Source organism: Mytilus galloprovincialis, chromosome 8, assembly GCF_965363235.1.
Source record: "Mytilus galloprovincialis chromosome 8, xbMytGall1.hap1.1, whole genome shotgun sequence".
Lineage (NCBI taxonomy): Eukaryota > Metazoa > Mollusca > Bivalvia > Mytilida > Mytilidae > Mytilus > Mytilus galloprovincialis.
In genome coordinates, this window is record NC_134845.1 from 33,361,226 (window position 1) to 33,433,314 (window position 72,089).

The window sequence follows — 72,089 nt, forward strand, 5'->3', positions numbered from 1 at the left end:
GAAAAAAACACACCACTATTTTAGTTACAAAGTGCCGTAACTCAAAAAGTTTAAATCTTATTTTCACCAAAAAGTATACAGATCATTTGACCATCATAAGAAACAACTATCTTAAGTTTCATGAAATTTAGATAAGTCGTTCTCAAGTTACGGTGCGACATGTTTACGCCGGACAGACAGATGGACAGACGGACGGACAGACAGACAGACAGACGGACGGACGGATACCGGACATTTGTATACCATAATACGTCCCGTCAAAATTTTGACGGGCGTATAAAAACCGAGTCTGTACTGTCGCCATTGTGTTATGATGATCGTACACTGACGTTGGTCAATATATTTTGACAATATATACGGACAGACGGATTCAGTTTATTTCAAAGTGGGCGTATTTCGAACAACTTTTACATACCGCCGAGCGTAGCGAGTCGAACAATATTTTGATTATTTTTTGCTTTACAAAATCGTTAAATACAGGAATCAATATAGTTTTGGCAACCAAAGGTGGGGTCGGGGCGTGCAACCTATACGTATACGTCATCTAGATTCGCCACTTATCTTATAAAGTGTATACCGAATTAAAATATTGTAAGACATGAGAAAACAGGGACACCCGGGAAATCGGATTATGTGAGTTGGATTATGTTTATTATAATAAATGCCGAATATCAAGTTCTTTTTATCGATTTCTATACATTTTTCTCAAATATATATAAAAGTTATATAGGAAAATGATAAGACAGACAAATATACATATAAATCGACTTGGCCGATATCCTAATAAAACTTATTGACCTTTAATTACGATTTTTTTTTCATTTCTTTGCGTTTTTACACGCCCGTCCCAATTTTGACAGGACGTATTATTGTATACACCCGTCTGTCCGTCCGTCCTTCCATCCGTCACTTCCTCCATCTATCAGTCATTCGGTCCGTCCGTCCGTCTGTCTGTCTAGCTATCCGTCTATCTTTCTGTCCAGCGTAAACATGTCGCACCATAACTTGAGAACAGCTTATCTAGTTTTCATGAAACTTAACAAAGTTATTTCTTGAAATGGTCAAACGATTTGTAAACCTTTTAGTGAAAATTAAATCTTTTTGAGTTACAGAACTTTGTAAGTAAAACAGGAGTGTGTTTTTGTTTAACATGTCGCGCCATATCTCAAAATGATTTATCATTATTGCATCAAACTTTACACACTTCTTAGTTATATAAATCTTAACTTCTGCATACTTTAAGGTGATGTTTTAAATTTTGTTTTTTAAGCGTTAATTAGGTTTTCTTTGTAAAAAAAAAGTGTGTGGGGGGGGGGGTCACATACTGCGATGTATCTCAAAACCTATATAAAAAAAATATCATAATGTTAATGTTAAAAAAATAATTAGATATCAGTGTTTGCTATTGCGTATTTATATTCCATCTATTAAAATTAGTTTGGAGATCAGTGAAATAACGGATACGACTTTCATTAGGAAAATGTGTAGTACTATAATTACCTATGTAAATAAATGTAAACACACCAAGTTTACTTTATAATACATATATATATTTAAATTCTTTCGAAAGACAATGTTCAGATCCGTGTTAACGTTGCTTTTCATAAATTGTTGGTTTTAAAAAAATATAAAAAACCGGGTGATATATATAGACGAAACCGGGTGTTGTGAAGTAAACAACAATGACGAAACCGGTGTATTTTAATTTGACATGACCCATTTATTTCGTTCCATATACAGAGTTACAATTATTGAGATGCTCATAATGACTAGTTTTGCAATCTCTGTGTCAATATCTATCTTCCCGTACCTTTCTTTCCGTACAATGTGAACAATTTAACGAGAAATTAAACAATTTCGAGGCAAGGTTCACTCAATTCGTCATTTTGACATGCATTTTGACTTATTTCTCCGTTAATATAGAACGGTTGTAGAAAATATTGCATCTCACAATAGAAAATAGTTGTATATGTATATATATTCTTCGATATCATTAAAAAAATAAGAAAATAAGGAGAAACCTATCTTTCTTCTGTCTATTGATGTTCCGTCATTGTGCCGGATGTTAGATACCATCGAGTCCGATCAAATTCTGCCGGTGTGGTTTAGACACAGTGGATATATATGGCAACACAGATGTACTTATTATTACAAAAAATGTTTGTACTCAAAGGGTGTTTTAAATATTTTGTTCACATATCAGTATATGAATGGTTATGGATTTTCACGTTACAAACACATTTTCATTAGTAATGTAAATATCGTAAGTTTTCAAAATCGGACTAACGAGAGAATAGCCGACAAAAGTCAAGAGCTCGCTGATTTATTCTTTCTGTGTATCCTATAATTCTACAAAATTCTACAGTATTCTACAAATCAAATAAATCTAAAACCAAATTCAAAATAAAGCTCTCCAAAGCATTAGATAAAACATGAAGATAAAAAATAGTATAACGAAAATACTAAACTCAAAAGAAAATTGTAAACGGAAAGTCCTTAAGCAAATGGCAAAGTCAAAAACACAAACAGATCAAAGGAATGGATAACAACTGTCATATTTCTGATTTGTTACAGAGATTTTCAAATGTTGAAAATGATGGATCAAACCTGGTTTTATAGCCAGCTAAACCTCTCACTTGTTTGACAGTCGCATACAACTGTATTATATTGACAATGATGTATGAACAAAACAAACAGGCAAAATTGTCATTAATATGGTCATAATTAAAAATGGACTGTTTACAAATTTAAAATTTTTGAAATGCTAAGGCTTTTCTACCTCAGGAATATATTACCTCAGCTGTATTTTGCCAAATATTTGGTCCTCAATGCTCTCCAACTTCGTACTTTATTTGGCCTTTTTAAAATTTTTAGATTCGAGCGTCACTATTGAGTATTTTGTAGACGAATGCGCGTCTTGCGCAAATACAAAATTTCAATCCTGTTATCTATCATGAACTAATAAACATAACAGGTAAAAATGTCAAACAAGTGATACAGTAGTCAACATTGTATTATTATAATAATCATTATAAAAACAAGCAAATATGTCAACAAAGATAAGAAAAAAACATATAAACAAAGCATATTAGCAAAAACGAAATAAAAGAATACAATAAAATACCATAGCAAAATAGCATAACGACGTGATGTATAAGTATAGATCCACTTCAAAAGGATATTGCAAAAAATAGACTAATTGTCATTTTGGTCTCTTGTGGAGAGTTGTCTCATTGGCAATCATACCATATCTTCTTTTTTATATAACCACTAAAAGTAATAATTTGCAACGACAACTAGAAGAATACCATTACACTTAATCATAAATATTGACAACGTCAGTACTTATAATGATCAATCTATACTTCAAAGCCATCGTGTATTGTTTGTTAAATTGATACGGATTTTTCATCTTAGTCTTGGTATCTTTTCATATAGATTTTTAGAAAAAGGACGAGACGTTTTTTTCGAATGAATCTGAAAATGGAAACATTAAGGCTTTTTTTAATTGTATCAACGTTTTTCATTGTGTCATAACAACGTTTAAGGGAATATAGATATGTAATTGAATGTATCATAAATATAACGTCCATTAATCAGCTCATCGACTAGAAATAGTTTAAACTACTTTTAGTGTGGCTATCAAAAATCCAGAACCTGGTTAGAAATATTAATTTTATTTATCTACATTTTCATATGTTTACCCTTTTAAAGATTAGGAATTGATCTCTGTTAGTAACAGCAAGACGACTTAGAGCTAAACATATGGACCCATACCATATGTTGGCTTCTAGATTCATTTTTGTGATATTGGGTTGTAATCTCATTGACGGACGACTAACATGTTCAATTGAAATACAAAATTTAAGTGACATCCCGTGATCACCTGTTTTTAGTGAATGTTAAACTGAGCGCTCAGTAGAGAATAAAGTGACTGCGTTGATGAACTAGCTATTTCATAACAAATATTACAATGTATTAGGCAGTGATGCTTTAGAAATGGCTATGTACTATCGTAAGATATATAATATAAGACGGCACAATGGGTAACGTTAAAGAATTTTAGTACTAAACTAAGAAAACAAATAATATGTCATTTTAGAGAAAAAAATAAAACAATACTTAATAAATAGCATGCGTTCTGGTTTAATCTGCAATAGGAGATGAACGCTCAAAACCGACAACGCTATTAAAAAATTATCAAAATTTCATGCATAGTATATTTTGTTCCACATCTGGCTTTTTACACAACTTTCAGCTGCTGATATTTTCTCATTATAGATCATATTCTGGTCATTGTTTTCATTCCTCCTTATAGCATGATAAAATATTGTTTGCGTTTTGTTGTCCAATAGGAGGTAAAAGATATATTCTGCTTTAAAGTAACGTCAGGCATAATTTACTAACGTCTCCTATAATTTTGGGACGTCACAATATACTTAGTTATATACCTTATTAATACAAACCAGGGCCTCCAGAGTTTGCAAAAACAGAGCCGGGGGATCCAAATAGTGTCACCGCCATTTTTACATTTAAATACAACAAAATAAATATCTAGTACATTTTATCTATTTTTGATTGCTATATCATGAATTGTCTAAAACTGTAATTTTTTTTAACAAATAAAATTGCCTTTAAGTTCAACTTCATGTATTTATAGGTCAGGAAAAATTATCTCTTTAAAAGTAGTTTTGTTGGTACTCTGCGATGAAAATTTAAAAAGGTTAATGTTAAGTACTTGTGTTATGTATTGTTCAGGAAATACTTGAACTGCTTTGTTTAATTATACTTTAGTTGACAAAATATCGTTGTATGTATGTATCATACTTGATTGTGACCTATATCTGTTAAAATCTATGTCATTCGATTTGTGGTGGAAATCATATCTCAATTTTATATTGATCACATCGATTGGTTAGTGTTTGACTAACGTAATATATGCAAACATTGTGACCTGGGCTACTTTGCAATGACAAAAGTGATATTAAAGAAGGACAACAAACTACGTTTCTGTTTTGCTTTTCTTTTGATTTTCATTATCAGCAAATTAAATTAAAATCAATTCAATATACCACAAATATATAGGACGATGACATGTGCTATAATTTTTCATTCTCTCATAGCATAATTAAGAATATTTCATGGCATTACAGCAATCGTTTATCTTCTCTTGTAGTGAACCCCTTCTTGATAGGTAGGTTTTGACTTCGTCAGAAGACAAAATAATTCAATGTTGATGTACGTTGAAGGCCTGCTACAAACGATTTCGATCACAAAAATATGCGTGTTTTACACATTAAATTTAGATTTATCAAATATCAGTATACTCAACATCCATAAAAATTTAAGGGATTTAAAAAAAAGCAGAATCACAAAAATACTTAACTCCGTGGAAAATTCAAAAAGGAAAGTCCCGAATCAAATGGCAAAATCAAAAGCCAAAACAAATTTGTGTACGCCAGATGCGCGTCTTGCCAACAAAAGACTCATCATTGACGCTTGAATGAAAATAGTAAAACACGCAAAATAAAGTACGACATTGAACACATCAAATAACGAAAGATTTTACCAATAACGGCTAATTTTAAGTTTTTTAAAAGTGCATTTAAAATTAAGACCATATTATTGATAATATTCGTCGGCATAGAAGTACTACTAGGCTGGTGATACCCTCTGGGTAAAAAACCCTACAGCAGTGGAATCGACATAGTTGTTAATAAAACTCATCATAGATACCAGGGTTTAAAAAAAAAATTGTTAGATATGCGAGTTATGTACCTTGCGTTATATCAAGGTATACAGCTAGTCTTTTTTCATAGACAAGTGTCTGTGATCAGAGTGATTCGCCCCCTCCCCTTCCCCCATCAATGACAAAACGTTAATTAATGCATGGAAAAGCATGGAAAAACAACTTATGCTACACATGAATACATGTATGTATTTGGATGGCAGAGAATGCATGAATAGCTGGACGCGGATATTATCGACGCATTGGATATCGCTGCTAGAGTTCAGATTATCTAAGTCTCTGTTTAATATCTTGATTGTTTTCTAAATCTATTGATTATATTTGAACATAGGTAAACTAATCTTGCTGTCATTTATTCTAAAACAATTAATAAAAAAACAAATCTACTAGACAAAATTAACTACACCATGTACACGTCTGCAGCTGCATAATATTCATAATATCCTGTCGAAATGCACATCTGCATACTTAGTATGTCATCACACATTTTCATCAATTATATTGTGTGGTTTCAGAGGTATTATGCTGACAAACTAATGAATGTATATAACATGTATAATGGTAAAATTATAAATCCAAAGGAATAGAACAAAAATTTGCTTTCGTAAATTTGCAGATTTAACATTGTTGTGCTGATATTAAGAGACGTTCTGAATATAAATGTGCATTCAGCCGTGCATCATATATTTTTCCTATACTAACAATGCATTCAAAACATGAAATTGTTAAACTATATTGCATGAATAAACGAAAAAACATAAAATAGATAAAAATAAATAAAAACAAAGCTTCAAAATAATTTATTAATTACAGTTATAATAGTATGATAATGAAAATAAACCAGATATAAACTAAACAAGCAAATAAACAAGCAAACACAACAAACATGCAAACAATATATAATATCACGCATTCAGCCCGTCCCGAATGTCAAGTCAATCCTATAGGATAAGTTATTTTTAGAAAAGGTTATTTCCAGTTTCTCCATTGTTGCCGGTAAGTCGAATAATTTCTCTTTCATTCCAATTATATTACATAGATTGCTGCTGCGTGTACCGAACAGTAAGAAATGGAAATATGATTACATACATAATCTAGAATTAAGTATAAACGTTTACATTATGTTTTAATTGTCAGATTTTTAGCATGACATTTTTGCCATGTGAAGACGTCACGTGACCAATTTTATGACGTAATACCTGATTCATACTTGCTGTAAAATTTATAATTTTTGACCGCACTGTATTGTTTATAAAATCATTTAATATTTCTTTTGTTTTGATGAGCGTTATCAATAATGTTTATGTAAAAATATCAAGATAATCAGGTACGTATCGGCTTTTATAAAGCCATTATGGGTTCATTCATTCGTACAAGTGACAGGATTAGAATTCCCCTTTTCTATTTTTAGTTATAGTCACACAAGTGCTGAACATGCAGAAGTGTGTTGATTTCAATTCTTAATAACCAGCGAATATATATACATTTATAGTTTGCGCATGTTATATACAAGTCCTTTCGGAAATATTTTTTTATTTGATGTTGTTTAAACAAATCACATTTGAATGTTAACATCTTGATGGGAAGGGGGGCACTTCAATCTTTTTTTTGTACGGGTGAGCAGTGAGACATCAAGTAGCCAACCGTTTCACTCATGTATTTTGTTTATCAAAAATATGTACCTAGTCATATATATCAATTAATAAAAAACAGACCTACAGATATATTTGGATATTTTTCATCTTCTGGTACATTTGTATAGAGATTGTTTTGGGGGTCCCGCACATCAACGCAATCGTTATATTCACACCTTGCGTTTCCAATAATATTGTCTTAAACACTTTCCTCTATTTGCCCCTTTTATATCTTTCATTATGAAGCAAATTTCAACTTCAATCGACAATCAAATGTGTTTGGTCAGGTGATTGTAGTTGAAAACATCGCGTTTGTCATACATTCTAGTCTGAGGACGTCCATTCATGTCAACGTCATTGTCAAGTCGATTATTCAAATACAAAACAGACCTTCTACTTTCGGTTGTATCCTTGGTATTAAGTTCGAATTCAGTATGATATATTTTCTTTGTGTTTTTTTTAGAAGGTTTTGTATGAATTCTGCTTGATACGAGTCTGAAAAGCCATCATTTTGGTGATATTATATCTGTGAAGGCGTAGTCAAACACACATGGAATTCTAAAATTTTATTTGAAGACTATCTCAAATCGCTATAAATTACAATAAGCAATAAAGAAAAACAAATAATGTTTAAATGATTATCAAAGAGACCAATATTATAATTTAATACGCTATACGCGCGTTTCGTCTACATAAGACTCATCGGTGACGGTCAGATCAAAATATTTATAAAGACAACAAGTACAAAATTGAAGAGCATTGAGGACCAAAAATTCCCCAAAGTTATGCCAAATATGGCTACGGTAATCTATTCCTTGGATAAAAAAAACGTATTTTTTCGAAAAATTCAAAGTTTTGTAACAGGAAATCTATTAAAATGACAATATAATTGATATACACACTCACACACAAGCAAACATTCATAGCCATATAACTAATTATTAAAATATGTATAATGTACTAGGGAAGAAAGGACAAGAACAAAGAGGGATAACTCTATATTATAATTCTAATTTGTACCTCTATTATCATGGTCTCTTCTTGGTTATATTAGATATTCAGATACAGACTAAATGTAACAAAATTTATCATTTTCTGATACAAGAATGCCTTTATTATACGTTAAAAGCTTAAACATTTGAATAATGTTTGGTAAATCAAGAACGCATACAAATTATAAAGTGATATATATATTTTTTATAGCATCTGATTGATACCATTGCTAGTCCCCAAATGTATCATTTGCTGAATAGTCTGACTTGGTTAATAACATGCAGTTCATAAATTGTCAGTTAATAATTAAGTAACTAAGGTTACGATTCCACCAGACAAATCTCACCTCAGATAGATTTGGCTTTTATTTTCGGTTCCTTTTGGTGAAAAAGCGCTTGAATATTTTGATTTATATGGGCCCTTGGCTTTGAACTGGTTTTGGTTTTGAGCATTAATGATAAAAGTAAATCCAACGAAGCGTTTCGGACGGAAAACAGAAACATAAAGTTTCATTATCATTTTTGTAGGAAATAATACATGAGTGATGATGAGTGATAACACTTAGAACAAAATCCATTTCATTTCTATCGAGTTAAGTGAAGTGTTGACATTCTTCTTTTTTTGTCATTTTACAAATGCAGTGCAAATAACAGGTTAACAGAACAAGTGTTTGATCTAGATAGTTTTTTTCATTGAAAATTGGAATGAACTTGTAATTTCTCATTTATATTTACAGATATGAATCAGTAACATGCTGATTATCCAGATAGTTTGTGTTTTGTGTTTTACAAGTTTTACCACAGTTACCTCCATGCCATTGCGATGTGATCCTTTGGATAATGTTTCATATCATAAGCAACTTAACGAGTGTATCCAATGTGAAAATTGTCCTGTTGGCTTCGGGAAAATAACACTAGAGGTAATAGATATGCTAAAAATTCACCTGGACAAATCTAGATACAGCAAATTCCAACAAATAAACTAAACAAAATGTATAACCTATCTATACATAATTTAGTTTGTCCCCTGTGGAGATATTAAATTTGCCATGAAAATTCCAACGGTGAATGAAATTTAAAGAAAAACTTGAGTAAATAATGACAATAAATTGATGTGAACAGGCATTCATTTTGGTGCATTATTGTAGAATGGAACACTATTGAATAGTGTGAGCTAAAATATACAACAAAAAAGTGTCCTATCAAACATAACGAGCAAATAAAAAACATATGAATTGCATAAAAAATTTTCCATATCCAAATTTATATTGCTTATTTCTTTTTTTTTTTTATATAAAATTTAATAGTAATACCATATAGCTATAGTATACATATAAGTTAATTAAGATATGTCTGGCTTATGCACGCACAGATAAAATTAGTGTAATTATTGCAATATTTCTTCTTTTTATTGTCATTTGAAAAATTCGAAAGAATGTAATCGTATTTATTTATTATTATTTATTAGACTGGACAAGATTTAAATGAACCAAAAAGGTAATGATTCAAACCACATATGTTTCTCTTCGTTTCAATATCGTCTTTCTAACTATAATGCTTCTTGTAAATCAAATGGATAGAGAAAACTAAATCGTTTCTATAGAAGTCTAGTACCATATAGGATTATATTGTTTTATGAATACCAATTCTCTGTAACAACCAACAAAGTTGATGCACGCATAGTCTCTGATTTTATTAAAATTTTGTTTTTTGTAAGCTATCAATAAACAAACAAATACATTTTCCACGTTAAAAATATATAGGTTAAATTTATTTTAGCTATACATTTGGTTAGTGTTAACAATATAAATATCTTTTTATTGAAGTTTTCAATGACTTGTAAAATGAATTAATATTCCTCTTGCGCCAGCATACATGGTCGGGAAACTTACTACCAAACAAATATATGTATATCCCCAATACAGGCGGGCACACTTAATCATGTCCTTCAATTCATTTTGATAGTCTTTATCAATACGTTAGTATATAGTAGGTATATTACTTACTTACTTACTCTCTTCATCCCCAGTGCGACAATACCACAGTAGTTCTTAATCATTTACTTGTTGCGGTTAATTGGGCATCTTCAACAAAATGAGTAAGTAAAATGTCTCGAAAAAAGGATGAAAGGGACTTTGTAATACTAGTATATGATAAAGGAAGTTAGAGGTAAATCTACAATTCAAATTCAGATCTTGAGTGATGAATTCAGTACAAAATCTCAAATTGACTTCAATGCAAACCTGTTTCATATATCATTAATTAAAGTAGAAATGAAGTCCATCTTTTCTAACAATCAAATTAAAGGGTCATATGATTTTCTGGAGGCAATCCACATGGCCTTGTTTACAAACTCTATAAATTCATACAACATTCGAGTTTGATCAATCTGATAATTCATTTCAATCATTATCTTTTAATCTGTGGTGCACATGTTTTAGTGTTATCCAGGAATCTAATGGCAGTACTAAATGAATTCATGTTAGGAAGTAAAAAATGCATTCAGCTACAACCTGGAAAACTCTGAGCAGTTAATCAAAGTTGGTGTCTAAGGGGAAACCTGCTCAAACAAAGCGAATATTTTGCGTACATGTTTAATTTTTATGATTGCAATATTTCTTCAATTGCGACATAATCGAGAGAGACTCATAACCGGACTAATGACAAGAACCTCTGCATGAGCAACTCGTTATGCAGGATCTGCACACCTCTCCGGAACACTTGAGAGTAACCCAACTTTTTGAGGGATGCATGCTGCTCAAACTTGATTTTTCTTTCCGCTGTTTCTAAATTGATTGTTGGTACACATATTTTCTACAATTGTACATTTGTTTATGTAATGAATTGAAAAAATTGTTTGCAAAGCTACATTTCTTTTGTTTTTGTCTAAATTGTGTTGCATCTATATAGATTGTTTACATGCAAAGCTGCACATGGCTTTTGTGTGTAACTCACTAATTGATTTATTTTAGGTGTCATGAAGTGTTCTTTGTTTGACTCATTTTTGTTCTATTTTTGTAATGTTTAGGTATTACTCTATGCATGATACATTCTGAATGTTTGACATAATCATCAGTTGCAAGCAACAAATACCTCAACATCTTGAAATTAAACATCTAAAAAAGAAATTAAAACAAATAGATTAAAGAACTGTCATTTAGAAAAATAAGTAAACTTATAAAAAGTTATCTACTGACAACTGAACTTATGAAATTTGATGCTGTATCAACTACATAACAATGCGTAGTTGTCAAGTGAATGGTTCACACTGTCATTATGTTATAAACATAAGTTATGCTGAAGTTTCAATCGTATAATTTTTTTTATAATTATATATATGCCATCAACATGATAGCATACAAATGAAAAACTAAAAAAAAAATATCAAATAATGACTACTAGTATGTTGCAATATATCAAACTGGCATAACTGAATGTGCATAATATGATGAGTCGAATGTACAGTATCCCTCTATTTAAACTTGTATCTCCATTTTCGTATGATTTTTGGCTGTAATTAGGTCAATGATTTTAAGACATATTTTGATCTCGGATCAATTACACCATAATCATTTTATCTTACTTTTTCTGTTTATGTTGTTCGTTACCAACAGGAATCTGACATTGTAGTAGATCCACCATATGGTTCATCCAGCTGTATACCATGCCGCCCGTGCAAACCAGGGTATTATAGTGATGTACATGCATACAAATGTAAACTATGTACCAACTGTACAGAGTTAAACAAGTCTCAGCGCATGTATTGTACTTCAAAAGAGGACACAGTCTGTGGAGAACTGCAGTAAGTTAGTAGAAGTATAAATCATCCAGTATATTACGACAAACACTACAAACGGTTCTGGATCATATGTGTTTACTCATAATTGTATTTAAGGGTAAAGTTACTCAATCCTAATTTTTCTGTGTATTGTAGTATATTTGTTTCTTTTAAATGCTGGTTTTTTTTCAATGTCCCAATTGATTTATTTCTACTTCAGCAAATTCAAAGCAGATTTGATGGCTCTACAAACGTTCTCGAAGTTATGCGTTTCATAAAGTGATGAGGTTACTAAAAGACAATGTGCTTGATTGACCAGTTATTTAAAGAGAATTAACATACTTATAATAATTTATGTACTAAAAATTGTTTAATTGTCACTTATTTGTAATATCTATTTTAAGGTTTATAGCTAAAAAGGACAAATCTGGTAAGTCTTACGTATTCAGAGGAGATTCGCATCTGACAAATAAATCTTTCTATTGCGAATAAAACTGAGATTAAGATATCAGAAAATCATCTTTTAACACCAATCAGAAAGAAAGATTTAAGATAAGTTTCGATTGTATATTTCAACTATAAAAAATGTAATGGCTAATTATATCGAAACAGTAAAATATTTATGCAAAAAACTTGGAGTAAACATAACGAAATTTCAGCTTTATGAAGTAAACATTTTATGTTTTTGATGAAAAATTACTTATTTGTTTAACTTGATTTACGCAGGCATCTTTAAATATACAAATATTCATATGTAGTCTTGAACGTAATTATATTTTCAATAATTTTATTATAAATATGATTTTCAGATAAAAGTGACGGAGATACGCATTCTGATGGATTACAATCAGGTATACCTACAATACTGTAAAACATTGTTCTTTGGTTTACATTGCAAATTTTCATCTCAAAATATTAGAGATTATGGTAACTTGTAATACTTACATGCAAGTAGGAGCTTTTACAAGTACTATAACTGCAAATCATCAATAGGATGTGATATATAATAGTTTCAATTTATTTTATTTTCTTTCCGTTTTTCTAGAAGCAATTGCAGGAATTGTGTTGGCATTGGTAATAATTATTACTGTTGGTGTAATTGGATATAGATGGAAATCGAAAAAAGGTGAGTACTTAAAAACAATTGACAAAGTTAGGCGTTCAAGAATAGACCAGAAAGAAACAGATAGCCGTATCAATATCGAATGGCAAGCCTCTGCACTTGTCCCGTTTCTAGAAAGAAACATGTTCGTATGTAGAAATTTTAACCCTTTGAAAGATTATAAATATACGAGCATGTACAAAACAAACGGATGCAAGAAGTTTATTAATGCAACTCAATCAAAAGTTGAAGTGTTTTTCTTTTCTTCTAGCTCAGCGTAGACATGCTGTACAGGCAGAAGCTGGACAATATGGCTCTTATGACAATATGATTTGCAACTATAGTCCTCGCCGAGAGAGAGGAAAACAATGTACTTATGAGAAACTTGATGAACGAAATAATCACTGTGACTCAGAAGGTGAAGAAGATGATGAAACAAAAGCATTAATTCCACCATGTGGGCGCTTTCCGTTCAGACGAAAACGGACGAGACTTTTTACATATCCTTTCAGTGAATTAAAAGCTGATGATTCAGAATCTGATGAAAATATATGTGATATTGAACAAGATTCAAGTTTAAGTCTTTCAAAGCGGTATTCGTATCCTGATGTGAGTTTTGCCAAAGTATCAATACAAAACAATATTCTAGATTCTGGTATAACAGATTTTACATCACGACAAGAACCACACAAGATTCTTCTGTCTTTCAATGTTCCAGATAAAAACAGAGTGATAGAAAAAGTGCAAACATGGGATTGTAAATATAATTGGTCAGATAAGAACAATCACAGGCGTACTGTTTCAGCATATAACTTTCTAGAAACACATGCAAGTGGTCAAGAGACTGCTCTCAAGAAAGTTCGGGGATGGGAAAACAAAGGTAGTAATGGTATAATGTATACAGTTACTTTAGGTTTCGAGTCAACATTGATGGAATAAGACATTCGACATAATTTTAAATTTAATGGGACCACATAAAGGCAACAGTAGTATACCGCTGTTCCAAAGTCATAAATCGATTCAGAGAAAAATAAATTCGGATTACAAACTAAAACCAAGGGAAACACATAAACTTTAACAGGAAAACAACAAAATATGAGAAAAACTGAAGTGCAACAAAAACAAAAACGACAATGCAACATACAAAGAAAATAAAACAATAAGATAACAACTGCCGTTTTCCTGACTTAGTACAGGACATTTAAAGAAATCATGAGGTGTTGATAAGCTGCATGCATGCACACGAATGACGTACAGAAGACAAAATAGGCGTTTTAATTTAGATAATAGGACCCCTGTTTTTCCGATCGTTTTCTTAGATACAATTCAATAAAAATCTTAATGTAATTGACCAAAGTAATCCGTGATGAAAGTAACACGCATTTATTTTAACTGATTTACATGTTAGGTACATGCTTGACAAGTGTAAACAACCATGAAATAGAACAAATTCTCCTGAAATAGATAGAATAAATAATATTAAAATATCAACAGGAATAATGATGGAGATTGGTTTAAATTTAAGAACATGTTTCTCTTTAAAAACACAAAAACGTACAGTTTGATACTCTGCAAAATCATAACACCTGTGTTTACTCCAAAATATTATTTTTTTATAGAAGAGCTGTCAACAATGTTTATGAGTAAAGTAGCCCGACACCTTGGACCACGATACAAATTCCGTAGTTTGTCCAGAGAATTAGGATTGTCTGACACTGATCTAATGAATATTCAACAGAACTACAAGGATGATGTTGTAGAGCAAGGATACCAAGTTTTACTGAAATTAAAACAAAAAGAACTGATACAGACAGAAACTGACGTTATCAATAAAATTCAGGATTTAGGTTTTAATGAAATACTTGCCAAAATTAATAACCATGCAAATATTACGGTTAAAAGACTGTGTGCTTAGTTATTGAGCATATCAATATTTTATAATATTTGTTTACAAATCGTCTTTGTTTTTGTTGAAGTTTTTGTTCATGTATATGTTTTTGTTGTTTTTGTCGTTTATTTGGGTTTTTTTTATGTAAAAATCACAGATGATTTTTTTGAATAGATAGTTGCTCAAATTATATACCTTTTTATTATAATTGAAATTTACTTAATCGGATTATTTCCAAGAATAGGTTAACAAATGTTTGGGATTCTTTGTAAATAGAGTATTACAAAAGTGTTGTTAATATTTCTGAGCTTTCTTTTGAATTATTTGTAATGTTGATCTACATGTTTTTACTTTTTATGGGCATTTCTTGTTTCACTCTCATTAAGTTCATATTAAAAGAAGTTTTTGAACAATGTGTTTTTCATATTCTCTAATGAATAATCAACAAATGTCATATGAATGAACAGGATATTGATGGGATTTACATGTGATCGATGGTAACCGCATAACCTATTGAAATAATCAATGAAGATGTATTTTGCTGTCAACGATAGGAAGGCAGACAACTATATAGCTAGACCTAAATCTTAAAAGTTTACACTATTCATTAATAAATTTAAGCCTTATCTTCGGTCTGTACTTGCACAGTACTGCTAAAAAAGAAAAAAATCAACAGACAAACAATAGTACACCAAACACAACATAGAAACTAAAGATTGAACAACACCAGCCCTACCATAAACTAGGCTGATCTCGGACGCATCGGAAGGGCATCATTTAGCCCTTTAAATCACTTTTGTGTTTTTGTAGATATGGTGGGCACCTTTCTTTTGACCAAATACCGCTTAAGTCCTTATTATTCTAATTTGCCTATGGAATATATTAAGAACTAAGTTACCATTAGTGAGTATATGTACTAGTTGATAGACACAATGTAAAGTTCGAAGCACACGAGATCCATGTTTTGTTGTGTTACAAAATGCAGTTCTTTCAAATACACCAGAATAGTCGTCTTTTTATCTCTATATATAATTTACCGTTGTTCTTTATACACTTTTCGTACTGAATCTAGATTTACATTACGGCAGAGGTAAGAAAAGCAAAATAACCTTGTCTTGTTGAGGCACCCGACCTCACTCTATGTCAAATGCATGCAATTCTGGCATCATCTTGTTGGAGAAGGTGTTAATAAGGGAAACACAAGGAATACTACGAGGGTCAATATCTAAACAGTCATTTCGTCTCTAGTAATTAGTTGTCTTATTGGCAATCACACAAGGTGTCTTTATTTTATTTTTATATTGTTCAATATAATTTATAAAATTTCGTCTTATTGACTAATCATCATATAAAAGTACAGCGACCAATAATAACGATTACCAGATCGATTTTTCTTGCGGTACTGTTTACTCTATACGTGAAAAACAAAGAGTAACTATGCTCGTTTATAATCGTAGAGACAAAAGATACCAAATGGATATTCGAATTTATAAGCAGAACTTATATATAATTAATTCGCCCATACCCGCACATTTGTTGATCTCACATCGAACATGAACATACAACAGGACGGTGATACTCCCATGCATATAAAGGAAGAAAAATACACATGTAAATTTTTTTTTTGTAAGTATCATAATATATAAAAGGGGGGAACCAAACTTCAAAAAGGAGGATATCCATCAAACTGACAAATTTAAACATATTAATCAGCAGAAACAGTGAAAACGACTGATCAGTTATTTATGACTTGTTCTGGCGTATATCAAAGAAAAACAAGAAATATCAAGATTCTTGGAAATTGTTTCATGTTAAAACTATCTGGTAACCATCTGTTGCCTTCTTGTATAACACTAGCATATCTGTTTACATGCATCCTGAAAGTATAAAATGGTATCGCATGTATAGTTCTCCATTTGGGGCTAAAATGGCTTCCTGTCTATCTGTTTTTGTTGTTCTAACCACCCTGAATGTGTTGGTTGCATCGGATACTAAGTTAAACAGAAAAAGAGTTGTATCTAAATCAGATTCTGGTATTCATTAAATACTTGATAGGATGATAATCTAAGATAACACGTCGTTTTTTTTAAAAAACATTCTCACCTACTGAGAGAAGAGAAAGTACAGGGAAACTCTAGTGACAAAATTGTCTTAATTTTAACAAAATTTTAGAAATGAACAAAACGATAGTATGAGGTCAAAACTATTTGTGAATAGTGGGTCAATAAAATAATAAAAGCTATGTTCAAATTACATTTCTCGATTGTTGCAAGTTGTATATAAAGAAATAATGTTTTGCAAAACTATTTATAATATCAAATATCAATATACTGTTTAGAAAGTATTAATGATTTAGTTAATACAACTTTGTATTTTTGTGTTTTCATAAAATGTTCCAAATTGAGTCCTGCACTTTTGTTATATTCCAGAACAACATGTTTTCCATTCATTCCGTTGGTCGATTTAGTCGGGCGTTTTGTTATATCAGGTTTAAGAGGTTTTTTCCCGCCTTTTCAAAATGACCTTCTAGATCGTTCTTTGTTGTTGTTAATACTGTTTGATTATTTAGTCAATGCTTTTGTACACATTTATTATATCAGTTATATGTTAAGATATATGATTTAATATTTTTTTCTTTATACATTTTAGGTGTTTGTTTCTATGGAGCTACCGCAGAACGAGTTCTAAATGTCTTGGCATATAGAGATGAAAATTTATTTTTGCGTCCAGGTTTGACCACAATGATTTAACTTACATTTTGACAAAACATGATATTATTAACACACCAGTCTATTTAAAATATAGTTCTATGATGTAGATATACTTCATACACGTATTTAAAAGGAAATTCTATTAAAACGTTTTTAATATAGTTTGCTGTATTTTAGTGTATTTTCTTTCCAACCAATATACTGTTAATTAAACTTAATGAATCAGTTTAAAGGCTACGTCGTGATACTTTGGAGTATTGATACTACACAGGTCACTAGCACATTGTGAAAAGAATTTTTGTTACCAATGGTATTCAGACTAGTGAACTACTAAAGTGATCGGGCCATCAAAATAAACAACTTACTTTGATTGATCTATACAGACACAAAAGTACTGACAGTAACAGTTTGTAGACCTCTCCTGCATTTATTTTCGATCGTTAGAATCAATTTCCTCATCTGTGGTTTAAGCGATAGTATCGTTTCGATTTTTTTAATAATCTTTAATGGACGTAACACTGCTACTAACCAAACTCAATGTACAGCGTTATTGTTTCGGTCACACTTACTGTTCGCTACAAAAAAGAAAAGCAGCTTCATGTCACCACTTTTTAGGAGCTTGCTACTATAAACTGTGTGTTAAAATAATAACCCAATGTTAAAGCTTTAGCGTCTCCACATCTTCGCTTTTAACCATTGATATTCATAGAATTATATAAGAAGGTAAGATACCGTCTGTCATCGCATTGTGTTGTCTTTGTAATTTAAATGATCATGATAAAAGACAAAAGCAATTTTTATTAATTTGTGTAAATAGCTCGGACTGTAATAAGTTTATCAGGGCGATTTTATTCTTTAATTACTTTTTGTTGGCGGTAAATCTAAATTAGTCTTTGAAATATTGGACATTTTATGTAGAGAAATATTAGTGGTAGACGTTCCCTTCTGTTCATGATGTTTGGTTGATGTTTCTTTACCGTATTATCATCATATCTTTTTTCTGAAAGTATAAAGTGTACTTGCCTTGTGAGAAGGCCGTGGGTTCGCATATATATATATATATATTTTATTTGCCTTTACTGGCTTTATACGTCAAACACCAACCATTCATGTTTTATTATGCATAAGAATTATTACTTATTTTCATAAACAGTACGTAAGCCGAAAGACTGCTCAGATTTGGACCCTAAACATGACCCTAGTGGAGTGTATAGAATCTATCCCTATGCCGGAAGGGGATTCAAGGTTTATTGTGATATGAAGACCGACGGTGGGCGATGGACAGTAAGTTATATAAATATTGCTTAAATCTCTACTCAATTTACAAAAATCAACCTTATATGGGTAAAAATACACTATGGAGGAATCCGCCCATCTCTAGGATTAAAAACAAAAATTCAAGTTCAGAGATTCAAATAGTAAATATTTATGTCACTACCACAGCTCAGCTTAAGGTCTTCTCTAAACATTCGAATGTCCCAAAATTGTATTGGTTACCTTAAGTAAACCACTGAAAAAACGTAACATATCGTTTCGTTTCGGCTTCTAGTAAGCTTGAGTGTTCTACAACTCTATCTTTCAGTGTTTTAGCTAGTTCCTGATAATTTCTATAAAAGAAATTAGCATTAACCTTTTTACTTTTTTTACTTTTCTCATCACTTGGCGTCTGGCGTCCGTCTTCGTTGTCGTCCGTTATCTTTTACAAAATTCTTCTCCACTTAATTCACTTGATCAAAAAGATTTAAATTAAGCCATAAATTTAAATAGGGTATCTTGATTGAAAAATGTATCCGATGACCCTGTCATCAAACCAATATGGCCGTCACGGCTAAAGATAGAACATAAACATTTGATTTAGAAGTCTATGGACACCTTCAAATGGTCACAACTTGAAAACTTCTTTAAATATTGATAAGGGGTCTTCAGTAACTATGGTAAGACTACAACATGTACACTGGATGGCCTGCTTTAAATTTTCTACTAAGCCGAATTAAACCAAACTTTGCCTGTACTAAGTCAACCTGTTTTAATTATGTTCGTTGTTGTTTGTTTGTGTGTTGGATTGTTTATGGCTATCTCTCTATGTTTGTGGGAGGGCTGTGTGGGGTGAATATATAAATACATTATGATTCAATTATCAAAAGTTTTTCTATATATATAGCTAGCAATAAGTACTCGTCGTTTTATAATACCTCTTCTGACGAGAAAAAGCCATACAATCGCTGAGAAACCGAAATGATATTGTGACAAAACCAGCAGACATGGGAAGTGCCGTTGTAATAATGGACAAAACTAACAACATCGCGGAAGTAGAGCGTCAGCTCTCTGATGAGAGATTTTCTAAGAAGCTTGACTATGACGCTACTTCCGAGTTTAGTTCCAAAATTATTACTGCGTTACAAACCATGCACAATGACGGTTACATAGATGATATACACTCGGATATTTAAAACCTAAAACACCAAGCCTGGTCGATTGTATCTTCTTCCCAAAATACACAAGGTTAACAACCCTGGTAGACCAGTGTATCCGCAAACGACCACCCGACGGAGAACATTTTGGAATCCGTAGATTTTCATTTAAGATCTCATGTAGAAAATCTTCCTTCCCATGAACCCTCTTCCTCCAGAAACCCTCCTTGTCATTTTAGAGGTCACCTCATTGTTTACCAACATACCTCATGATGACGGAATGCAATCGTGTAGGAAAATTAAGGACTATCGCAACACTTTATTACCACCTACCGAATGTTTAGTCTAGCTGCTTACTCTGGTTCTGAAATATAACAATGTTACCTTTTATGGTGAACATTACAGTCAGATAAACGGGAAAGCGATGGGGACGAGAATGGCATTGTATTACGCCAATATTTTCATGGTCAAATCAGAAAAAAAAATATTTCAACATCTGTATCCAAACCTCTGTCTTGGTTCCGTTTCATTGATGTTTTGTTTTGTTTGTTTTTTTCCAGCATCACCTGACTAAGGTTTTCAAGTATATAACAACACAAGACTATTGTTTTACCAAGATATAAACAAAAACTAAAATACAAATTATTTGAAAATTTCTTTTCGTCTCTCTGATTCTCTCTCTCTCTCTCTCTCTCTCTCTCTCTCTCTCTCTCTCTCTCTCTCTCTCTCTCTCTCTTTTCACAATCTCTTTATATGGAAATATCTATAGATTATTTAATAGAAAAAAATGTTTACATGAGCTATATGCATGTATTACATGTTTGTTTGCTCTGTTCCATAAATAGGTCAAAAAGATATATATTGATACAAATTTGGTTGTTAGATTACCAGCCGGGATAAATAATTAGCATAGGGCCCAAAGTTTTTCAAGTTCAGTGTTGCATTTTCTTGCTGTATATAACAAGTTTTTCAGTCTATTTTTTTAATTCAATGGCATTAGAAAGCTTTTCTTCTATCTTGCATTTATTGATGTATATTTTGGCATAAATTATAAGAAAATTTTTAAATAGGCCTTTTCTTCAAAAGCAAGAAAAAAGTTCTTTTTGTTAAATTCAATGTTTACATAGAAATTTTTCAGACAATCACAAAACAAATGCAAAAAAAATGATGTCACTTGACAATCATAAAATAAATGTCCAATAGTTGCATCTTCACATCTACAAAAAGAACATAACTTTGTATATTTGATTTTTTATCTTTAATAAAAAGGTTGTACATAGGAATTATCCTATGTAAAAACTTATTTCTACACCTGTAAGCCTGACTTCCCCGTAAGTTGTCAATTGAGATCACCTGGGCACGCTCACTCTGATCTAAAAAAAATCTTACAATCACAATCATAGACCACAACGAGGGTTGGTCAATGGCCGACATACTTGCTCGGGATAGGTTTTGGATAAGAAAGTTAAGGACAGTTTTTCCGGAGGGCATAAATGAAAAAAAAAACATAGAATGAGTCACTCATTTTCCCTTCCATCACTCATTTTCCTGCCATCATTTCTTTCCAGTAACTCCGGCTTCCGAACTGGACAGTTTAAATCACAGGGTTCATGCCACGATCAATAATTTCACTTTAGTAAATATAATTTTAAATATTTTTCTAATCATTATTAAACTGCTATTTATTTGGGATGTTTACATACGCAGTCTCTGTTGCTCAATTGCTCTACCGTTGTCAAATTTCGAATATTATAACAACTTTGACTGCTCAGGGCTGTTTATTGGTACTATTTTTCCACGCAGTTGTTGTGACATCTTAACTGTCGTCACCTTTGGAATTTTAGAGTTGTGCCAGTTTATTCAGCAAATTACTATTTTTATTTTGGCAAAACTTTGCGTCGTGTTTGGAAATTTAAAAATTGTACCAGCGTCTCTGATTTTCGCTTAAACTGGTTTTCTTTTATAAACTTCAAGATTATGATAGTGTTATAATAAGAAAAGATTGACGATTCATTTTACATCGTGATCATACGGATATCTATTCTCCAAAATATCTAACATTTGTTCATTTTATTGTTATTTTTGGTGATGCTGTACCCTTTTAGACTGGGTATATATTATATTGTGTATGTAATGTATCATAATTATTATGATCCATCGTATAATTTATCGTTAGCTCTTATTCAGTCTTTTATGTATATATATAAATCTGAAAATTGCACACAACAGTGTTAGAATTATATTACTCTTGTGATCAATTTATTTTGCAATCGCCAATGGCAGTCAGCAGGGTTTAAGAACATCAGTTGCTCGACCTGTTAGTCAATTGCGTTTTGTTAACATAAACCCTTTCACTTTTTTGGTCTTTTGGAAATGTTGTTTGTGCTGTATATATATATATATATATATATATATAGATTCTACCACTGCATCGAGTGTAATACGATATTTATCCACGCGAGACAGTTAAATTTTCAAATTTAAAACGCGAGGCTTGCCCGAGCGTTTTAAATATTTAAAATTTAACTGTCGAGAGTGGATAAATATCGTATTACACCAGATTTGGTGGTGGAATCAGTTTGTCTAATGATTTTTATGCAGTATGTAGGCAAACTTATTTCTTCTTCTAAAAAGATGTGCTCTTTCTTTGTGACGTCATCAGGCATGGTCGTCTATTTTCATGACATCACAATAAGAAATTCAGAAGAAAGCAAGAAAATTTTACGTCATAATCGAATTTCGACCAGTGAATAGCTGAGATCAAACGAACCACACGTTGATTAAATAAAAATAATCAACAGGTTAGGAAAACGATAAATCGGCTAAGAATTAGAGAAATATATATATACAACTCGTCTAAATATCAACCCAACAATGTTAGATCTGTAAATTTGCTTTCGCAAATATTTTGTTCTTCCCTCGCCGGGATTCGAACCCATGCGATTGAGATATCGTGACACCAAATCGCCTGCACTGTATCCGTCACGCTAGACCACACGACCACCTGGGCTTCACTATAATAAAGCTTTCGGTGGCCGTGTGTTACCTTTCCTCGTCAGTTCTAATCTAGCGTCGTACTGCAGTACATGATAAATAAGGCATGGAGATATATATATATATTTCTTCCCAGGCCGTTATTCGAAATCATGGTACTGAGATATCGTGGGACCCAATCGCCTTGCACTATGCTCAGTCGCTAGACCAATCGACCACCGAGGCTCTAAATTACTATATATATGATATTCTATTATTGACGCAAAGTCACAATTTATTACATTAAAGTATCTCTTAAAAGATGCATAGTCATATAACTTTTTGTGTGTATCCTCGCCATGTATGTTTGAACTTATTTCACTTTTTATCATTTTTTAACCAATTTGACATTTCACTTTTTTGTACAAGGTTATTATTAGACGAATTGATGGTTCTGCAAATTTCAATAAGAATTGGATTCGATATGAAAATGGTTTTGGAGACCTAAATCGGGAATTCTGGTTAGGTAAGTCCAGCAATAAAACATTGATATCCCTTTTCGGTTAGGTGCTAATGTTGTTTGAAAACAAACAATAGTTTTCACAACCACATTTTGAGCATTATTAATGAAAACTACGACTGTTTTTACACAGAATAATACACTTCAGATAAATATATTTTGTTTGTAAGCTTTCTGTTTATTCGTTAAATGCATTCGATGACAAAGTAAGATTCTTTAATAAGTTTTTACTCTGTCTATTTTTTTTTTTTTTGGGGGGGGTCTTTCTATATCAATCTTAGTATTCGTATGAAGATTCTTGATTGCGCCTTTTTATAAATAAATCTCAACTTAAAATTTTGTACGCCAGGCGCAAATAATCAGGTGGCAAGCATTAATGACCAAGATTCCCAAAAGGTTTTGACAAATGCAGATAAGCTTATCTGTTCTTGGAGTAGAAAATTCTTAGTGTTTCGAAACGTATATATAGTAAATTCATATTTATAACCATATCAATGTCTTACCGATTTAGTCTAGGGCTTCAAAAAATTATACTTTTACATTTAAAGTTCCTATCTGTAATATTTAGATATTAACCAAGCCCGACCAAGTCAAAACAGAAATGTCAATTTAAGGGAGCACAAGCTGTCAAATTCAAGTTCACCGATTTGACTCATATTCTCATATTTGATTTATAACATACTAAAACGTATATCCAAATTACAATTAGTCTGAATTAAACAGTTGAAAACGCATGCACTCAATAGTATTTATCATAACTCCGTGTGAATTTTATTCTAGACGCCAACTTATCAGCTATCGAAATGATCCCGAATACAGCCGATGGTCATATAAACCCGATATAAACAAAAAACATTAAGTTAATCAAAAGTTAATTAACGTTTTTATCAGTATAAGAATGATTTTTTGTGGGTGGATTTGTGGAATCAATCAATGAAATGCTTCACCTTTGTTTCACTTTCAATGTTAACATTCTTTTCCTTTTAATAACTGAACACGACCTATGCATGTGTCGAACTATTTACTTACAAGTGAATAATTCATCAACGATTTTTTGTTCTTGCTTATTTTGACAAATTGCACCAAATTGGCTGCTTAAAACAAATTGTTATTTCATTATTTCACTTTATCAATGATTGAACCAATCAAAATCATATTATAGTTTTTTTCATATATCGTAGCTAGTGCCCCTGTAAAAAGGTAAATGTTGATAAAATATCTATTTAAAAATACTTCGGCTTATTTAAGTTATGCCAAAACTAACTTAGGGTTACTCACATGCAGGTTGCAGAACGCAGGATAGCTTTTTTTTTTTAAAGAATTGCAGGAAAGCTTTTTCGAGGAGAATTTGCAGTATAGATTTTTCAAGGAGAATCACTTAGTGACTAAATACTAATTGTTGACAGTTTCGTATATATCAGTAAATGTATTGAAATGAATCGAAATGTTACATATTTAACTTTTGATAGGAAACAAATATCTTTATCAACTAACTTCAAATTGGAAAACTGAAATGAGGGTTCAGATGGAAAATTTTAAAGGTCAAAAGAGGTATACCAAATACTCATCATTCAAGGTTGGAGATGCTGGGTCTAAATATTAACTGACAATCGGTGGATTTTCAGGATATGCTGGTAGGTAGATTTTGTTTAATAAAGCCGCACAATAATAAGACTTAAATAATACCTTAATTACAATTCCGATCTTCGTAGCAATAAAGAAATCTAAATTTTGAAACATTACAGGTAATTTCCCAATGCTTGTAGAGTAAAACTTTTGTTGGCTTGTTTGCTTTGTTTGTATAAATGTTTATTCAAGAATTTTAATTAAGATTTACATCTTCAAACAATATAGATATGCGTAGTTAAACCTGTTTATATTATATTTGAATTTGATTGGACGTTATCCCAATATAATTGTACAATATACAAACAAAGCTAGCAAGCTAACCTTTGCTTTGCTCTAAATGCATAAGGAAATTAGGTGTAAGCTATGCAAGATCTATATTTATTATCAAAGTCACTTGAACTTCATATATTCTGATGTCATGTTTTGTGAGTTTTGTTGTTTTCTTCATTATAAAAAAAGCAGTGTTTGCACAATATTTAAAAGAATCTACTTATTCATAAATGTCAAACACATATGAAAATATAATTGTTTCTACCATTTTCCTACATATCTTATATTACTATATCGAGTAAATACTTTCTTTTCCAGGCGATGCTTTATCATATCACAATGGAATGAAGTTCTCAACACCCGAGCAAGACAATGACCATGCGAGTGGAAATTGTGCAAAAGCGGTTCACAGAGTTGGTGGTGGTTGGTGGTACAATGCATGTGATAATGTCAGCTTCACCTTGTCATATGCAAATAATGATGAAGGTCTGACTGGAGAAGCTCTTATACAATGGGAAACATGGAAAAGTTCTAAGTATTCCTTGAAATATGCTGCAATGATGATGCGACGAGTTTAATGTATAAAGAGGGAAAATAAAGATAAAACTATCCATAAACAATAGTTTTATGATTTATCAGTTACAATGTATATCTATCAAGACATCCGGCACAAAACGTATAAATGTTTATGATAATTTCTATGATTTGATATTTCAATGCAATGTTAAGATATGTGTCGTCCTTATTTCAAAACCTTTATGTTTACAATATCCAGAAACAATCTCTTTGTCTTGTATGAGTTTTAGCTTTAGTTTATTTATATATTTTGAAGTTTGTCGGGGATAGCCATTTGTTTGGTATGACATCCATTATCACAGAACTAGAACACAATTTTATTAAGAAGCCATTTGACGCACGTGTTGAAGACCATTAGTGGCCTTCGGTTGTTTCCTGCCCTTTGGTCGGGTAGTTGTCCTTTCCCTAATTAACTACTGTCAAGTTTAACAACTAAACAATCACCTGATATTTCCTAAATTTTGAAAAAAACTATTGATATTTTTAGAGGAAATACTAATGGTCGCATTTTAAAAAGGTCAGATAGACGTTTTATTCGAATAAATATCTAGTCTCGATGGCAGGAAACAGAGCAGAATAATCCCATTTCTACGCCTCCCTCTGTGTGTAAATAGAACAAGTCCTATCATGATTCCAATGGACAGCATATGAATCCCCGTACTCAATCCCTTTAAGTACTTAAATTAATATCGCCGATAAGTTTTACAAAGATATTAAATCAAACAATGTTTCTACGAGGAAAAGTTATGGTACAATTTACTAATCATAAATTATGGCTTATACATAAATTTATCGGGCAATAAACCATTAAATGATTTTTTTTAATTGTGATATTCATCGGAGAAAACATTTCATCATTAATCTATTGTAATGATCAATCATAGATGGTGTTTTTAATTGTGGATGCGAGGGAATACTTTTTTTATCAGGCTGAATTTGTTTCTTATCTACAGGAAAAAGACATGTTCACATTGGTGGTACGAACGTCTTTCAAGTTTTTTTTTATGATCTTAATGATCCTAACGGCTTTTATGTTTTCAATTCAGCAACGTGTGACGCAGGTTGAAGACTACATATGTATTTCCTTTAAATCACTTGTGTATGTTTTGGTCGTTTCTTTTCTGTCTTAATGACGTATTACCCTGGACGTCAAGTTGGTTAATTATTCCTTATTCCTTATTCGTTCCTTATTCCTTATTCGTTACTTATTCCCTATTCCTTATTCGTTACCTATTCGTTACTTATTCCTTATTCTTTCCTTATTCGTTACTTATTCCCTATTCCTTATTCGTAACCTATTCGTTACTTATTCCTTTTTTCGTTATCTATTCGTTACTTATTCCTTATTCCTTATTCGTTACCTATTCGTTACTTATTTCTTATTCCTTATTTGTTACTTATTCGATTTTTTTATATCCTTCCCCCTTTATAATTGTTTATATTCGTCTGTCTGGTAATACCACTCTAAATTTGTTGAGGTTAAATGACACTTTTATCACCTATTTATACGTGTTTGTGCTCAAACGATCCTGTTACTTTATGTTCATTACTTATTTGTTCCTTGTTTGATTTTTTACCGGTTCTACCTTTTAACTGCTTTATATTCGTACGTTTGAAGATGGTTCTTGGTTCGAAGAGGTGAAATCACCCTTTCAGCGCTTGCATAAAAAAGAAGATGTGGTATGGTTGCCAATGAGACAACTCTCCACAATAGACCAAAATGACACACAGATATTAACAACTATAGGTCACGGTACGGCATTTAACAATGAGCAAAGTCCATACCGCATATTCATCTTTAAATTGCTCAGACATGACAATGTAAAAAATTAGCGCGTACGTACCCATTTCAGCGTTCAACTGATACCCTGTTAATTATTCGTTCCTTATTCGCTTATAATACGTGTGGTATACGTTTCGCTTTTTTAAATAAATATGTTTTGTGTCTCTGGTGGTAACTTTGGGTTTTTAAAGGTGAAATACCCCTTTCAGAACTTATATTCCCGTTTCAGCGCTCGACTGATACCCTGTTAGTTATTCGTTCCTTATTCTCGTATACACAGCTACTTTTGCATAGGTACTATTTCTGTACTAAAAATATGTAGTACTGGAAATTTACTTTTAATATTTAGTATTATTTCTTTACTTTAAAATTATTGTAATATTTAGGTACTTGTATTTTACAGTACTTGAATTGTACTAAATAATTTGATACAGAAATAATATAATATTCCCTGTTTGAAAATCATAATTTTAAGAGATTTGAAATAGAAAAACTTTCAAAATGATGAAAATGATGAAAATGTAACGGTAGTAACCAAACATCTGTAGTACCTAAATTTCAAGTACAAATTAAGTACTGTAAAATACAGGTACCTAAATAACAAAATAGTACTAAATATTAAAAGTAAATTTCCAGTACTACAGATTTTAAGTACAGAAATTGTACCTATGCAGAAGTAACTGTGTAATACGTTTATACGTGTGTTATACGTTGTACGTTTTATAAAATGACTTTTAATTGTTTTCTTGTCTCTGGTGGTAGATTTGGGTTCTAAGAGATGATATAACTCTATAATACCCTGTTACTTATTCATTACTTATTCGCTTATAATACGTTTGTTATACGTTTCACTTTTAAAAAGAAATAGTTTCGTGTCTTTGTTGGTAACAATGTGGTGTTAGAGGTGAAATACCCCTATGAGCGCGTATGTACCCGTTTCAGCGCACGACTGATACCCTGTTACTTATTTGTTCCTTATTCGCACATAATCCGTGTGCTATACGTTGCACTTTTTAAAATAAATATTGTTCTGTCTCAGGTGGTAACTTTTGGTTTTTAAAGGTGAAATACCCCTATAAGAACTTATGTACCTGTTTCAGCGCTCATAAATCTAAAACAAACTGACAACGCCATAACCAAAAATGAAAAAAAGACAAACAAACAACAGCACACACGACACAACATAGAAAACCAAAGATTAAACAACACGAACCCAACCAAAAAACTAGGGGTGATCTCAGGTGCTTTGGAAGGATAAGCAGATCCTGCTCCACATGTGGCACCCGTCAGGTTGCTTATGTGATAACAAATCCGGCAAATAGTCTAACTCGGTAGGTCACACTCATAAAAGGGAAGGGCACTGCAGCTACGACGCAAGGAACACATCCGATATCACCCGTGAAACGGCCATTCCACAACGGTCAACCAACTCGTGATGGCGTCCGTAAAATTTACGAAGGGATGATTCAACTTCACCATTTGGAACTCTTGGTTTAATAGCTTCCCTGTGAGCAGCAACCCTCTATCAAGATAATCATGATAGGAAATGCAAGCACGGGAATACGGATCAATTGGGAGATATATATCCTGTATGCAGGTGCTGCTGGAATGTTGCTACTTAGAAATGAAAAGTTCACAATTGGAAAGCCGAAATCATCTCTTTTGTCGTAAAGTTTTGTTTTCAACCGACCCTCACCGTCAATCTCCAGATGTAAGTCAAGATATGAGGCCAACTCAACTGTATCTGTAGTATCCTTTATCACCAAATTTTGAATTATTTAGTGAAAGAACATCATCTATATAGCGGAAAGTAGAAAGCTAAAGGATATTGCTAACTTCTTATCTTTCTTCCTAAGAAGTTCCTGCATGAAGTCAGCCTCATAATAATAAAGAAACAAGTCGGCAAGTAGAGGGGTACAGTTTGTTCCCATTGGAATGCCGACAGTCTGTTGAAAAACACGTCCTCCGAACGTTACAAATATGCTGTCAATCAAGAAATCAAGCATATTGATAATATCAGTTTCAGGGAATTTGTTTTAATCAGAGTGATTCTTTACAAAGTAGGATTTATCCCTCCCTAAGACAAGATACTTGTATCTACATTGGCCATTCTTTTTTTATGAAGCAAAGCAATACCAACTATTTCAATTTGTCTCTTAGTATGGAATGTGGAAAAAGAGTAGAAAAGTCAAATGTTTTAATACTGTTACAAGATGAAAGAGAGTTGGATTGTATGTACTCTAAAAGATCTTTGGAATTTTTAAGTATCCACATCTGATTCACGCCCTCTCTAGAATAGGCAGTTCCACAATATCTTTGAAGCCCGTCTTTGATTCTGATAAAATAAATGTTAATAATTTAGAAAGAGGTTTCGTGGAGCACTTGGAAGACCCAGCAATATACTGTTGTTTGTAAGGACACTTGTGTAGTTGAGGTATCCAATACAGTGATGGAAGATCCAGTTCTTCATCTTTGGTTGAAATTCCAAAGGAACACAGAACAGACCTATGATAAGATAGAATACCTATACCATCAATTTTGTCATTGCAACCATAAGGTGTCATAGCTCCCAATTGTCTAATCCAGTAGTCCTCTTTTTGTCTACGGAGAGTCGTTGAAAGATTAGGATTGTTAGAGCTATGGTATATCTTTTCGATAATGCGAACTGTCATAGAAACGATGGAATGATCGGGCTGATTGAAATGCTGGTAAGGAATGTCGTTAGCATTGAGGTTAATGTCTGATCTATGACCGCACATACGTTTGTTTAGCCTTCCTTTCGTTTCATCGACGTATACCAATCCGCAAAGGTTGCACTCTAATCCGTAGACGACATTTATCGATTTACAATTCAGATCACCGTAACTTCTGGTAAAATATGACTTCTTGGTCAAATTGCTACAGAATTCAGCATCCGTAATTAAAATTGCACAAGTTTTGCAGCCTTTGGTCTCACATTTCGAAATGCGAAAGTGTTGTACTGTGTCATCAAAAACCAAAATGTCTTTAAGGAGAACTGAACATGGCTGTATATGTGTAATATTGCTGTTGTCACTAGGCAGATGATCTGAATGAGTCATGTTTGAGATATTTGTCTTGTCTGATGATGAGGGGACACCTGCTGTATCAAATGCCGTATAAAATGATTTTTAATTGTTTTCTGGTCTCTGGTGGTAGATTAGGGTTCTAAGAGGTGATAAAACTTTATAAGCGCGTATGTACCCGCTTCAACGCTCTACTGTTACCCTGTTACTTATTCGTTACTTATTCGCTTATCATACGTTTGTTATACGTTTCACCTTTATGATAATGATTTTCAATTGTTGTCTTGACTCTGGTAGTAACTTTGTGTTCTTATAGGTGAAATACCCCTATGAGCGCGTATATACCCGTTTCAGCGCTCAACTGATACCCTGTTACTTATTTGTTCCTTATTTGCTTATAATACGCGTGCTATACGTTGCACTTTAAATACAAAAAAAGGTTTTCGTGTCTCTGGTTGTAACTAGGGGTTCTTAGAGATGAAATAATCCTATTAGAGCACATGTATCCGTTCTAGTGCTCGACTGGTATTGGGCTGATTTGTAAAAGATATACTTTAGTTACCGTTGTACTCTTCATAACTTTCCCCTGCATTAAATTGTTCTAAACTCACGTTAAAGTATATAATCTTATTCGCTTATAAAGCATTTGTTATACGCTGCACCTTTAAACACAGATTGTCAATTGCTTTCTTGTCTCTGGTGGAAACTATTGGTTCTTAAAGGTGAAACAACCCCTTTTAGAACGTATGTACCCGTTCCATCGCTTGGGTTCTAAGAGGTGATATAATTCTATAAGCGCGTATGTACCCGTTTCAACGCTCGACTGTTACCTTGTTACTTATTCGTTACTTATTAGCTTATAATACGTTTGTTATACATTTCACCTTCCAGATAATGATTTTTAATTGTTTTCTTGTCTTGGGTGGTAACTATGTGTTTTTAGAGGTGAAATACCCGTATCAGCAGGTATGTACCCGTTTAAGCGCTCAACTGATACTTTGTTACTTTTTCGTTCCTTATTCGCGTATAATACCTGTGTTATACGTTGTTCTTTCAAAAAGAAATATTTTGGTGTCTCTTGTGGTAACTTTGTGTTCTTAGAGGTGAAATACCCCTATGAGCGCGTATGTACCCGTTTCAGCGCTCAACTGATACCCTGTTACTTATTTGTTCCTTATTTGTTTATGATACGCGTGCTATACGTTGCACTTTAAGTACAACTAAAAGGTTTTCGTGTCTCTGGTGGTAACTTGGGGTTCTTAGAGGTGAAATAATTCTATTAGAGCACATGTATCCATTCTAGTGCTCGACTGGTATTGGACTGATTTGTAAAAGATATACTTTAGTTACCGTTGTACTCTTCATAACTTTCCCCTACATTAAATTATTCTAAACTGACGTTAATGTATATAATCTTATTCGCTTATAAAGCATTTGTTATACTCTGCGCCTTTGAACACAGATTGTCAATTGCTTTCTTGTCTCTGGTGGAAGCTCTTGGTTCTTAGAGGTGAAACAGCCCCTTTTAGAACGTATGTACCCGTTCCAGCGCTCGATTGATACCTTGTTACTTATTCGTTACTTATTCGCTTATAATACGTTTGTTATACATTTCACCTTCTAGATAATGATTTTTAATTGTTTTCTTGTCTCGGGTGGCAACTATGTGCTCTTAAAGGTGAAATGCCCCTATCAGCAGGTATGTACCCATCTAAGCGTTCAACTGATACTTAGTTACTTTTTCGTTTTTTATTCGCGTATAGTACGTGTGTTATACATGTACGTTGCACTTTCAAAAAGAAATATTTTGGTGTCTCTGGTGGTAACTATGTGTTCTTAGAGGTGACATACCCCTATGAGCGCGTATGTACCCGTTTCAGCGCACAACTGGTACCCTGTCACTTATTCGTTACTTATTCGCGTATAAGACGTGTGTTATACGTTGCACTTTTAAAAAGAAATATTTTCGTGTCTTTGGGGGTAACTATGTGTTCTTAGAGGTGAAATAATTATATTAGAGCACATGTATCCATTCTAGTGCTCGACTGGTATTGGTCTGATTTGTAAAAGATACTAGAACACACCCGTGATATCACGGATCCGTGACTGAATTAAAGTATATAACTATGCGCAAGCCTTATTTTAGTATTAGTATTGTCATCTGATAAAGTCATGCCGATTATAAGATACACAGTTTTTCTCTGCTTTCAAGTCTTTCTGTTTGAACCCGTCGAACTGAAACAATAATATTAATTATTTGGAAAACAAAAGGTCCTGGAATGGAGTATTTTTTAATCAACAGCATTGTCCTATATAAGTTATAAATAAAGTTGAATTCTTTGCTTCGCTGTTTTACGTGATGACCACTAACAAATTGAAAACTGTACCTATACGCCTTATTTTTAGTCCAGATTTTTAGTATTCGTATTGTTATCTTAGAACGTCTTACTGATTAAAATACTACAATAGGTAACAATTTGACAATTTAGTAGTGTCAACCCTGTGGTTATGACCCGTGTATATAACATATTAATCCTGAATACAACGTTTGGTGGTGCGCCTGTCATATGCGGAACGTACAGATAAGGTAATAGGAAACAGGTGAACTCAGTATACTATTGGTATCGGTAGCGGACTCGCCCCGGAACTTCTTAATTATTGGCAATATTAATTACGTGGAAAACAAAAGGGCCTGGAGTGGTGTAATTTTTAATCTACACCTTTGTACTATATTAGTTATATATAAAGTTGAATTCTGTGATTCGTCGTTTTTACATGATGACGGCTAACAAATTGGACCTCGTAATTTTCGTATTATAGATACTTTAGTTACCGTTGTACTCTTCATAACTTTCCCCTGCATTAAATTGTTCTAAACTCACGTTAAAGTATATAATCGTATTCGCTTATAAAGCATTTGTTATACGCTGCACCTTTAAACACAGATTGTCAATTGCTTTCTTGTCTCTGGTGGAAACTCTTGGTTCTTAGAGGTGAAATAATTCTGTTAGAGCACATGTATCCATTCTAGTGCTCGACTGGTATTGGGCTGATTTGTAAAAGATCTACTTTAGTTACCGTTGTACTCTTCATAACTTTCCCCTGCATTAAATTGTTCTAAACTCACGTTAAAGTATATAATCTTATTCGCTTATAACACCTCCTTTTCGAACGTATGTACCCGTTCCAGCGCTCGGTTGATAACTTGTTACATTGTCATATTCGTCCCTTTTCGCATATAATACGTGTGCTATACGCTGCACTTTTAAAAAGAAATATGTTCGTCTCTCTGGTGGTAACTATGTGTTCTTAGAGGTGAAATACCCTTATAAGCGCGAATATACCCGTTCCAGCGCTCGATTAATACCCTGTTACTTATTCGTTCCTTATTCGCTAATAATACGTGTGTTATACGTTTCACCTTTTAAAAAATTATTTTCAATTGTTTTCTTGTTTCCTGTGGTAGATTTGGGTTCTAAGAGGTGATATAACCCTATAAGCGCGTATGTACCTGTTTCAACACTCGACTGTTACCTTGTTACTTACTCCTTACTTATTCGCTTATAATACGTTTGTTATACACTTCACCTTCTAGATAATGATTTTTAATTGTTTTCTTGTCTCGGGTGGTAACTATGTGTTCTTAAAGGTGAAATGCCCCTATCAGCAGGTATGTACCCATTTAAGCGTTCAACTGATACTTTGTTACTTTTTCGTTCCTTATTCGCGTATAGTACGTGTGTTATACGTTGCACTTTCAAAAAGAAATATTTTGGTGTCTCTGGTGGTAACTATGTGTTCTTAGAGGTGACATACCCCTATGAGCGCGTATGTACCCGTTTCAGCGCACGACTGGTACCCTGTTACTTATTCGTTCCTTATTCGCGTATAAGACGTGTGTTATATGTTGCACTTTTAAAAAGAAATATTTTCGTGTCTCTGGTGGTAACTATGTGTTCTTAGAGGTGAAATACCCCTATTAGCGCGTATGTACCCGTTCCAGCGGTTGCTTGATACCCTGTTATTTATTTGTTACTTATTCGATTATAACACGTATGTTATACGTTGCACCTTTTTAAAAAAAAGTAATTTACATTTTTACTTGTCTCTGGTGGTATTTTTGAGTTCTTAGAGGTGAAATAACCCTATTTGAGCGTATGTAAAATTGATAATGGGAATGGGGAATGTGTCAAAGAGACAACAACCCGACCATAGAAAAAACAACAGCAGAAGGTCACCAACAGGTCTTCAATGTAGCGAGAAATTCCCGCACCTGGAGGCGTCCCTCGGCTGGCCCCTAAACAAATATATACTAGTTCAGTGATAATGAACGCCATACTAAACTCCAACTTGTACACAAGAAACTAAAATTAAAATAATACAAGACTAACAAAGGCCAGAGGCTCCTGACTTTGGACAGGCGCAAAAATGCGGCGGGGTTAAACATGTTTATGAGATCTCAACCCTCCCCCTATACCTCTAGCCAATGTAGAAAAGTAAACGCATAACAAAACGCAAATTAAAACAGTTACGGAGAAGTCCGAGTCTGAGATTTTATAATTTGAAATTTAATGGAAAATTTATTAAAAAGGTTGATGACCACAAACATTTGGGTGTTGCTTTTTCTAATAATTGCAAGTGGTCAGTACATATAGATAACATTTGCTGTAGTGCCACTAAACAATTTTTTGTTCTGAGAAAGTTAAAACATATTCTTAAGAGAACAATCTTAATAAGATATACCTTGCATACATACTTCTACTTTTAGAATATGAATGCGAGCTATGGGATATGGAAAGCCAACGGAGTCAAAATTCTTAATTCGAATCTTGTCAATTCGTAACTTGTAGTTGTGTAATTTCAAAATTCTTAATGTGTAAATTATCAGTTTGTAACTTGTATATTTGTAATTTCAAAATTGTCAATTCGTAAATTTTCAATTTGTAACTCGTAACTGTGTGATTTCAAAACCGGTAAATTGTCAATTTGTATATTGATGTGTTGTAACTCGTTACTTGTTGTCGATTCGTGAAATGTCGATGTGTGAAATTTCAAAGTGTTAATTTCTGTCGTTGTATTATGCAAACGATCATTATGACGACAGATGGCGCTCGGTTTCTTCCTCTGTAAGTAGGAACACCTCTATATGGAATTTATATTTGACTTATTTAAATCAATTACTTACAGCACATACATATAATAGAAAACAAATAGACATAAAATACATTGTTTGTTTTATATGGCATGTCTACCAGGGACTCAGTTTTATATAAAGGAGACCTCGAATAAACATGTGGAGGGTGTGTCACTTTCTGTATTAAGGTATATACAGATGTGTCGCTGGAATGGACTACCTTATCAACTTCGCAAGATATTTTTCCTTAATATTTAACAGGGTCAAAATTAGACTAAATACATGAAATATAAGACGGAGCTGGAAAATTCATACTAATATCAGTATTCTGGGTCGCAAATTTCGACTAAATGTATGATGTGAGAAATGGGACACCCATTATTCCTTAATATTATAATCTCAATATTAAAATTTAAAACAAGAATATAATTATCGAATGATTTATTAACACAAGAAGCAAATGGACGAACAATCTCTATTTATTTGGCTCTTGAGTATTGAAGATAACAAATGCTTTATATCATATTTGTACTTTGCATAACAAATTGAACGAAGTATTATTTTAAATGAGTCACTTAGTTAATGTATACTTTATAACAAAACTGTATTGAATATGCAATATTTTGTAATCAAATCTTATGAAACAAGAAAACTAAACGAGGACGTATAAAATGGCCTTTCGTATTTCCAACGTGGCAAGAAAGCCAACTCAACACTAGAATTTCTGAAAAGAAATTTCCGGTTTTGCCCATCAGAATGCAAGGAAACCGCATACATTTCACTGGTCAGGTCAATAATGGGTTGTGGTCTGTATGGAACCCCTACACTTCTATGAACATCTACAAGCTTGAAAGAATACAGCGACAACCTGCAAAATTTATAACAGGAGACTACAAATTCAGAGAAGATGGTTGCGTTTCAAACACGCTGAAACTACAAGACATACAGACAAGACGCTCAAGCCAGAAGCTTATATTTCTGTACAAAGTGGTTGAGGGGTGGTTTTTGCTATAGAACAAGACAATTTAAAAAAACCGAGTTCGTCCAAAAAGAACAATTGCTACTAAGCGATTTAACAATTATCAGTTTAGAAACAGGTCAAATACTACACAAAGTGTTTTAAGATCCCAACGAGTAAAATACCACAATATTCTGCCTAATTATGCCAAAAAAAAGTACTAGTAATCGAATGGAACCACCTTGAATACACTGTAGTGCTCACACTGAGCGTTGACAGCTGTTCATGATCAGAAACTGCTCTCGTGCATCGTCAATACATCGACGACGCTCTCTCTACCATTGTATTAAAACCAGTATTGGTATCCACAGCGCATTCCTACAGATAAAGATGATCATGGAAATAGATAGAAATATACTAGGAGGTGTCTCCACTGAATATTTTGTCAATTACAATGATCGTAAAACAATGAAACTGTTTTTGTTTTACTAAACACGTCACCTACGCCCACTTCAAGCCAAAGTGACACCCTACCCCTTTGACTTGTCAGAGAGAAGATTTCACATTATCCATGGTAATCTTTGCACGTGATTTGGGATTTGGCTCAGAGGGGGGAGGGGTATGTCTTGGGTCATTTTGGAGAGTAAAAGGGTAGCCTGAGATCCTGGATTAATTACTGTTTGGCAGAAGAGCCAGGAGGAATGCAACATGGTTTGTCAATAGTGTCATTTCTTGCAATATATATGGGCGGGAAATATTTATTTTTAATTTCATATGAAATGCAAATTTCAAAAAAATTACATTTATCGATTAACATCGTAATTTAACTCGGTTAATAAACGATCCAATCGACGAAATATTAAATTTGGTCAGGTTGCCGTGCTATAATGAGGGTGGAACCGGTTGGGGTTCTTACCGAGAGTACTTGGCGTTACGCAGCAGTTGAGAGGAGGATAGGGGAACATTTTGGTCTTTTTGGTTGTAAATTTTTATAGAACGAAAAATCAAGGAGCGGTAATTGTTAAACTTCGTGACAAGAATTATATCACTTGGCATGTATATTAATGTATATTCATATCTGTCAGCCCTATCCCCTCCTGTCAGAATAAAATGGTCCGATGGTAGAATTTAAGGATTAATTTAAATCGTTTATTACTAGTAACTGGGCTTTCAAGTAATGATATAGCCTTTTATAGACGACTATAAATTGTATTTTGTATTCTCATTGTTGAAGGCCGTAAGTTGCCTATACTTGCTTACATCGTTTTTATTTGAACTTTGGTTGATAGTTGTGTCATTGGCAATCATAGGGTTTATTAACACATCTCCTTATTGTATTTACCTGAATATTTCAATCGTTTAATCGTTTTGAAATTACAAATAAACAAGTAACAAAATGACAATTTACGCATTAAGAATTTAGAACCCGTTGGTTTTCCATAATGGGATGGATGTTGTGTTAGAGGCAGCCAAAATTTTTACTGGGATTCCGCAATTTGCAAGTATAGAATCCCTACTTTTTGAAACTGGATGGGAAACTTTGAGTTCTAGAAGAAATAGACGTAAATTATGTTTATTTCATAAAATACACAGCAATAATGTTCCAGAATATCTTATGGATTGTATCTCAAATTATACAGACGATGATTATTATAATAGTAGAAACCGTTCTCACTGTAGAGTACCGAGATGTAGATTGGACATATTTTCTAAATCTTTTTTCCCTTCTATAATTCGTGCATGGAATTTATTACCATTATACATTAGATCCATACAATCATCTCCAAATTTCAAAAACACCATCCGGAGAAATGATATTTCATTTTTGGTACCTAAATATTATTTCATTTGATACAGGATGGAAAATATACTACATACAAAATTACGACGCAGATATAGTCCTTTAAAAGCTGATTTATACAGAGTTAATTTAGTAAATGACCCAAGTTTTAAATGCGGGTGTCCATTAGAAGTTTCGATTCATTTTTTCTTAGAATGTCCACTCTACATAAACTCTTTAAAAACATTCAACACTTAGCTGATATCTCCATAGAACATATTTTATTTGGAACAGACGAAATTACTGTAGAACAAAACACAATCCTTTTCAGAGATGTGTATTGTTATATACGCCATACATTCTTTGATAAATATTTCTGTATCTTAAAATGTACTCGTATCAAACTGTTATACTGTTTAAACATAATATATCTATTGTACATATTTTTCATATTGTACTGAAATATATAATTGCTGTCATCTTGAAATTTTGTATATTGTACTTATATGGAGAGGATTATCTTAAGTTGTTATAACTTGTATCCAATCCTATTGTATATTTAGACAATAAAATATGTTTAAACTAATTGAAAATCATTATGTAAAAGGTGAAACGTATAACAAACGTATTATAAGCGAAAAAGTAACAGGGTAACAGTCGAGCGGTGAAACGGGTACATACGCGCTTAAAGAGTTATGTCACCTCTTAGAACCCAAATCTACCACCAGAGACAAGAAAACAATTGAAAATAATTTCTTAATAGGTGCAACGTATAACACACGTATTATACGTGAATAAGAAACAAATAAGTAACAGGGTATCAGTCGAGCGTTGAAACGGATACATACGCGCTTATAATGGTATTTCACCTCTAAGAACACATAGTTACCACCAGAAACACGAACATATTTCTTTTTAAAAGTGCAACGATAGCAAACGTATTATATATGAGAATAAGGAACGAATAAGTAACAGGGTATCAGTCGAGAGCTGAAACGGGTACATGAACACCTATAAGAACACATAGTTACCACCAGAAACACGAAAATATTTCTTTTAAAAAGTGCAACGTATAACAAACGTATTATTTAAGCGAATAATTAACAGGATAACAGTCGAGCGCTTCATCGCATTACCCAGACTTTCGTTTATCCATATTCAAATATATAGATACTTTTGTTTATCATATTATTATAGCTTTTTATGCTTGAAGTAATTAACAACAACAAAAGGGAGAATAAAAATATCAATTGAAAAGGAGTATCAAACTCAAGTCGAAAACATACTGATAATGACAATGACATGCAAAACAAAACCAAGAAAAAAGAACCTAAGACGAAGGACAGTATACAAAACACAACATAGACTAAGAAACATGAACCCCACCAAAAACCGGATGATCTCAGGAAGCTTCAGGGATTTGAATATCCTGCTCCACACGTGCTACCCATCGTGTTGCTCATGTTGTAAGTACAAAAACGATGAGAAGTCTAATTCAAGGAAATAGAGGACAGGATTGTGGTAACAAGAATTTGAACATATCCGTTATCATCTGTGAAACAGATCTTTCAAAGCAGTAACCATTATCAGTATGATGTTCGTAAAATTCCAAGAACTTCACAGAAAATATCGTTTCTATACCAATACTTCCTTGTTACCACCTGTTGCACAAGTCGTATCACGCAATCATATCTATTTATTCTGTTAGAATAAAATAGTGCAACATATACGTTTCTACAAATGACAGGATACAATGACAAGACATATTTACGTTACGATTATTCTTATTGCTTTAAGTGTGTTAGTTTCTTCGGACACTATTTTAAACAAACACCTGGTCAAGTCATCGTCTGATTCTGGTAAGTTTTTAGTTTTGATGTGAACAATTGCCAGACAAAATGAAGATATCTATTTCAACAGATCTTTGACAAGAAATGCATTGTTGTTACTTACAATTTTACGCACTTACTGTTCAATTTGTTCAAATGAATGTTACTGAATTATATTCAGCGCTACTATAACAAATGTATTGTCATGTTTACGATGTTTTTTTAACGTTTAATACTATTGGCTTTGCAAAGTTTTGGTCGCAATATATTCGATGAAATATATTCTAGCAGATCCTTCCTTGTGCACTGGGGTAAAGCTGATGACCGTAACTGCATTCACGGTCATCCCAAGATGTCGGATGAAAAATTAGGTCAGTTTCTGTATTGTCTGTTAAAGTGTTTCTATATCATTTTCTTTACAAATCATACATTGAAACGATGTAAATTTATTAAAGAATCACTCGGAAATCACTAAATACTTCCGAGAAATGTGCATGAAACGGGAAATTCGATTTGAAAAAATCGCTCAGATGACCGTAAATCACAATCGAGATGACCGTAACAGAATCAGCGATTCATAACAAGGTTGACCGTAATTGCTTTTAAGATAACTGTAATTTGTAAATGATGACCGTAACTTTTAAAGGATGACCCTCAATTCAAAGAAATATCCGTGTTTATATAACTACCTTTTTGTATCAAATGATTAATCGTGTTGGTATAAACATATTAATATGAGAGTATTATCCTATAAGTAGAAGAAAATAACACGTGCTTCAAATGCAAAGATTACCAGGGGCGGATCCAGCCATTTTAAAAAGGGGGGTTCCTAACCCAGGACAAAGGGGGGTTCCAACTTCAGGTCCCCATTCAAATGCATTGATCGGCCAAAAAAGGGGGGGTTCCAACCCCCGGAACCCCCCCTCTGGATCCGCGAATGATTACCATATGTTTCTTTTTTACAGTAGAGGGTTTAATTCTTTTTTAAATGAATTTGCAAAAAGACATGCAAATGAACAGGTAGGGAAAACATGCTACAAAAGCGCGATAAAATGACACTTTACAAGTATAATGAAAAAATGCGGTGCACAGCCTCCATGCAACTGCTCGACAAAAGATTTTTTTTTTATTCTGGGATTCTTTTTAATCACATATAATAAATACATATTTTTAAAAATGCCCATGCATGTACATCAGTTGATATTATATCGTCTTCCATTTTGTCGTGCAAATAAAATAACAGAAATATTTTGAAAATATCATACGACTAAACTAGTGAAGGTGAGCTCCAGCAAAGTAGATCCTTAAAATAGTCTTGTACGAATAGCGCATCACAAGGGGGGACGTTGTTGGTTATTTGTATATATACAGAAATGTTATTCATATAGTCAGGATTCTACTTCTTCAAAATTATTTCCCTATTACGCCAGTTCATGCTCACAATCGTAGAAATGGAAGCCACTGTAGGGATGACTCCAATTTTGCTCTTGAAAACTGATAAATTTATCCACATAGCACCATTACGATCGATCGTTATATGTCAGTTATATTTTAAAAGACAAATGTATCTAATAGCTAATGAGCATCAGTTAATGATCTTGTCTGCATTGATTAAACCTAAAAAATATTGTCTGTTTGGATGTCAGGTGGAATTTTCGAAAATTCTTAAGCATTTAAAAAAAATCTCATTAAATATTTCGTGGAAGGGCAGACTAAACATTTTCAGTGGTTGAAGATTATAAACCCTATTTATCACACACAAAAAAAATCATATTTTTTCGAAGATATCCATTTTCATCATCCAAATTAAAAGACTGTCGTCAAGTACTTTTAGAAAAAAATAGCAATTCGAACACACCTACTCTGTTTTTGTGATTCATTAGATAGGTATTTCACGGGACCCATATATTTCATCTTTTCGTACTGTCATTTTTTACGTTATAAAGTCAACCTGTAGCTTTAATATATAAAAATGATAGAATCTGAAGCGAGATGCTATATCAAATACTCTTGCTTTGTACGTTTTAAAGACAAAATATACACCCCAAACATGCCCTAACATAAAAAGGTGCACTCGATTTTCTCTTTTTGATACAATCGTTACCTATTTTGGGGAATTTTTTCTTGATTCACATAATGGAAGGGCAGACACGAATATTTCTGAACTAAAAGATTGATATGTTCTCCGTCCGTGGTAAAAAAAAAAAATCGGAGATTATGCATTTTCTACATCCAACTTATAGATACCCATGTCGTCGACTAGATATCTTATTGTTTTGCATTATTATGTAATAGATACATTGAAAACTTATGCAAATGGTGTTTTTAAAGTAAAACACTTCGTAATTGAGAAGAAAATTGTCGTTTTATTTGTTTCTATTAACTTTTTAAAATTTTGTTACTATATCAAACATTACAGTGAGTAAACATCTATCGCTTTCTCGATAAACAAAGAGCTTCGATTCTTTTGTTCTATTTCAAAAGTGTTTCCGCCTGCATATATCAAGACAAATTAAGATTTTAATCTGCCTTCTGGAACCATACACAGACTCGATTACCAAATATTCGTATGTATTATTAATGTTTTTAATGCTCAATTTATTGGCATTATGTTTTTCTGGTCTGTGCGTACGTTCGTCTGTTCGTCTGTTTGTTTGTCCGTTTGTCCAGCTTCAAGTTAAATAAAATTGAAACTTAGTACACATTTTCCCTATGGTATGATCTTTTTAATTCTAATGCCAAATTACAGTTTTATCCCATTTTCACAGTCCAATCAACATAGAAAATGATAGTGTAGATGAGACATCCGTGTACTAGGGACACATTCATGTTTCTTCAAATTTTCGTCGTATCGCTGTCAATTTGTGTTAAAATTTTAACGTCGTTATCAATAAATATTTCATTATTTACGAGAAATATGCAATTTACTATCATTGTCATAAATCCAAAATACGGCCAGTTATATTATAGTTTATAAAAAAAAAATTATGAACCAGATTTATATCCGCTAACCGAGCCCCTATTGATATCGACAAACTCAACAAAAAAGCTTTGAATACAATACGGATATTTCTTAGAATTGATGGTCATCCTATAAAAGTTACGGTCGTCCTATATAAATTACAGTCAGTCTTTACAAATTACGGTCATCCTTTACAAGTTACGGTCATCTTTTTACCAATCACGGTCATCCTTGTTTTATGTTACGGTCATCTTGAAAATATTCTGATTATGATTTACGGTCATCTGAACGATTTTTTCAAATCGAATTTCCCGTTTTATGCATATTTCTCGGAAGTAATTAGTGATTTCCGAGTGATTCTTTTATAAATTTACATCGTTTCAATGTATGATTTGTAAAGAAAATGATATAGAAACATTTTAACAGACAATACAGAAACTGACCTAATTTTTCATCCGACATCTTGGGATGACCGTGAATGCAGTTACGGTCATCAGCTTTACCCCAGTGTTGTGTGTGGACGAAATTTTTACAAAGGGTTTTATCACAGTTTTATTTAGGTACAACATAATTAATGAAAAACAAATATAAGTTGAATACAAACAAACCCCTGACATGGGGCATGCATATGCAGAATAAGGTGGGTAACGCGCCTTATCTTTTCTCTAGTAGGAACAACGGCTTAACAGTTGTACATGAGAACACACTGCAAAAATAAGTTGCTAAAGGCTTGACTCCTAAGAATGATATAAGATTAAAAAAAGAACCAAGGAAAAGAAATAAATTTCAGCGTATCGATCGGAGATTACTTACTGTTACCGAAAGCCAGTTCAAAGACAATTGCAGATAAAACATAAATCATGTTTCCCTGATTTAAATATCAATCAGTACACATTCAAAATGCTTATTGTAGAGACCAGCATAAGTATCGACAAGATGTAGGATCTTAAGCCTCGGTCACACCTTACCGGATAAGACGAACGGACGCCTAACGGATGAAAATAAAAGTTGTCCGTTGACAAAATTGTTATCCGTTGGGCGTCCGTTGATGTACTGACCAACTAAAACGGACGCCTAACGAATGCATAACGGACATGCAACGGATATGCAACGGACGAGAAACGGAGACGTAACGGACAGAACGGATGTCGAACGTACATCCAACGGACGAGTACCGCATAAAACGGACACCTAACGGAAGCGTACCGGATAAAACGGATAAACAAGATATACGAAAAAATTAAAGGCGACAATAATAATACATGTCAATCGCATTAATATTGAAAATGTTCTAGTTAAGTAATTAAGTAAGTTGATTTTATTTCGAGTCGGCATATATATACATAATAACCGACAAAACATGAGCTCTGATGAACTTTTTAACCGACTATCACATAAAAAATCATGCAAATCCTACCAAACAAAACTGAAAAAACATGCAATATAATGAAAGCAAATCTATTTGTCAAAGTTCTGTGTAACTGGTTTTTGTTTGTTCTTCAAAATGCCGCTAAAGGGTAGTGTCTGACCTGAATAAGTTTAACAGCTGATTGATTGTGAAGATGTGCCCTTACTCTAAGATCGATTATGAATAATAAGAATTCATGAACCTTAAGAAATATTTTTGGCATTTCTGACGAGAAATTTTCAATTGGCATCAATTTTATCCGTTTCAGATCCGTTCATCATCCGTTATGTCCGTTATACGTCCGTTAGAAGTCCGTTTCTCATCCGTTTTATCCGTTAGACGTCCGTTAGAAGTCCGTTGGTAAATTTATCTGCCAGACCTCCAACGGATGTATAACGGACACGTAACGGATACAAAACGGAAACGAAACGGACGAGTACCGTACAAAACGGACGCCTAACGGACGTCTAACGGACGTTCAACGGACATTTTATCCGTTAGACGTCCGTTCAAAGTTTTGAACATGCTCAAAATTTTCCACCGGACAGAACGGACGTCGACGGATAAAACGGACGCTTAACGGACATGCAACGGATAAAACGGACGCTTAACGGACATGCAACGGATATGGACGGACGTCTAACGGATTGAAAAAAAGTTATCCGTTAGGCGTCCGTTCGAGCTATCCGGTAAGGTGTGACCGAGGCTTTAAGTATTCATAACTGTATAATGTTTATAAAAACATGTTTAGTTTTTCACTTGTAACCGATGTGCAACTCCACTTAGATTTCGTCATATCTTCTAGGTGTTTGTTTCTATGGAGCGACTGCTGAAAGAGTTCTCAATATCTTAGCGACTGGGAATTTCAGATCAGTTGAACCTCTAGGTTAGTACACAATATCAAAAGTTAAATTCACAGTGTATTTTTGTATTAAATTCACACCAGTATACAAGACAATAGAACAGTCTATTAAATTCAAAGCATACCCTTTCTACATCAATATAAAACTTCTTGTCTTTGTGTTCGAACTTTTTCTTTAACTTAACATAGACATGTGTCTCTTATGACGTATTTCCTTCATTTTCTTCAATTCATTCACATGATGTGTAATACATTTCTTTATCTCTCTACGCGTGACATGTTGAGCGCTGGCCCATCCCATGTCAAACATAGGTAACTCAAGTATATTAATACCTACTCTTAAATTTTATACCTGCATGTTGAGCGCTGGCCCAGCCCATGCTTAGAGGGTACGGGCTCACTTTGCAACCTGAGACGGATAACCTCGAGTGAAAAAACCATTTGCACACTAAAACATGTATCCAAAAGAACTGTCAAATGGACAAACAAATGATTCGTTCACCCGACGAGAGGGCTGCCTAGTTACCCGTTTTATTCAGGGCTGCCTGAGAACTCAGGTAACAATATTTTGTGACAAGCAAAGAATGGGTAAAATCCATTATTACATTGCCCTCATAGCACGTTACCAAAGCACAAACCACAATCTCGGAGGTGTAAAGGAGCGGTTGGCGGGTCAATAAATACAAATAAACTTGTTACAAAAATAAACATGTTTATCTATCCTATACAAAGTTTCAACTGCTACTGTAACAAAATTTCTGATAGCTATAGACGATGTTGGGAAGGAGTGACCTCCAGTTTGACGCGTCTGATTTATCAGATAACATGACAAAGTAGAATTTCAAAACACTGCGGTTAAACAATTTGCAGACATCATAAATAGGTCAAGAATAAGAGATAAAGATACAAATGGCAGCTGCAAGGAAATTAACACTTACATAAACTTTAATTAATGAACATTAATACACATTTATCGTTTATTTAACAGTACGTAAACTAAAGGACTGTTCAGATTTGGATCCTAAGCATCACACCAGTGGAGTGTATAGAATATATCCCACTACCGGTAGTGGATTCCAGGTTTATTGTGATATGACGACCGATGGTGGACGCTGGACTGTGAGTTATCTGTGAATTTAATTTGTTCATACTTTTAAAATTTAATGAATTATAAAGATTTTGATTAAATACGACTGATACTCAACATGATACATGTCCACTCTTTCACCTTCATACAAAACTTGTTATTAAGCTGTTAATTTAGCATGAATCTATAACAGCAGTAACGTATTTATGATTTTCAGAAATCTGGATGAGGAAGGACCTTCCTATAAATAACAGCCAACAGTGGTAAAAAAATCAGAAAATTGTTTTTAAATGTTTTAGGCTACAAACTTTCGCCCAAGCCTACCCGACTACCATACCCAAAATAAAACTAGGTAGTACTGATGTCAAGATCAATAAGTTATGTAAAGCTTCCACCATAATTAGATATATGTATGTGTAAAAAAAAAAATGGAAATATTAAAAGGGTCCATCGTTTAAAGATCAAAATGAGATAGCATTCTTACAACAAACTCTTGATCACATATTATCGTTCATGTCGTTTGGAACTTATACATGTGAAACATAGAGTTAAACAAAATATCTATTGACACATACATTTAATGTGGTTGACAAGCAGCACTCTGATATATCTTTTAACATTTCAAGGTTCTTATCAGACGAATGGGTGGTTCTCAAGATTTCAATAAAAAATGGATAGAATATGAAAATGGGTTTGGAAGCTTAAATCGGGAATTTTGGTTAGGTAAGTAAGACAAGCATGATACTTTATTTTTGTCTAAATGTTTTTGTTTTTTTAAGGTTTAACATAAACTGGTGTGTCTGTTAATTTCCTACCTTTTTTTTATCTCCATGGTGAACACGCCATTATAATGCACATCGAGAATAAAATAAAACTTGTTATGACCCATAACACCTTAGGATTGTCTTAAACTACATATTTGAATCTGTTATCTCAATTATTTTCATGATTTTGAGAAACAAGGTTTATGGTACAGCTAGATATTATATGTACTTGAAAGAATCTCTTTTTTGAAAAGAATATTAACTAATCATAAGATAGGATAAAATGAATATGCTGTAACACAAAATGCCGGAAACACATGTGTAAAAAAGAGAAAATGAATTTTCGCGGAAACAATAAAATTGCGGAACAACAGACAAAAAAGGAATAGTCACTCTGCAAAAAAATATCCTCCCTAAGAATATAAGAATATCCAATTGTCGTCCTCTCATGTTAAAGTGGGCGTTGTCCCATTGAATGTTTAACCGATACCCACTGTAATGTGTTTGACAGTTTTAAAATGATGTACCTTGACACATCATAGATATATAGAATAAAGATAATAATGAAAAATGTTTTCCCCGTATTTTATAGGAAACAAATATCTTCATATACTGACGCCAGTAAATCATACTGAGATGAGAGTGGACATGGAGAATTTTAAAGGTGAAAAGAGGTATGCCAAATACTCAAAATTCAGTATTGGAGATGCTGCCTCGAAATATAAACTGACAGTTGGTGGATATTCTGGAAATGCCGGTAATAATTTTAACAATTATACAAATACACTAGACAGCTGCATTCAAGTTGGGATTGAATATTCATTGTAATTTATTCCTTTATTAGTATATTAAAAGTATAAAGCTTTTTATGTCAATGGTACGTCTAATTATGATCTAGCTTGTTTTCTTCAAAAAAAAAATTGTCGTACTATTTCCATTTTTTTTTTTTTTTTTTTTTTTTGGAAATAGACGCTTCTGAAAACTTTAAATGAATCTTCTGTGTCCGAAATAATATTCATTACCAATTACATCAACCACGACATAATATAATCAGATATACGGTGTTCGCAATAAACAAGAATATATACGGTGTTACTATCAACAACATAAGCATTGCCAATTCTGCTGTAGCAGTTGGTGCGCGTTTCGGCTATTTTAAATGTTTCGTAGGTGATTCTCGGGGCCACATTATTTGGTAATGCGAAATCTTATTCAAACTTTGAAAATCTAATGCAACCAAAATAAAACTAAGGTTAAAACAAATTCAGAAAAGAAATCAGAGCTTTGCATACGGTTATATGTTATACTAAAAAAGATACAAATAAATGCTTATTACTTATAAAAATTCCATCGAATCAAAAGTGGTTCTATTTTATATTCCAGGCGATGCTCTTGCACCTACTCACAACGGCATGAAGTTCACAACACCTGATCAAGATAATGACAATTATAAAGCAAACTGTGCATTGATTATTAACAGAGTTGGTGGCGGTTGGTGGTTTAATGCATGTGATACTGTGTGCTTTACATTCTCATATGCAAACAATAAGAAAGGTTTGACTGGAGAGAATCTTATCCAATGGAGTAGTTGGAAGGGTTCCGAATATTCTCTGAAATATGCTGCGATGATGATACGAAGAATTTAATCCGATGTTGAAAAAATAAAAATAAAATATATCTGATTGTACATTGCTCTTTTCGAATTCACATTTATGTATTTTATTATTTCGAATTATAATGTATATCAAATACATGTTTGAGTATTGGTTGCATGCTAAGGTGAATAAGGTGATGTGGCTGTGGTTTGTCTGTTATAATACCTTTTTAAAGGAAATTCGATATAAAAGCAGTGGCATTTTTCGGTTCGGTTTAAATTTACCTCGACAATGTAAGAGTAGTTTTTAATTACTTATTTACCTCAAAATATAGGATCTAGCTCGAACTTGATAATCTAACCTCTTCAGCGATATAGCAATACCCTTTCCTTTACATCCAGCTGTTGTTATTTCAAGGGTGATATCTTCTCGTAAATATTGAATTTGAATACGTTTGACTTATTATAATTCATGGAGTTTATGATTTTTGATTTTTTTTGTAAAATGACATATGCCGTTCTCAACGTACAAGTGTATTTATCAGGAGCAACACTATGAAGGCGCATATGGTACACCACTTGTTACGTTATTTGGTTGCAAAAAAGTCGGAATTACTAGTTATGTTGTGTGTTTTAAACTGGAATCAAATCATCATGTGGAGTCAACTTGTCGGAATGATGTAGAAAACATTGCATTACAATGTCGACTGTCTAATATAAATGTAATGACATAGTAATACGAAGTCGACATGTTGAATTCAACTTGTTAATTGATTAAGTCGACAACATGTTTATTTGATGATGAGGTAAAACCAAGTGATCATTTTGGAAAAAAAACATAGGTCTATTTTTAAATACCGATTTCCATATGTCGTTTGTTTAATGTGTTTCGGATGGCGTAATTTAACATAAGTTTGTTGACTTATACAATGTATGCACCTTGCGCAGTGGAGCTGTGTATTTTTTCTTATTTTTAAAATATTTTTTTCTATTTCAGTAATAAATGTTATAGGTTAATTATTGACATTCTCTAGTTTCAAAGAAAAACTATCAGCTACCCGGCCATTTGAGTCTTTGCTCCATTTTCGAACTTTAAGTATTCGAGAACTTTAAGGATTCAGCCTGATAACAAACCCTAGAAAAATACCAAAACAAATATATAAAAGGAAACATGGAAAAGGTGTGGTTCTACGCAACAATTTAGAATACCAAATTATTAATATAACAGGAAGATGCATTATTCAGCTTCATTCATTTAAAACATTTCTTAGTCTACTTCCAACAAAAACTCAAACTAAATGTTATCAATACAGCTAGTAAATTATCAATCATCTAACTTCAAAAAGAGGGGTATGTATTTTGTCTGAGCCAGATTTTTTTTAATGTTTTTCGACGCTTTGAGTCAATTTTTTTCTTTATTTCAAAATGTAACACTATAATGTTTTGGTAAATCTAGATTCCGAATATCTTTTTGGTCATGCATCTGGTTGCCCACAATATTTTTATCATCAAATTGGGAATCAACATTTTTCTAGGAAGAAAACATAAGCCCCACTCCCTGAAGTTAAATAGTCGGTCTCTAACGAAATACGCTCTTGTATAGTCCCAAGTTTGATTTGTCTCTATGTTTTCTCTGGCTATAAATCCCGATCAATGCGATGAGGAATATCGTTTATCTCAGTAGCCATTTTTTCTATAATTTTGATATACTCCTCTGTTTTACTCAATTGTTCTAGTGTGAAATACTGTTTTACATCAATATCTTCATATTCTTTTTTGCGGATTCCTGCCTTCAGATGTTTTGCCGCACACATTAAGTCTTTTTCGGTGTATTCGAATTCTAAAAATGCCATCAGTTTCCTTATTTCGTTCTTAGGGTTCTGTACAAGGTTATCGAAAAAGATTATGTATTTTGGACCAACAAAGTCTTTCATCCATTCTTCGTTAAAATATCTCCACATGTCAAACAGACTTCCTAAGAATTCTTTAAATTTCACTGCAAAAATAACGAGAGAACAACAGTAATTTGTTGTTAAAGCAATGTGAGAAAAACTACATTATTTTTTCAATAATTATAAAAATTAAAGACTAGCTGCCAATGAGACAACTATCCACCAAAGATATAACTGTTCAGTTGCAGTATGGAACAATAAAAAAAAGTATCTTTTATGTTACAAAGATGCCGAAATTGTGTGTTATTATGTCGGTATCCACGGTGAACTGATGTTATGGCGAAACTACAGTCGTACATTTCAAAAAATAATTTGTTAGACTATGTTAATTGAAATATAATAATCCCCCTTTTTTTCTCTCGTTATTTGACGAGCGAGTTACATTAAAAGCTTCTTAAATATGTTAGAAAATGGAAATAAATTAACAAAACATAGACATAGACAATCAAATTAAATCTCAAGCTCTTCAAAAAAATATTCTTAGGGTGCTTCCCAAGGGCTGATACAATTTCCGATGTGGGATGATTACCAATGAGGCACTCAAGCCTCTGTCAACTCACTTGAGACAGTGGTGTAAAAGCACAACATCTTATTACTAAAGCATAATTTAACAAAACATTGTAATCAATAGTGTACTCGCTGTGAGCGTGCAGAATGTTGAAGATTTTCATTCCGGCGATAATTTGTCCCAATACAATTATATACTAGTTTGTAAAACGCAACGCAGATGCCATGAAGAATATGCATTAAAAGTAATACAAGAGTTCTAAACAATATATTTCAAAATTATAAGAATAGAGTTTGAGCTAAGCAAATCAAATTGTTCAGTCTTGAGCCGACTTCCTCACAATTCTGACGAAATCACCGTAAAGATGATATCAAAACTTGTTGAACAGAAAAAAAGATTTGCGATTCTATTGCATTCTTGAGAATAATTTGAAACCAAGTCCATGTGATTGATTAACAACGTCGTACACATTAAAATTCAACAAATGAAGATATTTTATTCTCAGTTTTGTGTACGAACAACGAAATCACGGTGTCAGACCACCAATAAAAAGTCCCTTTCTGTTCAATCAAATTTTGCAATTTTCACAACTTTCTTAATATTTTATCTTAAGTTTAACTTCATAGAAACCAGGTATGAGGGGAGTAAAAGGGGGGATATCTGCACGGAAGAAAATTGGCATTTCACGATGAACGAACAATTAAAAATTTCTTGTACTTTGATCTTTTAACCGATTTCACGAAACACGGTGAATAACGAACCTTTTTCACGGCTGCACGTCAAATAAAAATGGTAAAACATGTTGAACGACAATAACCCTTTACCACCCTCAGGTTTATCTTGAATCGTACATGTATCAGCTTTCTACATTTCAATTTTCAACATACCTTTAAAATCATTTAAGAAGAGGTCTCCAGAATAGAGGTACCACTAAAAATAAGCCCTGGTTTTTTGGAAATCTTAAATTAGTATACTATGGAGTGCATTAATCCTCAATGTTAAATGCAAACTCATAGACAAGTAAATTTTGGCTCAAAATGGTCTTAATATATTTTTCTTTCACCACAAGTTTCATTTCTGCCAATTTGTTGGTTAGTTTAAGTAAACAATGACATCAAATGCACTATTTTTTGTCTGAGTAGGCCTACTTTCACGTACGTTCTAAATTGGAGGGAGTAGTTGGTGGTCTGACACCTTAACCATAATCCGAAATTTCTGAATCGGGACATAATCTTTGTTAGGAAACAACTTACAATCAAAATCTACCTTGCTGGCTCCTCTTCCTATATCTTGGCCATTTTGATGGCTAAACAGGGATGCATAGCTTTTGTACGGACTCCGGATTAGTATAACTGCCTTCTCATATTTGAGTTTGTCGAACCATTCATGTGTTTTGATTGTAAGTACTGTTTCATCGTCAGTACATTCGCCTTCAAAATCTTGTAACAGTTGTTTGTCACAATATGTTGAACCTGTTAATACTCCTACAAAAAAAATAAAAAAGTAAAGGCATCGCCGTGCAACAGGTTCCGACTGTGGTCAAAAACCGAACTCCGAGGAAACATTCAAAAGTTCATGACAATCACAATAAACGAATGAATAACAACTGTCATACAACTATTTTAACAGTACTAGTACCCTAAACACAGTAGTTTCGCAAAACTAGCCAATTACAATATCAAAAATATGTACATCACTTTCTCTCTCTCAATATTGTTGAAATGATCACCTGTAGTTAGCTCTAGTACATGTCGTAGCAATCTGGTTCCCGATCCTGGATAACTAGCTAGAGCTGTCTTTTTCAGAGGAGTTTTACTAAACCAAACAGTTTTTGGTTTGCAACCATTATCATTCAAATCTTGGCTTCTGAAATGGAATTATCACCAAGATGTTTAAATTGCTCGACTGATATGTTTTATATACATATCTACTTTTTCGTAGCTTGTTAATGGCAAACTTGAAAGTAAAATGTGTTGCAATAATGTTATTTAAACAGACAAGAATAAAGTAACTTGAACATTGTACTAGTCAAATGAGTCCGGCGATAACAAATGTTGTACACACATCGCGGCATGCTAACAATATATGCTTATCCATTTTATTATGTTTTTTTTTTATCTAAAAATTTGGGAATTGGTTTATGAACGTTTTTTTTTTTTTTTTTATTCAATTAGCATCAACTTGAAGTTACATTATGTTTTTGATTTTGGTTACGTATTAGATACAATACAAAGGTCACAAAGAAACAGGCCGGTAACAACCGTTACCGGATAGTTTTTCTGCACGAGTAGTTAGGTCAAGGTCCGAGGCGAAAGCCGAGGAACTTGACCTGACTACAAGTGCAGAAAAACTATTCGTCAGGTTGTTTCCGGCCTGTTTGTTTGTTACTTTTGTTTTGTATCTGACTTGTACGACGTTTCAAGAAAGTAGTTGTACATTTCTCCAGACTGAATATTTGAGAAACTTAAATGTCCATAAAGCAGTAAATGTAAGTTAAAGTTTAAACACATATTTTTTCATTTCCCTTCAACCGAGAGTTTTTTCTAGAAAAAAAATCAAGAATCTAATACTTTGATAAAAAAAAGAACCATTTCAAGTAAAAGATGAATGTTGTATACATTTGTAACTTTTTTAAAATGCAACTTCGTAAAAAAAATTTAAATAGATTAAAGAAATATGTTAGTGGTTAGTAAGCTAAAGTTTGATTTTTATGGGGGAAACGGAAAGGGGGAAAAGAAGGGGGGGGGGCTAAATTTATTTAAAATAAACAGGCTAGATCTTTATTTTGATGGAAAAAAGAAAGGATGTGCCATGCCATCCCCCATTCCCCCTTTGAAAAAAATGTAAAAATTGCACGTTTGCTGCCAAATTACATGAATTTAATATTTAGTGGCGGATCCAGGTTGGTCCGGTGGCTGGAACCCCCTTTTTTGGACGATCAATGCATTTGAATGGGGCATATAGTTGGACCCCCTTCCCTTGTACTGGGTTGGGAACCCCTTTTTAAAAACAGCTGAATCCGCCCCTGATATAGATATGAATTCAATTTATATATGAATTCAATAACAATATAAATGTATCAAAATAATGAATATCCTACTTCATTAGTGAATGAAATGTTATGAAAAACATGTATTTCGTCTTGTTGTTAGATATATTTAGGCATATACTTTGATTTTTTTTTTAATTCATGTTTGTCTCTGCAAGTGTTGATCGGGATTAAACACGTGTTACTCTAAGATCCAATCAAAGCCTACCGTCCAAAATTGATGACATATGAGTTGAAAGATTTTCTTCAAAATTTGCTGCTTATTTGGAAATGTATTACACGAATACTTTTTATTCATAGGATCAATCGTGCATTGGTGAGTTGATAGGGATTTTATTTTTTGATAAGATTTGATTTTTATTTACGTATTTCCTGTCTTTTTTTACTGAAATATAAACATCGGTATCATCATTTCGTTTCAGCTTTGTCCAAAATACTATTCGTGTCCATATATTGAAGAAAATACATTTTATGACCGATTTTTTTTTTTATTCTTAAAGGGGGCGGGATGTTCTTTTCTGACTATGAAATTATTTTTTTTTAAACGCCAGCACCCAAATATATTTTTTTTTCAAATTAGCACTATTATATATTCGGTATTCGGAAAATCAGGAATCATGCAGAACATTAATTTGTCATCTGCTTGACCACAGTAATTTTTTTCTCTTAAAATTTGGGATAAAAATATTTTTGTATTGAGGAGAAAACCATACCCCCCCCCTTTTTGGAGTTAAATGGCTAATCCCTTAGTGTACTGATATGAATAGTATTTTACTGGAATTGTTTGGAAAAATATTGATGCTAACGTTAATATTTATTCTAAAAAAAAAGACAGGAAATATGTCGGTGAACCAAACAGTTCAAATCTAATTGAAAGTTTAAAGTGCCCATGAACTCACTGATCATGCACGAGTGATTCTATTCATAAAAAGTGTCCGTGTAACAACTAAAAAGAGTCCGTGTATCAATTAAAAAGAGTCCATGTAACACCCGTTAATGTACTGTTTTTCTATAGCTCTGCGGGGGGCAAAGTCGTACAATTATCTATAAACTCACATATAAGCCTTTAATTCCCTAGTCACAAATTGTTATCCTTGTGGACTTGTTTTGTCAATGGCGTAAAAGTTTTCAGTTTTTACACAGTGTATACGTTTATCTGGAGGTATATGATAATACATCTACAGTTCGCGCATGTGCACGTTGTTAACATTGCCTTTTTCTTCTTCGTCAGTGACATGTTCTCTATACTAGTTAAAAGTTGTGCGGCTTATACTTTTAAAGTTATAATAGGGCTAATATTTTGTCAAACAAATTTTGAATTAAAATTGCATTTAACTGTAACTAATCTATCTATAGAGTAAAGAGGCGTATTATCTCAAATCGCTGACAAAATATTCGTGTACCCTACCTAAACTTTTTATCAAGAAATGGAAGCTTTGGTGTCCTGGTTTCTTTCTGAATCATCAATCTAGGGAAAAAAAATAACAAATTATGTTTGAATCGGGATCCGTCATATTCGCTTGGTGGGATCCGTCTTATTTTTGTCTGTTAAAGATTTGTATAGGTGGTTTTTTTTTATCAAAGCTGGGAACAGTATATCTATATATATATATATATATGTTCCTGATAAAAGTTACCAGACTTATAGTTGCGTACGCCATTACGGAAAAGGGATTGGGCATTAGAGATTAAGATGAATAAGAGGGTAGCGATTGCTTTTGGTAAAATTTGTAAAGGCAAAATAATGGGATAAAAATGGATCAACTTGATCAAGATGGAACAATGAATGGATTTCATATTTCCTGTCATTTTCGTGTATTAGAAAATTTAATTTAAAAAATTGCAGGTGAAAAGCAAACAAGATGATGAAAATGTGACCATCAAAACCCAGTCAATAATTTGTTTCTGGAAAACTACTTAGTATATTAGAACTGAGGTTATATAAATATAATATATATATATGAACAAAAACAAATATATTGTTGCACTTTTAATCGATGAATTACAATTTGATTTAAAGAATTAATGTCAGAGTTTACCGGTTTGAAGAAAGCACAATGGTAAAATACAAATCACCATAGCATTCAAAAGTAAAGTATATACTATAGTATCCAAAAGATGTAATAGAAGTAAAACTTACATGCTCATGTACCTGTAAGTAACTATCACTGCGAAGATCAAAATGGCCGCATAGAAACATTTTGTGTATCGTCTGCTTATAATTCTTGTCATCGTTTGGGTGTGGGTTCTTTTTGTTTGTCAATGCTGCAACGGAAAAAAAGAGTAATGATTTCAAAATATCTGGAACATGTTCTGTGCAGCAAGTAGTTTCCAGAGTCATATTTATGATAATTATGGAGATAAACATTAACTTTCTAATAGAATGTGTTGCGTCTACTTCTTGACAATATTTTCATTTCTACGCAAAGGCACAGGAACAGCTCTGGTATTGCTGTTCATCGTCTCAAAATCAAATTGAGGGTATCACCAGCCCAGCAGTCAGCACTTCTGTGTTGACTTGAGTTATCATTGATATGTTCATAATTATTAATTTACTGTTAACAACACTTTTGAATTTTTGAAATACTGAGGCTTTTCTATCTCAGGAATAGATTACCTTAGCTGTATTTGGCCAAACTTTAAGGAATTTTGGTCTACAATGCTCCTCAACTTCGTACTTTATTTGGCCTTTTTAACATTTTTTTATTCGAGCGTCACTGATGAGTCTTTTATAGACGAAACGCGCGTCTGGCGTAAATATGAAATTTCAATCCTGGTATCTATGATGAGTTTATTTACAACCACTGAGTCGATGCCACTGCTGGTGGAGATTTATTTCCTCGAGGGTATCACCAGCCCAGTAGTCAGCACTTCTGTGTTGACTTGAGTTATCTTTGATATGTTCATAATTATAAATTAACTGTTAACAAAACTTTTGAATTTTTGAAATACTAAGGCTTTTCTATCTGAGGAATAGATTACCTTAGCTGTATTTGGCCAAACTTTTAGGAATTTTGGTCCTCAATGCTCCTCAACTTCGTACTTTATTTAGCCTTTTTAACATTTTTTGATTCGAGCGTCACTGATGAGTCTTTTGTAGACGAAACGCGCGTCTGGCGTAAATATGAAATTACAATCCTGGTATCTATGATGAGTTTATTTACAACCACTGAGTCGATGCCACTGCTGGTGGAGATTTATTTCCCCGAGGGTATCACCAGCCCAGTAGTTAGCACTTCTGTGTTGACTTGAGTTATCTTTGATATGTTCATAATTATAAATTTACTGTTAACAACACTTTTGAATTTTTGAAATACTAAGGTTTTTCTATCTGAGGAATAGATTACCTTAGCTGTATTTGGCCAAACTTTTAGGAATTTTGGTCCTCAATGCTCCTCAACTTCGTACTTTATTTGGCCTTTTTAACATTTTTTTATTCGAGCGTCACTGATGAGTCTTTTGTAGACGAAACGCGCGTCTGGCGTAAATATGAAATTACAATCCTGGTATCTATGATGAGTTTATTTACAACCACTGAGTCGATGCCACTGCTGGTGGATATTTATTTCCCCGAGGGTATCACCAGCCCAGTAGTCAGCACTTCTGTGTTGACTTGAGTTATCATTGATATGTTCATAATTATAAATTTACTGTTAACAACACTTTTGAATTTTTGAAATACTAAGGCTTTTCTATTTCAGGAATAGATTACCTTAGCTGTATTTGGCCAAACTTTTAGGAATTTTGGTCCTCAATGCTCCTCAACTTCGTACTTTATTTAGCCTTTTTAACATTTTTTATTCGAGCGTCACTGATGAGTCTTTTGTAGATGAAACGCGCGTCTGGCGTAAATATGAAATTACAATCCTGGTATCTATGATGAGTTTATTTACAACCACTGAGTCGATGCCACTACTGGTGGAGATTTATTTCCCCGAGGGTATCACCAGCCCAGTAGTTAGCACTTCTGTGTTGACTTGAGTTATCTTTGATATGTTCATAATTATAAATTTACTGTTAACAACACTTTTGAATTTTTGAAATACTAAGGTTTTTCTATCTGAGGAATAGATTACCTTAGCTGTATTTGGCCAAACTTTTAGGAATTTTGGTCCTCAATGCTCCTCAACTTCGTACTTTATTTGGCCTTTTTAACATTTTTTTATTCGAGCGTCACTGATGAGTCTTTTGTAGACGAAACGCGCGTCTGGCGTAAATATGAAATTACAATCCTGGTATCTATGATGAGTTTATTTACAACCACTGAGTCGATGCCACTGCTGGTGGATATTTATTTCCCCGAGGGTATCACCAGCCCAGTAGTCAGCACTTCTGTGTTGACTTGAGTTATCATTGATATGTTCATAATTATAAATTTACTGTTAACAACACTTTTGAATTTTTGAAATACTAAGGCTTTTCTATTTCAGGAATAGATTACCTTAGCTGTATTTGGCCAAACTTTTAGGAATTTTGGTCCTCAATGCTCCTCAACTTCGTACTTTATTTAGCCTTTTTAACATTTTTTATTCGAGCGTCACTGATGAGTCTTTTGTAGATGAAACGCGCGTCTGGCGTAAATATGAAATTACAATCCTGGTATCTATGATGAGTTTATTTACAACCACTGAGTCGATGCCACTACTGGTGGAGATTTATTTCCCCGAGGGTATCACCAGCCCAGTAGTTAGCACTTCTGTGTTGACTTGAGTTATCTTTGATATGTTCATAATTATAAATTTACTGTTAACAACACTTTTGAATTTTTGAAATACTAAGGTTTTTCTATCTGAGGAATAGATTACCTTAGCTGTATTTGGACAAACTTTTAGGAATTTTGGTCCTCAATGCTCCTCAACTTCGTACTTTATTTGGCCTTTTTAACATTTTTTTATTCGAGCGTCACTGATGAGTCTTTTGTAGACGAAACGCGCGTCTGGCGTAAATATGAAATTACAATCCTGGTATCTATGATGAGTTTATTTACAACCACTGAGTCGATGCCACTGCTGGTGGATATTTATTTCACCGAGGGTATCACCAGCCCAGTAGTCAGCACTTCTGTGTTGACTTGAGTTATCATTGATATGTTCATAATTATAAATTTACTGTTAACAACACTTTTGAATTTTTGAAATACTAAGGTTTTTCTATCTGAGGAATAGATTACCTTAGCTGTATTTGGCCAAACTTTTAGGAATTTTGGTCCTCAATGCTCCTCAACTTCGTACTTTATTTGGCCTTTTTAACATTTTTTTATTCGAGCGTCACTGATGAGTCTTTTGTAGACGAAACGCGCGTCTGGCGTAAATATGTAATTTCAATCCTGGTATCTATGATGAGTTTATTTTACACGGAGCAAAACCTAAAGGTACTGTTATTGAAATTTGTCGTGTGTGCAAATGTTGCATATAATTTTCAAAGTTACTTACACAATTAAATAAATATGTTCTGTTTTGTTTTGGAGAAGATATAAATTAGGAATTTGTCCATGGTAATTGCATCTATTTTAATGATATATGAAAGTTCTATTCTTTTCTTATCCTTCGAAAAACTGTAAGAAAAATAATAATTCATTCAGCAACTAAACTTTCAGACGATACAACAAAAGAAAAAAACATACAAACAAAAATACAAGTCACCTTGCGATAAATAATGATAGACAATAATTTATTGTTTGGGTTCAACTCTAACCAGCATTAGCCAGTACAAAATGTGAACCCTTCCAACAGATCTTGCCAAATATGAGCCATCAATACAAAATTCATGGAAAATGAACATTACAAAAAACGTCATTCACTGCCCTGACTTGAGTGAAGAAAATTAACATATGGCAATGTTCAATAATCATTAACGCAAACACTGTTCAATTTGAAATCATCTTGTATATGAATATTTATATGTAGTTAAAGTTCAGATACTAAAAAAGTGAAAACTAGAAATATTTTCTTGTTAAACAACAGTATACAATTCATTAGTTATCCTAATGTTACTACCATTAACAGAAGCGTGCATTCACTACAGAACGGTTAGTGCTTATTGTTGATAATACGTGGTTCACATGGTTCAACATTCAACAAAAGTGTTTTTATCTCTTTTAAAATGGTCAGCTTTTAGTTTTATTAATAAAAACTAAAATACTTATTGTGACATTAAAGGATAAAAATTACCTTAAACAGTATTTCTTTTAGTCATTTTGTGATGTTTATTTGAACAAGTCATTGTAGTAATTACTTGGAGACATCTGTACAATGTAACATTTGGTGATCAATGCATTAGAAATATCACACAGGTGTTTAGATAAACATAAAATTAATACAGGTAGATGAAACATTTATAAGTATATCTACATGTTTTTTCATTTTGATACTGGTCAATTTTTTTTTTAACTTGACAAGGCTTTGGAAAAGACATTTTCGAAGAAACAACTAATAAAACATTACACAGAGAATTACTTTCTAGCTCATCTAGACCTAAGCAGCATGTAAGACATTTTCATTACTTTATATTAATTCCATTTTCCTAGCTTATACAAAATCAAAGATCGTATCATATTCATTTTGTAATCAATGCAATTAGTGTCTCCTTCATGGCAGTCTTGAACATATGCATTAAAAAAAACAAATATTAAATAAACAACACTGCTAATGTTTAGAGTTTGGTGCAGGTTGGATGTCATTGTGCAACAGTTTTATATAGAACCCTATGGGAAAAATAGAGAACTCTTTTTGTCGGAAAACATTATCAACAACTTAATTAACATACTATCCACAATGATCTGTGTCCACACTTATTTTATAGATATTTTACAAAAACTAGATTATATAAGGTCTATAAGATGTCTTATATACTATACTAAGTTCGAGTAAGTTAAACGGCTTGCCATACAAAAATAACAAAATATCTAATAAAAACGTAAAGATTTAACAAAACACATTAATATCAATATAAGGGACTGCAAGGTCATTTTCTTTTGTTTTGGGGATCTAAGAGGAAACTAATCTTTCAAGTCACAACTTCTTTATGACTTCATGGAACATCATTTGGATATCCCCTTTACTGTATATATCCTCATTACTGCTTTATAAAGACAGCTCGTCAACCTGATCTAGCAAGATCGACAGACATGATAGGCAACAGTCTCCTGGTCATTCATATAGCCGGGCGAGAAACAAGATAAAAAACTGATTGGTCTATATATATTACATGGTGGGATAACTGTACATGAACACATACTAATTGAAGTGTTACAGTAAACAAAATATCGTTTTGAAATATGCTGAAAAAAATATTGTTTGTGATTAGCCATTAAAAATGATTTAGGGTACAAATCCCTGTCTTATCACAGAGAATCGAATAGTTGTTCCCTAATGAGCCCCAGTTGCTCACCTGGGACCTACTTTCAAATTTAATTCATGACCTCACTTTTGTTTGTTTTTGTATTGCTGATTTTTTTATTGTGAGATTCTTTCTATCTAAAAGCTTTTCGCAAAGTAACAGTCCCCAGGAAATTGTGTTGCCACACCCTGACACATTATTTGGAGTTCCAGCAGACCAGTCTTTATTTTTATTTTTTTATGCATTTTATCGTAGAAGCAACATATACCAATTTTAAAATATAGTTTGACTCTGATTGGCCTCAAACAGTGAGAACTTCTCTTCCCATGGGAAACACACTACCTCAGGACTACCGATGCCGTTTAAAAAGAATAAACATGTTGTGATGTTATACCTTTTATTTCAGAGAAGGAAGAAGTTTTGGTACCATTAAAATGTTTAATCCCGCTGCATTTTTTTGCGCCTGTCATAAGTCAGGAATCTGATGTTCAGTGGTTGTTGTCTGTACCATGATGCATGTCAATGGAATGTCTTAGTGATTCGGCTTTTTGTATTCTCCTTGTAATTGGTAGAAATTTTTGAACATGCAGACTTAATTTTCCTATTGGAAGTTTACCATGAAGTATTAATGTGTGTAATGTTAGCAGCTGGTTTGTTATTCGATATTGGATATTTAAAATTGTGTTGAAATTTTTTTGAAAAAAAGAGCCCCCTGAACTTTCAATGTGCTTAAAAATGAAGTAAGTCATAGACTCTGTATATAAAGGTTGTATAAGAAGGATTTCCCAGAATAATGTCATATTCGTTATCTATGGAGGGCTTATATTGTTACTTTTCAGGTATAAATTTTCAAAATTTTAGGACAAAGGTCACAAGGTAATGGTGATAGCCCCCTGATCTCCCGATCTTCCCAATATTAAGCAGACATTTAGTCAATAGGTAGATGCAAACGTGACTAAAAGATATTTGGGTACACTTTCTGTCTTTCGAATAACGAATAATCTCAATTCAAATGGAGTTTGCAATCATAATCATACCCATTTAAATACATCATTAAATTCTTTTGAATAGAAAATGACATACAGCATCATGGTTACAATTCATATTCTTTAATCAGCATTAAAAGAGTAACTTCAAAAATAAATTGACAGCTAATCTTTCGGAAAATTATCATTAGTAGGTCGAACATACAATACAAGAGGATACTAAAGTTATATATCTGGAAACCAAATATCTTCGGACAACAGGTGTTACCAATTAACGACCACAAAATATTTTGCGGTCACAAACAAATTGTTTGAACCAAAAATAAATTGGATAATTTGAATATTTGACAAAAAAATATATTGTTGTTAATAGCAAACATTCAATTTATAGGCAAAAAAGGTATAATTGTTTCCTAGTTCCACTTAACTTCTAAGATTTACATAATAAGATTGAAAGCGTTCATCCAGGATAGTATATCTATAAGTTTATTGACTAAATTCTTCAATGAAGCTCACTGCAATATTATGGAGCATATCATCTGTACCAACTTCATCAAACACCTAGAAAGTCACTCCATCTTGACTGATGCTCAAACTGGTTTCAGAAAAGAATGGTCCTGTGAATCCCAACTGATACTCACAATTCAAGACCTAGCAAAAAACATCGACAATAAAGAGGAAGTAGATCTAATTCTCTTAGACTTCTACAAATACTGTACAAGATCAACCATTATGGCATTGGAGGAGCGACATTAAAATGTCTGAGAAATTTTCTGGAAGACAGACAGCAATGTGTACTCCTGGAAGGAGAGTCGTCAGAAACTTCGCTAGTGCAGTCTGGAGTTTCACAAGGTAGCGTGGTTGGCCCGTTTATGTTTCTTATTTTTATAAATGACATCCCAGAGTATGTGTCATTTTCAAATGTTAGACCTTTCGCAGACGCGACTGCGTTCTCTACCGACAGATAAGAAATGAAACAGATGTGACCATCCTTCAAAAAGACCTGGATGGACTACAACAATGGGAGGCAGACTGGTAGATGGAATTCCACCCCCAAAAATGCCAACTCTTTTAAGAGTAACAACAAAGCGAAAAACAGTTCAGGCAAATTATGATATCCACAGTCATATCCTAGAAGAGGTTGATTCTGCGAAATATCTTGGCGCCTCCATACACAAAACATTAAGTTGGAATAAACACATTGACAACATCGCAAAGAAAGCTAACTCTAACAGAGCTTTTCTTCAAAGGAACATCGAAAACTGTCCTAGCCTAGGTAAGACTAAAGCCTTATGCTACCAAACGCGTGTAAGACCACTAATAGAATACTCTGGTACCATCAGGGATCCATCTACTAAGGCAGCAACCATTTGATTTTATGGATTTTTTTTCTGGAAAAACTTTTTTTTTCGCCTCTGGCGAAAAACAATCTATTTTTTTGGCGAGAAGTCGAAAACATTTTTTTTTCTTTCAATTTTAGCATTACATATATAGTGGCAGCTGAGGGTGAAACAAACAATTTTTTTTCTTAGGAAAAGAAACAAATTATTTTTTTCTCCCAAAACTGGAAACAAACTTTTTTTTCCAAAAAAATACATAGCCCCCCCCCCCCCTCCCCCGAAAATCAAATGGTTGCTGCCTAAGGACAACATTAACAAATTAGAAGCTATGCAACGCCGACGCGCACGATTTGTACTCAATGATTACAGAAGAACGAGTAGTGTAACATCAATGCTACAGGCACTAAACTGGAAGACAGTACTCCTGACAAGAAAGGAGAGCTCAATGTAAGGTCATCATGTTTTACAGGGTAGTGCACCAACTGATTGCCATACCAACTACAAATTTACAGCCAGTGAACATCATCAATCAAACAATCTGAAATTAAGGTGTGGTAAATGTCATTTTGAACATAACAGGCAAACAAAATTGCATGAAGACTAGAGTCACAAAGTTGTTCAAAACAATTTACCCCACTAGAAAAAAATATAAAAAAATCCTATGTTTTCTCCAACTGGTTACCCCAAATGAAAGAAAATGACCAGTCTCTTAGATCTTATTTAGAAACTCTGGGTGTCTCTGGCGTGAGGAACGATGAAAATCACGAATAAAAAGCTGACATAAAAATATCAAACTGAGAAGCACTGTAATTCTTTTTGGACAGGTGTCGAGGTGACACTTGTACTTGGTGTTATTTCTATCTTAACAGAGGCGGATCCAGGGGGTGGTCACCCGGTGCCGGTGACCACCCCCTGGGTTTGCAAAAATGGTGCACCATGTACCAAAAAATGGTGCACCTCGGCTTGAACATTTTGAAAAATAAATTCGTCGATAAAATCAATTTGTCTATCGTAATCACCAGTCATAAAGTTGTCATTACTTACCTTAAGGCTAAATACATGTACCTTGACAGGTATGTTTATACAATGAACATGTAATCAACAATCGCTAATTACTTGGTCGATTTCTTTGATGTTAAGGTGTAAAAATGAAGAGACAGTCCTCAATCTTAGATGTTTTTAGCAGGTAATTTATACTTTTTTTACATTACCATGATTACGTTTATCTAAATTTTTAAAGTTTGTATAATAACTTTTCTCGACCAATAATATTTTTTTACTGTGATGCCAAAATTCAAAAATAATTTTAAAGTTTCAAAGTCACATAAATATTCTATATTGAATGAATACCCCCGTTCCATCATCTGTTTGTCTAAAAGTTTCGTTCATTCCAATTTTTTAGTAACTTATACCCTCTTTCCTTCAGGAAACGCCACAAATCAGCCCCCTCTGAAGTACCAACTTGTAATGGACCTAGCATTGATACGAATAAAAGTGATCAGCTTAAAGAAACAACCCCCGACTTACATATAAGTACAAACGACATTGGTGTTGTAAAACAATCAAAACGTAAATTAACAAACGAAGAGAAATTTAATTTGATAAGACATCATTTCCAACCTGGAATAAACTATAACTTTCCTATAAAAAAATATGCAGGAAAGAACAGACTGTTTCAGATGAATTGGCTAAATCGCTATGATGGGCTTGTGTACTCACCTTCACAAGAAGGAGCTTACTGCATATACTGTGCTCTGTTTGGGGTTGATAGTTTGGGAACATTATCATGCAAACCACTAACAGATATGGCACATGCAAGTACAAGACTTAACGATCATTTCGGCCGTGATGAGAAATCATGTAAAAAAAGTCATACTGAAGCTAGAGCAAAAGCTCAACTTTTTCTTGACAACATTGAGCAAAGGACTACTGATATTCAAACATTTATTGATAAAGCAATGAATGAACGTATAAAAGCAAACAGAACTGTTTTGAAATCTATATGCAAGTGTGTTTTGCTTTGTGGCAAACAGAATCTTCCTATAAGGGGCCATAGGGATGATGCAAAACATATTTCGGACAGAAGTTTCAATTCCGGGAATTTTCAAGCACTGATTGATTTCCGTGTAGAGTCTGGGGACTCTGTTCTAAGAGATTATCTGGAAAATGCCCCAAAGAACTGTACATATAGATCAAAAACTATACAGAATGAAATTATAGATGTAATTAAAGATGTTATCGTCGAAATGCTTGTTAGTCAAGTGAAGAGTTCACAGTGGTACTCGATTTCTGCAGATGAGAAGGCTGACCATGCAAACCAGGAACAACTGAGTCTGTGTTTTAGATTCGTTGGTATGTATTGTAACTATCATTTTGAAAACATTTTATGTCTTTAACAGTTTCGAAAAACTCATTTGCTGTACGAACTATAAAATGATTTGGGAAATAATATGTTTTGACTTTCACTCCCCCCCCCCCCAAACCCTATTTATCAGCTCCAGTCAAAGAACCATTTTTATATTTATAGATGAAGACAATAACATTAGAGAAGTCTTTATGGGATTCCTTGATGTGACAGGTGACACTACAGGACAAGGTCTTTCTGATATTATAAAAAAAACACTGGTTGACTGGGGGCTAAATTTAGAAGACTGCAGAGGGCAAACATACGACGGAGCGGGTAATATGGCCGGCTCAAGAAAAGGAGTTGCAGCAAGAATAGTAGATGAATATCCAAAAGCAGTATACAACCATTGTGCTAGTCACTGGTGAGCTTAACAGTATTACTGATAACTATAATATTTCTCCAAATTTTACTTCTTAATTAAATTTGAATACGTTGCCGATATTCGTGTAATAGTTGCCACTGGATATTTAAAAAACACAATTATTTCCATGCTTAAGTACATTTGATTATTATTTCTTTAACCTCTTGGTCAATAAAATAATTAAGTATTTTCAAAAAGCACACAATTATAGCTTTATCTTTTTTAGGTGTACAAACTGAAGCAAACAAAGTGTACATGTATAATTATACATTTTCTTTTTTTTTCAGTCTCAATTTAGTTCTATCTCAGTGTACCAAAATCCAGCTGGTTAGAAATATGGTTGACATTTCGGAGAAGGTTATATTATTTTATAACAACAGCCCAAAGCGTAATAACCATTTACAACAATGTTTGCTGCAGGAAAGTAACATTACTAAAACAAAACTTTTGGATACATGTCAGACAAGGTTTATTGAAAGGCATGACGCATTTGATGTATTTTGTGGGTTGTATGATACAATTATACTGTCTCTTAATGACATGTCTCAAAGAAAAGACTTCAACAGGGAAACAAGTTCAGAAGCAACAACACTTTTGGCAGCTATTACAAGTTTTAGTTTTGTCATTACTCTTATTACTGTAAAAAATCTTATGGGTTACACAGTTGGTTTAAGCAGAAAACTTCAAGGAAGAAGTCAAGACATCATATCTGCATATATGAGTGTCCAATCAGTATTGTCTCTTCTGGTCGAGGTTAGAGAAAATGTTGATTGCAAGTTTCTTGCTTGGTATGAAGAAGCTGTCGTCATGGGAAAGGAGCATGATATCGTGCCTTCTGTACCCAGAACATGCGGTAGGCAACGAAACCGCTGTAATGTTCCTGGAGAAACACCTGATGTTTACTTTCGACGTGCACTCTGTATTCCGTATATTGATGAACTGATCTCTGGCATTAATGATAGATTTTCTTCTCTTTCTAAAACAGCTGTTATGGCGCTTGTTTTAATTCCAGAGATGACTATCCAGAAACAACACGCTCATGTAATACTCGAGAACATTAAACCGTTTCTTGATTTTTATCACTCTGACTTGCCTAGTCCATTTGGAATTTCTTCGGAAGTAGATAGGTGGTTGCATTTCTGGAAACATACCACAGACAGGGGCGGATCCAGAAATTTATTAGGGGGTGGTCACCTTTTGAAATCTTAAATCAAAATTCAATTTTTTTATTGGTATCATGAAAATAGTTACAACTATATAAGACAAAAGTTACACATTATTTATAAAATTGATTCCAATTTCATTTTTCTTGGATGCCTGCGTGCAAACATGTCAACTATAACATCCAGTTCTAATTCTAAATTGTAATGCACGTGCATCAGTGCAAGTCCATTTAGTCGGTCCTGGCCCATTGTTGCACGTAAAAATGTTTTCAGTAACCCGAGCTCACTATTCGAACGCTCACATTCACAACTTGTTACACTCATTGTGCAAACAATTTTGAGAATTGCATATATATTGGGATAATCAAGTTTGTTGCATTTTTTAATGGTTTCAGCAGCTGACTTTGGCAATGTATCTGTGGTATGTTTCCAGAAATGCAACCACCTATCTACTTCCGAAGAAATTCCAAATGGACTAGGCAAGTCAGAGTGATAAAAATCAAGAAACGGTTTAATGTTCTCGAGTATTACATGAGCGTGTTGTTTCTGGATAGTCATCTCTGGAATTAAAACAAGCGCCATAACAGCTGTTTTAGAAAGAGAAGAAAATCTATCATTAATGCCAGAGATCAGTTCATCAATATACGGAATACAGAGTGCACGTCGAAAGTAAACATCAGGTGTTTCTCCAGGAACATTACAGCGGTTTCGTTGCCTACCGCATGTTCTGGGTACAGAAGGCACGATATCATGCTCCTTTCCCATGACGACAGCTTCTTCATACCAAGCAAGAAACTTGCAATCAACATTTTCTCTAACCTCGACCAGAAGAGACAATACTGATTGGACACTCATATATGCAGATATGATGTCTTGACTTCTTCCTTGAAGTTTTCTGCTTAAACCAACTGTGTAACCCATAAGATTTTTTACAGTAATAAGAGTAATGACAAAACTAAAACTTGTAATAGCTGCCAAAAGTGTTGTTGCTTCTGAACTTGTTTCCCTGTTGAAGTCTTTTCTTTGAGACATGTCATTAAGAGACAGTATAATTGTATCATACAACCCACAAAATACATCAAATGCGTCATGCCTTTCAATAAACCTTGTCTGACATGTATCCAAAAGTTTTGTTTTAGTAATGTTACTTTCCTGCAGCAAACATTGTTGTAAATGGTTATTACGCTTTGGGCTGTTGTTATAAAATAATATAACCTTCTCCGAAATGTCAACCATATTTCTAACCAGCTGGATTTTGGTACACTGAGATAGAACTAAATTGAGACTGAAAAAAAAAGAAAATGTATAATTATACATGTACACTTTGTTTGCTTCAGTTTGTACACCTAAAAAAGATAAAGCTATAATTGTGTGCTTTTTGAAAATACTTAATTATTTTATTGACCAAGAGGTTAAAGAAATAATAATCAAATGTACTTAAGCATGGAAATAATTGTGTTTTTTAAATATCCAGTGGCAACTATTACACGAATATCGGCAACGTATTCAAATTTAATTAAGAAGTAAAATTTGGAGAAATATTATAGTTATCAGTAATACTGTTAAGCTCACCAGTGACTAGCACAATGGTTGTATACTGCTTTTGGATATTCATCTACTATTCTTGCTGCAACTCCTTTTCTTGAGCCGGCCATATTACCCGCTCCGTCGTATGTTTGCCCTCTGCAGTCTTCTAAATTTAGCCCCCAGTCAACCAGTGTTTTTTTTATAATATCAGAAAGACCTTGTCCTGTAGTGTCACCTGTCACATCAAGGAATCCCATAAAGACTTCTCTAATGTTATTGTCTTCATCTATAAATATAAAAATGGTTCTTTGACTGGAGCTGATAAATAGGGTTTGGGGGGGGGGGGGGAGTGAAAGTCAAAACATATTATTTCCCAAATCATTTTATAGTTCGTACAGCAAATGAGTTTTTCGAAACTGTTAAAGACATAAAATGTTTTCAAAATGATAGTTACAATACATACCAACGAATCTAAAACACAGACTCAGTTGTTCCTGGTTTGCATGGTCAGCCTTCTCATCTGCAGAAATCGAGTACCACTGTGAACTCTTCACTTGACTAACAAGCATTTCGACGATAACATCTTTAATTACATCTATAATTTCATTCTGTATAGTTTTTGATCTATATGTACAGTTCTTTGGGGCATTTTCCAGATAATCTCTTAGAACAGAGTCCCCAGACTCTACACGGAAATCAATCAGTGCTTGAAAATTCCCGGAATTGAAACTTCTGTCCGAAATATGTTTTGCATCATCCCTATGGCCCCTTATAGGAAGATTCTGTTTGCCACAAAGCAAAACACACTTGCATATAGATTTCAAAACAGTTCTGTTTGCTTTTATACGTTCATTCATTGCTTTATCAATAAATGTTTGAATATCAGTAGTCCTTTGCTCAATGTTGTCAAGAAAAAGTTGAGCTTTTGCTCTAGCTTCAGTATGACTTTTTTTACATGATTTCTCATCACGGCCGAAATGATCGTTAAGTCTTGTACTTGCATGTGCCATATCTGTTAGTGGTTTGCATGATAATGTTCCCAAACTATCAACCCCAAACAGAGCACAGTATATGCAGTAAGCTCCTTCTTGTGAAGGTGAGTACACAAGCCCATCATAGCGATTTAGCCAATTCATCTGAAACAGTCTGTTCTTTCCTGCATATTTTTTTATAGGAAAGTTATAGTTTATTCCAGGTTGGAAATGATGTCTTATCAAATTAAATTTCTCTTCGTTTGTTAATTTACGTTTTGATTGTTTTACAACACCAATGTCGTTTGTACTTATATGTAAGTCGGGGGTTGTTTCTTTAAGCTGATCACTTTTATTCGTATCAATGCTAGGTCCATTACAAGTTGGTACTTCAGAGGGGGCTGATTTGTGGCGTTTCCTGAAGGAAAGAGGGTATAAGTTACTAAAAAATTGGAATGAACGAAACTTTTAGACAAACAGATGATGGAACGGGGGTATTCATTCAATATAGAATATTTATGTGACTTTGAAACTTTAAAATTATTTTTGAATTTTGGCATCACAGTAAAAAAATATTATTGGTCGAGAAAAGTTATTATACAAACTTTAAAAATTTAGATAAACGTAATCATGGTAATGTAAAAAAAGTATAAATTACCTGCTAAAAACATCTAAGATTGAGGACTGTCTCTTCATTTTTACACCTTAACATCAAAGAAATCGACCAAGTAATTAGCGATTGTTGATTACATGTTCATTGTATAAACATACCTGTCAAGGTACATGTATTTAGCCTTAAGGTAAGTAATGACAACTTTATGACTGGTGATTACGATAGACAAATTGATTTTATCGACGAATTTATTTTTCAAAATGTTCAAGCCGAGGTGCACCATTTTTTGGTACATGGTGCACCATTTTTGCAAACCCAGGGGGTGGTCACCGGCACCGGGTGACCACCCCCTGGATCCGCCTCTGACAGATACATTGCCAAAGTCAGCTGCTGAAACCATTAAAAAATGCAACAAACTTGATTATCCCAATATATA

At 33.2% G+C, this 72,089-nt stretch overlaps 2 protein-coding genes and 4 long non-coding RNA genes across 6 annotated transcripts; 4 read left to right on the forward strand and 2 right to left on the reverse strand.

The window, feature by feature from the left end:
* The first annotated feature begins 7,635 nt into the window (after window positions 1–7,635).
* LOC143085600 (uncharacterized) lies at window positions 7,636–12,587 on the forward strand. The gene is made up of 3 exons (XR_012981375.1): window positions 7,636–9,295; window positions 11,990–12,177; window positions 12,558–12,587. It is a non-coding gene; the product is annotated as an uncharacterized LOC143085600 (long non-coding RNA).
* A 609-nt stretch (window positions 12,588–13,196) lies between these two features.
* On the forward strand, window positions 13,197–15,556 carry LOC143085601 (uncharacterized). The gene is made up of 3 exons (XR_012981376.1): window positions 13,197–13,279; window positions 13,527–14,135; window positions 14,875–15,556. It is a non-coding gene; the product is annotated as an uncharacterized LOC143085601 (long non-coding RNA).
* Window positions 15,557–17,776: 2,220 nt separating this feature from the next.
* LOC143043248 (uncharacterized) lies at window positions 17,777–25,388 on the forward strand. Its single transcript, XR_012968272.1, has 4 exons — window positions 17,777–17,873; window positions 19,008–19,138; window positions 23,668–23,764; window positions 25,228–25,388. It is a non-coding gene; the product is annotated as an uncharacterized LOC143043248 (long non-coding RNA).
* A 15,250-nt stretch (window positions 25,389–40,638) lies between these two features.
* On the forward strand, window positions 40,639–49,531 carry LOC143085603 (fibrinogen-like protein 1). The gene is made up of 6 exons (XM_076262063.1): window positions 40,639–40,791; window positions 45,937–46,017; window positions 46,982–47,112; window positions 47,707–47,803; window positions 48,437–48,601; window positions 49,228–49,531. The coding sequence occupies exons 1-6, from the start codon at window positions 40,686–40,688 to the stop codon at window positions 49,488–49,490; spliced, it is 843 nt and encodes a 280-aa protein (XP_076118178.1). The 5' UTR covers window positions 40,639–40,685; the 3' UTR covers window positions 49,491–49,531.
* Window positions 49,532–50,608: 1,077 nt separating this feature from the next.
* On the reverse strand, window positions 50,609–56,411 carry LOC143043249 (WSCD family member CG9164-like). Its single transcript, XM_076215647.1, has 4 exons — window positions 56,356–56,411; window positions 53,628–53,764; window positions 53,152–53,382; window positions 50,609–51,434 (listed from the first exon to the last, which is right to left on the reverse strand). Exons 1-4 carry the CDS (start codon window positions 56,409–56,411, stop codon window positions 51,076–51,078), a joined length of 783 nt encoding a protein of 260 aa, XP_076071762.1. The 3' UTR covers window positions 50,609–51,075.
* A 12,532-nt stretch (window positions 56,412–68,943) lies between these two features.
* Window positions 68,944–70,397, reverse strand: LOC143085604 (uncharacterized). The gene is made up of 2 exons (XR_012981377.1): window positions 70,115–70,397; window positions 68,944–69,827 (listed from the first exon to the last, which is right to left on the reverse strand). It is a non-coding gene; the product is annotated as an uncharacterized LOC143085604 (long non-coding RNA).
* Window positions 70,398–72,089: the final 1,692 nt, after the last annotated feature.

Excerpts from the sequence above, each read along its gene's own strand:
- LOC143085603 (XM_076262063.1), top strand. The coding sequence starts at position 40,686 with ATGACAAGACATATTTACGTTACGATTATTCTTATTGCTTTAAGTGTG. Across the intron at positions 46,018-46,981 it reads CAGATCAGTTGAACCTCTAG|TACGTAAACTAAAGGACTGT; the intron begins GTTAGTACACAA and ends TTTATTTAACAG. Across the intron at positions 48,602-49,227 it reads TGGATATTCTGGAAATGCCG|GCGATGCTCTTGCACCTACT; the intron begins GTAATAATTTTA and ends TTTATATTCCAG.
- LOC143043249 (XM_076215647.1), bottom strand. The coding sequence starts at position 56,411 with ATGATTCAGAAAGAAACCAGGACACCAAAGCTTCCATTTCTTGATAAA. Across the intron at positions 53,383-53,627 it reads TGTACTAGAGCTAACTACAG|GAGTATTAACAGGTTCAACA; the intron begins GTGATCATTTCA and ends TTTTTTTTGTAG. Across the intron at positions 51,435-53,151 it reads CAGCAAGGTAGATTTTGATT|TGAAATTTAAAGAATTCTTA; the intron begins GTAAGTTGTTTC and ends TTATTTTTGCAG.